General features: G+C 41.2%; 2 protein-coding genes and 1 pseudogene across 3 annotated transcripts; 1 reads left to right on the plus strand and 2 right to left on the minus strand.

Annotated features, from left to right (window-relative positions):
* Positions 1-7,731: 7,731 nt before the first annotated feature.
* On the minus strand, positions 7,732-8,087 carry LOC311626149 (small ribosomal subunit protein eS26-like; annotated as a pseudogene). Its single transcript has one exon. The product of its transcript is annotated as a small ribosomal subunit protein eS26-like (transcript).
* A 19,963-nt stretch (positions 8,088-28,050) lies between these two features.
* Positions 28,051-28,422, minus strand: LOC311629809 (heat shock factor-binding protein 1-like; the record flags this gene model as incomplete). Its single annotated transcript, XM_084898259.1, has 1 exon — positions 28,051-28,422. The coding sequence occupies one exon, from the start codon at positions 28,420-28,422 to the stop codon at positions 28,192-28,194; it is 231 nt and encodes a 76-aa protein (XP_084754385.1). The 3' UTR covers positions 28,051-28,191.
* A 1,976-nt stretch (positions 28,423-30,398) lies between these two features.
* Positions 30,399-35,541, plus strand: SPINK2 (serine peptidase inhibitor Kazal type 2). Its single transcript, XM_084905369.1, has 4 exons — positions 30,399-30,676; positions 31,884-31,927; positions 33,881-33,990; positions 35,315-35,541. The coding sequence occupies exons 1-4, from the start codon at positions 30,622-30,624 to the stop codon at positions 35,358-35,360; spliced, it is 255 nt and encodes an 84-aa protein (XP_084761495.1). The 5' UTR covers positions 30,399-30,621; the 3' UTR covers positions 35,361-35,541.
* Positions 35,542-68,860: the final 33,319 nt, after the last annotated feature.

Consider the following 68,860-nt stretch of genomic DNA (forward strand, 5'->3'; position numbering starts at 1 on the left):
AACACCTTTTCTGACTGCTTATTGGCTAAGCTCCCTGTATGCCACTGGTAATATTCTTAGTAATTTGAGTATAAGAATCCAAAAAGGTGATCTAGGCTTTTTCCACCACACTCCTGGAGAAAAAAAACAACGAAGGTCTGCTGCTGGATGGCTAAGAAATGTCATATCCTGCCGTAGGCGGTTGGCTCAGTGGATAATGCCTAGGTTTGCCATCCACAAGGTCCGGGTTAGATTCTGATCAAGGGCATGTACCTAAGTTGCAGGTTCCTCTCTGGCCGGGGTCCAGGTCAGGACTCATGCAGGAGGCAACCAATCAAACTGTCCCTCTCACTTTGATGTTTCTCTCTGTCTTTCCCTTTCTCTTCCACATTCTCTAAAAATCAATGGAAACATATCCTCAGGTGAGGAAAAAGGAAAGAAAGAAAGGAAGAAAGAAAGAAAGAAAGAAAGAAAGAAAGAAAGAAAGAAAGAAAGAAAGGAAGAAAGAAAGATCATATCCTATGAAAGACACATCTTGAAAATGCCTAAAGAAAGTTGTCATTTTTTCATGATGAAGGGACTGGAGTCTGTGTTAATGAAAACACCTTGGTGGCTGTGGTGACTGGCAGTGGCTGCAGCAGCGCAGTGATGGGGCTGGTGCCTTCCCTGATCAGCCTGGTTGTCTCCCACAAAGAGAGGCCAGAGCCTAAGCAACTGTCATGGAGGAATGACCAGAACGACTGGATGCTATGACCACCAGGGGGGAGCACTGCTCAGCAGGAAGCTGGGCTCACGGCTGGTGAGAGCAGTGGAAAGGCAGGAGAGGCACTGTTCTGTGGCAGTGCTAAGGAGCAGCCAGCCAAGTGATAAGGAGCAGCAAGCAGGTAAGGAGCGAGGGATCCTGGACTGCAAGAGGGATATCCAACTGCTGGCTTAGGCCTGCTCCCCACAGGGACATCCCCAAGGAGTCCTGGACTATGTAGGCTGGGCTGAGGGACCTCTCCTCCCCACATGAATTTTGAGCATCAGACCTCTAATCTACAATAAAATCATTCCTTACCTTTTTTTTTTCTTTCTATTTTCAGTTTATATTTTATTATACGTGACTTGCCAATTAGATGATACGTTAAAATTATCCAGGATTAAAAATAAAGTATGAGCATTTTCATGAAAATCATCCTTGTTCATTTTAAGTACTTCCCTGAGGAATTATGCACAAAATTAATATTCTCACTGACTTTAGCAATGGGCCAGAGATGTAGACCTTTAAGAAAGAAGATAACTACCAAGAAGGTCTTCTGGTGGCTAACTGGGCTCACATTTAAACACATTGCCTAGAGCAGTGTTTCCCAAACTTCTCTCATGATGAGAATCACCTGGTGGAGCTGTTAAAATACAGATTTCTGAATCCCAACTAAGAAATGCTAAACTAAAATTTTTGGGAACATATAGATAAAATTGTACACTTAACTAGTGCTCTAAGCCAGTGTTTTTCAACCTTTTTTGGGCAAAGGCACACTTGTTTCATGAAAAAAATCACGAGGCACACCACCATTAGAAAATGTTAAAAAATTTAACTCTGTGCCTATATTGATTATATATAAAGTAATTCTCTTGAATAGGAATCAAATAAACACAAAGAAAGTATTTTATAATTACTTTATTATGAAATATTAAGTAAACAAAATAGTGAAAAATTATAAAATTCTTGTCTTGTCTGCACCTACGGCACACCAGGCAACATGTGCCGCGGAACAGCGGTTGAAAAACGCTGCTCTAAGCTAAGTTAAGTAGGGACTGGAGTCTGTGTTGATGAAAACAACTTGGCAGCTGTGGTGACTGACAGTGGCTGCAGCAGCAGGGTGATGGGGCTGGTGCCTTCCCCTGGTCAGCCCGGTACATATTGGGAACATATAGGTAAAATTGTACACTTAACTAGTGCTCTAAGGCAGCGTTTTTCAACCGCTGTTCCGTGGCACACTAGTGTGCCGCGAGATGTTGCCTGGTGTGCCGTAAGTGCAGACAAGACAAGAATTTTATAATTTTTCACTATTTTGTTTACTTAATATTTCATAATAAAGTAATTATAAAATACTTTCTTTGTCTTTATTTGATTCCTATTCAAGAGAATTACTTTATATATAGTCAATATAGGCACAGAGTTAAATTTTTTAACATTTTCTAATGGTGGTGTGCCTCGTGATTTTTTTCATGAAACAAGTGTGCCTTTGCCCAAAAAAGGTTGAAAAACACTGCTCTAAGGTAAGTTAAGTATACAATTTTACCTATATGTTCCCAAAAATTCTAGTTTAGCACTTCTTAGTTGAGATTCAGGAATCTGTATTTTAACAACTCCACCAGGTGATTCTCATCATGAGAGAAGTTTGGGAAACACTGGCCTAGAGCAATGCTTCTTGCTGCTCTTGGAAGGTTCTGGAAGCTTGGGAGCATCTGCGCTGGCACACAAGACCTGCTGAGCAGACTGTGGTACCTTTAGAAGCTGGTGGATCCAAAGACAGACAAATGGCTGAAAATGCAGTCTCGATGTGGCTTCTATGCTAGTATATCCTTATGATACCATTGTGATAACCCTGTTATTATTTAATAGGAAAGGAATAAAGAGAAGACCAGATAATATAGGCATGCTATTTACAGCTTTGCTAATTTAACACTCTCCAAGTCTGTTCCCCACTGATTGATGGGGAAGGGGCTGGACAAAGGCAGTTTGGGTGCATGCCCAGCAAGGTCTGAGTGATGTGGGAAGACGCTTACCTGTCTGTCAACCACACCCGGGAACAGGGAATTGGCCAGAATAAGTGTGGCTACTGCAAAGGCAGGAAATCTGAATATTTAAACTTCTGGACAAAGGAGGTTCGCTCCCTTGTCTCTCGACCCTCTTGGGATGCGTGCTGCAGGGGACATGCTCCCTTGCATTTTCCCGGGTGGCTCACAGCCGTGCAGACGCCACACAACGGACTAATGGACTTTAATTAACCCGATGCTGGGCTGGACCTGGCTGCATGGAGGGAAGTCTGGTCATTGGCTGTGCTTTTGGCTCTGCTGGAACCCCTGCTGCACCTTTGTCAGGACTGGGTTAGGGGCATGGGACTTGCACCCTGGAAAATAAAGTCTTTTACCATATCTCATCTCCCCGAGGGGCTTCTGAAAATGCTTATTTCAGCAGTATTCCAAGATGAGAAATCTGACCCCCTAATTTCTCTGGTAACACTTAGTTGTAAGACTTTTGTTTAGCTAGATTTCAGGCAGTGTTGAATGATGGTTGTTCTGTAGTTTAGTTGTAATTTTTTCTAAAACCATTTCCTATTCTTCCTTTTTTTTTTTTTTTTGAATCCTCAGTGAGGATATACAGTATTTTCCATTGCTTTTTAGAGAGAGTGGAAGGGGAGAGAGAAGAGAGAAACATTGCGGTGAGAGAGATACATCTATTGGTTACCTACCACTCGCACCATGACCAGGGCCCAGGATAAAGCCTGCAATTCTGGTCCAAGGCACATGCCCTTGGCTGGGAGGTACGTGCCCTTGGCTGGGAATCAAACCCGAGATTATTTGGTCCACAGGCTGACGCTCTAACCACTGAGGCAAACCAGCCAAGAAACCATTTCCTGTTCTTGAGAGATGCCTTTTATAAGCTTCTGGAGAGGAAAGAAAGGAGGAAATTTGATTTGATTATTGTAAAAACTCCACTGGTATCTAAATTGCTTTGTAAGTTTGTAATATTTCAATATGAGCTATAGTTTTTACTTGATTACACCTGCCAGAGTTACCCTCAAAGGTGTGGAATTTCTTTTATTTATTTATTTATTTTTAATATTTTATTGATTTGTTGACAGAGAGGAAGGGAGAAGGATAGAGCGTTAGAAACATCGATGAGAGAGAAACATCGATCAACTGCTTCCTGCAAACCTCCTACTGGGGACGTGCCCGCAACCAAGGTACATGCCCTTGACCGGAATTGAACCTGGGACCTTCCAGTCCTCAGGTTGATGCTCTATCCACTGAGCCAAACCGGTTAGGGCTGTGGATTTTCTTTTAATAATGTGGCTGTCAACACTGCCAAATATATTTCTGAGACTTTGGAATCCTACCACCTAGAAAGGAATGGATATTTTTCAAATATATGAATTCTAATTTAGACTAAGCCTGGTGTTTCCACTGAGATTGCTTTACTGTAAGTGATTTTTCCCCCCTAATTTAATAGTGGTCAGGATTATGACCTCTAGAAGAATGAGTTTTAGGCATTAATCCAATGGGGAGAAAGAGGATAATAGGAAAGTAACTAACATTTACTGAGGCTTATTTGTCAAGACTGTGTTAGGCACTATGCCCATGCACTTGACTTCCCTTAATCCTCACATTAACACCACAAAGAAGGTAGAGTGCTTGTTTGTTTTGACCCACAGTTTTATTGGTGAGGGCCCTTTGCCTTTGAGAGGCTAACTTAAAAAAATAGGTATTTATTTAATCGGGACCGGTTTGGCTCAATGGATAGAGCGTCGGCTTGGGGACTGAAGGGTCCCGGGTTCGATTCCGGTCAAGGGCATGTACCTTGGTTGCGGGCATATCCCCAGTAGGGGGTGTGCAAGAGGCAGCTGATCGATGACTCTCTCTCATCGATGTTTCTGACTCTCTATCTCTCCTCCTTCCTCTCTGTACAAAATCAATAAAATATATTTAAAAAAAATAGGTATTTATTGATTTTTAGGAAGAGAAAAAGGGGGAGGGGAGAGAAATGCTGATTTGTTACTCCACTTATTTATGCACTCATTGGTTAATTCTTTTTAAAAAATATATATATTTTATTGATTTTTTTACATAGAGGGTTAGAGAGTTAGAAACATTGATGAGAGAAAATCATCAATCAGCTGCTTCTTGCACATCACCCACTGGGGATGTGCCCGCAACCAAGGTACATGCCCTTGACTGGAATCGAACCCACGACCTTTCAGTCCACAGGCCAACATTCTATCTACTGAGCCAAACCGGTTTCGGCTCATTGATTGATTCTTGTATGTACTCTGACCAGGGATGGAACCTACAACTTTGGCCTATTGGAAATGCTCTAACCAACTGAGTGACCTGGCCAGGGCAACTTAAAAAAAAAAAAAAAAAATTATTGGGATGACATTGGTTAGTAATATTATATAGTTTTCCGGTGTACACATCTCTAATGTATCATCTGTATATTATATTGTATGTTCACCACCCCAGTCTGAGAGGTTAATTTATCTGCCATCCTGAGCCAGTGAGGGACAAAAAGCCTGTGTGAGAACTGAAGTGCTCCAAAGCCCATACTCATGACTAGACCAGACTGGGAAAGAGAGTGAAAAGGCTGGAGACCCACATTGAGGAGTTTAGTTCCTTGGAATTTGATTACTCAGTCTTCTTGTTCCTGAGAAATCCTTGGAGATAATTAATCCCTTTGTGCCTCTGTTAGCCAACAGCACTGTACAAAGACTGAAGTCACATGTACCCTTAGACTCTCAGATCCCAGCACTGACTCGCTGATGTTTCTAGCCCCTTGCAAGGGGTTTTCCCAAACCAGCTGTCCGTGGGAGCAATCAAGTTCCAACCCCGATTCCGACAGGGAAGGTTTGGTCATCTCTATCACGCCTCCATGGGAAAAAAAATGAAACTGACAGATTAAGGGAACAATTCCAAGAATAATTTTGGCACTCCATTTAAGACTGGAAAATAATTTTCCTTCTTATTTGGGCAAGAAAAGTACCTCAAGAACAGGAAAAACCTGCAGGAGAGGCCAGCCTAGAGCCCTTTTCCTCTTCCCCTCTGCCCGGGTTTATGTCTGTACAACAGCTGGACTATTTGCTGTTTTCCTGAGTTTGTACTTAGTTGGAAATATGTGCATCAGTGAAGTAAAAAATCAAACCAAATAGCACAACTTCAGAATGGGAGAGACAACAATCTTTTTAAGTACAAGAATTAAACTAAAGCCGAAACCGGTTTGGCTCAGTGGATAGAGTGTCGGCCTGTGGACTGAAAGGTCCTGGGTTCGATTCCAGTCAAGGGCATGTACCTTGGTTGTGAGCACATCCCCGGTAGGGGATGTGCAGGGGGCAGCTGATCGATGTTTCTCTCTCATCGATGTTTCTAACTCTCTATCTCTCTCCCTTCCTCCTGTAAAAAAAATCAAGAAAATATATTTTTTTTTAAAAAGAATTAAACTAAAACTCCAGCCTCATCTAAAGGTATGTTTTTTAAATCTAAGAATTATATTTTGCAATATTAAATATACCATTTTTGGAAAAGCCACTCCTTTAGAATCTTCTTGCTTACTATTTTCAAATTTCCTTTCTCACAGCCATTGCATATAGTGCAAGGAGATTAGGGACATTTGTGCTAAAATGCATTCCTGATGAATTGGTATAGTCCCTCTGGAACTTTGATGAAGGACACATGGGCAACATTTATCAAAATTATAGCACAAAATCACAAACTTTTTGACTCAGAAATGTCACATCCAGGAATTTCTATGATAAACATACTTACATATGCACTGATATATGAAATGGTTGTTCTGCACCATAGTTTACAAAAAGGCAAAAAAGAATGGAAACAACCTAAATGTCAACAAATGTCTAGTTTGTTGCAATGAAATACCATTCACTGAACAGAATAAATTAGGGAGCTACTATTTAATGTATTGATATTTAATGATCTCTATAATATATTGATAAACCAAAAAGCCAAGTGCAGAACAGTGTGGAAAGTATAGACAAAAGTCTACTTGTATGGGGGTAGGGTTGGATGTATACGTTTTTGCTTTATGTATAAAAACTGTCTCTAGAAGAACACAGAGAAATTTGTAACATTGATATTTCAAAAAACTGAGTAGCTGTTAAGATGGAGACCTCACTGTATGCTGTTTGTATCAATTGTGTTTGGAACTACATAAAAAATTTCAAAGGGTAAATTTTAATTGAAAAGATTGGTAATTAAGCTATAACAAAATAAGCATAACCCATAACAATAGTTTTTTTTTATTTTAAATAATATGATTTGTTTTTTCTTTAATGAAATAGTAAATAACAAAAATTGTGAAGTTATATGTCTCACCCTAACACCTGGACATTTTAAAGCTCTCTTTACAATAACATTGAATCAAAGAAAAATCTAGGAGAAGATTCAAGACCAAACTGCAAACTGTACAGAAGGTAGATATTATGAAATTTCTAGATAGTTTTATGGTCTCAAAGTGTCTCTCCAGAGATTGCTTATGAGTTGCAAGGAGCAAAAGAGTATACATAGAAGAAGCCAGAAGACACCTTGAGGGGATGATCAAAATCAGCATCACCAATCAAAGACAGACAAGACATCTTGTGGTACCCCGAAAAGGGCACAAATCTCTTACAGGAACATAAAACCAGATTCTAATCAAGGAGAAACCCAAATTCTAATAACTGACCTGTATTCTTTAAAAAATGTCAATATTGCCAAAACCAGTTTGGCTCAGTCGATAGAGCGTCAGCCTGTGGATTTAAGGGTCCCAGGTCAAGGGCATGTACCTTGGTTGCGGGCACATCCCCAGTGGGAGGTGTGCAAGAGGCAGCTGATCAATGATTCTCTTTCATCGATGTCTCTAACTCTCTATCCCTCTCTCTTCCCCTCTGTAAAAAATCAATAAAATATATTTATTTATTTATTTATTTTTTGAAATATAACTTCCATTTATTTTCCCCCAGAGAACTTTTCTTCACTCTTTAAAGTCTTAGTCCCTTACATGGGCTTTGGTGGAGGTCGTGGTGCAGGCCTAAATCAAGGTGGGGGTGTTCGGTCCTTTCGGGCTTCAAGAGACCAATTCCTGACTACCTTGCTGTGAATGGCACAGCTCACACAGTAGTGCAGCTTCACATACAGCCTGGGAAGCACAGGCGTCAAAGACACTGGCTTCAGAGATGTCCCTGACGGCCGCAGCCTCCACTATGTTTCGAATGACAAACTTCTTAATGACCTTGTCCTTGGGCACGCACCAGGCACAGTTGGTGCAACAAATAGGCTGCACATGGCCTCGGCCTTTTTTGGCATAACCGTTATTCCTTCTTTTCTTGGTCATCTTGGAAACGAGGACCCGAGAGAGCTCAATAAAATATATATTTTTTAAATGTCAATGTTATGAAAAGCTGACTGTTCCCCATTAAAAGAGACTAAACAGACATAACATCTGCATTCAGTATGTCTTTCTGGACTGGGTTTTGCACTAATAGGAAAATTAATATTACAAAGGATATTATTGGGACAATTCACAAAATCAAATTATGGATTGTAGATTAGATAAAAGTAACGTACCAATGGCTCTATCTGACATATTGTTCTTCAGAAGTACATGTAATTATAGTAAGAGTAAAGGAATGTGCATGCAACTTACTCTCAAATGGTTGACAAAAAATAAGCATGCATAATTATACATCCTATATAATGAAGAGGTAATATGCAAATTGACTGTCTCTCAATACACAAGATGGCTGCCCCCATGTGGACACAAGATGGCTGCCACAAGATGGTTGGCAGGGGAGGGCAGTTGTGGGCGATCAGGCCATCAGGAGAGGGCAGTGGGGAGGGACTAGGCCTAAAAAGAGAGGACAGTTGGGGGTGACCAGGCTAGCAGGGGAGGGCAGTTGGGGTTGACCAGGCTGGCAAGGGGAGGGCAATTAGGGGCAATCTGGCCAGCAGGGGAGTAGTTAGGCATCAATCAGGCTGGCAGGGGAGTGGTTAGAGGTGATTAGGCTGGCAGGCAGAAGCAGTTAGGGGCAATCAGGCAGGCAGGCAGGCAGGCAGTCGAGCAGTTTAGGAACCAGCAGTCCTGGATTGTGAGAGGGGTCCTAGATTGGAGAAAGTGCAGGCTGGGCTGAGGGACATCCCCCCACCCCCATGCATGAATTTTGTGCACTGGGCCTCTAGTGCATATATATGTATACATATATATATAGTGAATTATAAAGCAAATGTGGCAAAATGTCAAAATTTGATGGATTCATTGTAAATGTACTATTGACACTAATTACTCACTTTAAAAATGGTTAATTTTATATTATGTGAATTTCACTTCAATCAATGAAAAACAAAGGATGAACTTGAGTTAAGGGGTGTAAAAGGTATCCAAAATTTCTCTGTACTGTTCTTAGAAGTTTAAAATCATTTCAAAATAAAAAGTTAAGGAATTTCTATATATCAGTTAAGGTCAAGGAACATAGAAACTGTAGTAGGTAATTCTACAGAGAGAATTTGATTTGGAAATTAAATTAGTGATTCAGACAGTAAAGGACTGAAAAGCAAAGGGGCAAGGTGGTGACTCCGAGGTAATGCCTGCAGTAGCAGCTACCTTACTCCAGGAGAGGTACTATGGCAGTGCGGAGACTCAATGGGAGTAGCTTAGGGGGCAGCTTAGGGAGCCTGGAAAAGAAGCTGCAGGCTCTGGGCATCTGCTGTTGGCCCTGCCAGGGCAAAGAGGCATTGCTGGCCAAAGTTCCAGCTTCCTCCTCCTGCCTTCAAGTCTCCCTAGTGTCCCCTGTTGGCAGAACCTAACAGCAGCCAGCTGACAAAGATGCAATGTAATCTGAAGAATTCTAACCTCACGTCACAAAGCTCAGCATGGAGGTTTCAAAACCACTGGCAAATAGGACACAAGGTACTTGGAAAGTAATTTTTAATGGGTGTGAAGGTGACAGATTGTATAGGTTAACAGACATACTCTACATATCAGAATTCTGAGATCTTAGTTAATACTAGAGGCCCGATGCATGAAATCTGTGCAAGAGTAGGCCTTCCTTCCCCCGGCTGCTGGCACCAGCTTCCTTCTGGCACTCACTTCCTTCTGGCACCAGGACATAGGCTTCCCTCTGGCACTCACTTCCTCTGGCACCAGGACATAGGCTTCCCTCTGGCACTCACTTCCTTCTGGCATCCACCTGGCTTCATCCGGAAGGTGGTCCAGAAGGATGTCTAGTCTAATTAGCATATTATGCTTTTATTATTTATGGACTAGAGGCCTGATGCACAAAATTTGTGCAAGGGGCTTGGCCCTCGCAGGACTGCCTGCCTAGCCCTCAGCCCCAGCTTCTTCTGGAAGGTCATTCGGCTGTCCAGTGTAATTACAATAGTATATCACTTTTTTACTATTATAGATATATTGTAGATTGATTAACATTGAATTTATGTCCAACAATGCTATAACTCATACCCAAATGAAGCTCATCTAGCACATGTATTTTCTCCTTAAGGTTCATCACAATCTTTTTTCTTTTCTTTCTTTTTTAAATATATTTTATTGATTTTTTTTTAAAGAGAGGAAGAGAGGGATAGAGAGTTAGAAACATCGATGAGAGAGTCATCAATCAGCTGCCTCTTGCACACCCCCTACTGGGGATGTGCCCGCAACCAAGGTACATGCCCTTGACCGGGATCCAACATGGGACCTTTCAGTCCGCAGGCAGACACTCTATCCACTGAGCCAAACCGGTTTCAGCACAATCTTTTTTCAGGTAGGAACAATAGGCAATACTTAGCACTTAATGTGTATGTGTGGTTTTTTGTTTATTTGTGTTTTTTTTTTGGGGGGGGGGGGCATAAACAGAAAAATCACCAGCAAAACACACAAAAATGTGGACAATGTGCAACTAAATATCAATAGATCTTGGAAAGGACACTTATTTATCACATGAGAGCTAAAATAAGAAGGCAGATTGTCCCTTATTCTGTCTCCGTGGGGAACAACAGGCATATCAGCCAATTCAACTTTTTACCATTCAGTGCAAGGCTGAAATGGCTGCTCAAGTGTCTGAGGATCACGGTTTATAAGTACGGCAGACAGTTCTCACATGGCTCCTAGTGATCTCTGCTTCCTGGTATTTACATCCTTGGACTTTTCTCCTTAATGACTCACTTCTAAGGAACAGAATATGGCAAGAGTGATGGATTGAAACTTCTCTCACGAGGTTACTGTAGGAGAGGAAAAAAACCCTTTTGCTTCTAAATTCTCAGCAGAAGCCTCTGTAATAAAGGCACAGGTTAACAAAAGAAAAACAAACCGAGATAGTAATGCGAATATCTTATATGTACATGGGAAGGACTCAGGAAAAGAGTAAGTCAAAGACACAGCTTAGGCCCTGGCTAAAGTGGTTCAGTTGGTTGGTGTTGTCCCATGCACCAAAAGGTTGCCAGTTCAATTCCCAGCCAAAGGCACAAACATGCCTAGGTTGTAGGCTTGATCCCTGGTAGTGAAACAGGAATTTTGGGGGGTGAAAAAGACAGGTTTTAGGAAATTATAGAAATTTTGGAAATTAAGGGGACCATGGAGGAACACAGGACTGCAGAGCAGCAGAAGGTATATTTCCCTAGAATAGGGAAGCTGAAAAGCTGCAAAAGGTACATTTCCATAGAATGAGGAAGCTGGGAACAGCAAAAGGTCTATATTTACAAAATAAAGAGGAGGAAGCCCTTCATCCAGAAGGAGAAGAAGAAAGCCCAAAGGGAATAGGAAAACAATAAGGAAGGAGGGAGAACCTCACCTGTCCTGTGTGAGGTTCAACCTTTGAGCCTAGCAGTTACTATAGTAACCAGTGTAAAAGAAAAGTGACCAATCAGAGAGGGTATCAAGGCACCAGGATCTGCAGCCTTTATAAGCCACAGGGAAAAGGAACTCAGTGGGACCCATTTCCCCTCCCCACCTGGGAGTCAGTTCTGTGGGACTCTTCCCCCTCCCTACGTGGGAGTCTGTACTTGTTTTTTAGTAAATTTCCACCTTTGCCATACCATCTTCTGTTTGTGGATTTATTCTTTGATTCTGGTGGACTAAGAATTTGGGTTCCAGTCCAAAAATTTGATTTCAGTAGGCGGAGTGCAGGGGGGCAGCCAATTGATGTTAGCTCTCACATTGATGTTTCTTTCTCTCCCTTTCCCTTATTCTCTCTCTAAAAATCAATAAAATATATATTTTTTAAAAAGGTGGCTTATAACTGTGGTCTATATAGTACCTTTCAGGAAGAGCTATAAATTTGTAGAGGAATGATAGGACAAAAGTCATTTTAGCCTTCCAAGGGTGGAAAGGTAAATATGTAGGAAACTAATGGAAGAGTAAGACTAGTTAGTAAAGTGTCTTTTGTAGGAGCCATTTCCAGGTGATATAAGTATGAACTGATAAACTTTTGTCCTTCCTGAAAGGAAAAGAGGGACACCTTTAAATATTTGTGTCTTACTTTTAGGCAAATACAGGGAGGGCAGAGGGGTTTTCTAGTATTTGTTCTCAATTGCCTTCAGTTCAAAATAATTTTTTATATCAGAGGGCCATATTTGGGGGGGACATTTTGGTTTCCTTCTGTGAGTTTCATCTTACTGGTATTTTTTATTCTTCTTTTATGCCTGCTCCGATGGAGAAGGCTGCCTGTCAAAGAACTGACAGCAAACCTCGGACCAATAGCGCACAAGGAACTGAATTCTACCAACATCACTGAGTGAACTTGAAGATGGTTCTAGTCCAATTGAACCTGGAGTTGTCTTTGATCAACACCTTGATTGACACTTTGTGATAGCTCCTGAAGTAGAAAGGCCAGTGAAGTCTGGATTTCTGACACATTGAAACTGTGAGATAATAAATGTATGCTTGCTTTTTAATTGATTTTGAGAGGAAAAAAAAAAAAAATATATATATATATATATATATATATATATATATATATATATATATATATTAGAGAGAGAGAGAGAGAGAGAGAGAGAGGGAGGGAGGAACATTGACTTGTTGTTCCACTCATTTATGCATTCATTGGTTGATTCTTAAATGTGCCTTGACCCTGGATTGAACCCAAAATCTTGGTGCATTGGGACAATGCTCTCATCCAGTGGTGGGCAAACTTTGAGAATGGAAATATGAAAAAGGGGCTCCTTTTCCCCTTTGCACTTAGGGAACTTGTAGAAAGATTAAAATTGGGAAATATAGGTACTGAAGACAGAAACTTAATGGCAGAGTTTGTGTAGCAGTTTGTGTGTTTCACCACTCCCAAGCCATTGTCTCCTCTACCTAATGCACACCTGAGAATTCTAACACACCACACCTGGTGACTGTGCTGAGCGTCCAGCCTGCAGGCTGGGACCATGGGGCCTCCCTTCCCACAGGGAAGGGCCCTGTCACCTTGGTTTGTTAATCTTAAATTCGGATGCAAGGGGGGGACCTCCCAGGGTCAGAGTTCATATCTCCTAACCAATATTGACTTTGCATTGCACTGCAAAGACAACACTGGAAAGTGTTTTTGTTCTAAAAAGGGCACAGATCTACAGTGACCCTGGCTCCATGTCAACTCCTGACTCGAGAGGTCATCAGGTTATTTTGTCCTATTCTCTCCTGTCCCAGCTTGGGACAAGGGCCGATCTGTGGGGAAACTGAGTGTGCACTTCCTGGTCCCGGAAGAGGATGAGGAGGGGCCCCTGAACTATATGGAGGTTTGGAGAGGAGTCTGGGGGTTGGGATTTTGCTCTGAGACCAGGACCTGGACAGGGAGGTCAGGCTCACAGGGAAGGAATGAGGCCGAGACCACCATCAGAGGGACTTCAGATTTCCGGTGTGGTTTGCTTCTTCAGGGTTGAGTGGCTGACACAATCTCATGTTGAGAGGTGAGATCAGGGCATCCTCAGGTTTTCTCTGTGAACTATCCCAACTGGTTAACACTTCCGGAGGGCTTACTGTGTGACTGGCACCAGTCTACCAATGTGCTTGCTTTTTTTAAAAAAAAATTAAATTATTTATTGTTTAAAGTATTACATAATTCTCCTTTTTCCCTCATTGACCTCTCCCCTGCCGCCCCCACCCCAGCACATGCTCTCACCCCACCCCTCCCATCTATGTCCATTGGCTTTGCTCCTATGCATGCATACAAGTCCTTTGGTTGATCTCTTACCCCCTCACCCCTCACCTTCCCTCATGGGTTGGACAGTCTGTTTGATGCTTCTATGACTCTGGTTCTATTTTTGTTCATCAGTTTACATTGTTCATTACATTACACAAATGAGTGAGATCATGTGATATTTTTCTTTACAAAAGCTTAGCTGTTGTAAATTGTGTTGCTATGAACATAGGGGTGCGTATATTCTTTCTGGTTGGTGTTTCTGATTTTTTGGGATATATTCCTAGAAGTGGGATCACTGGGTCAAATGGGAGTTCCATGTTTAATATTTTGAGGAAACTCTAAAATATTAAACATGGCTCCACATGTTTCTCCACAGTGGCTGCACCAGTCTGCATACCCATCAACAGTGCATGAGGGTTCCTTTTCTCCACATCCTCTCCAGCACTTGCTTGTTGATTTGTTGATGATAGCCATTCTGACAGGTATGAGATGCTACCTCATTGTTGTTTTGATTTGTATCTCTTGAATAATTAGTGACTTTGAGCATGTTTTCATTTGTCTCTCAGCCTTCTGTATATTTTCTTTTGAAAAGTGTCTATTTAGGTCCTTTGCCCATTTTTTGATTAGATTGTTTATCTTCCTTTTGTTAATTGTATGAGTTCCCTATAATTTTGGAGATTAAACCCTTATCAGAGATAACATTGGCAAATGTCTGCTATTTTTCTGCCTATGGCTTTTTTTTAAGGATTTTTATGGTTTTCACCTAACATTAAGTTCTTTATTCATTTTGAGTTTATTTTTGTGTATGGTGTAAGTTGGTGGTCTAGTTTCATTTTTTTCATGTATCTGTCCAATTTTCCCAACACCATTTATTGAAGAGACTGTCTTGATTATATTAGATGTTCTTTCCTCCTTTGCTAAATATTAATTGAGCATATGGTTTGGGTCAATTTCTGGATTCTCTGTTCTGTTCCATTGGTCTATATGACTGTTCTTGTGCCAGAACCAGGAAGTTTTGAGAACAGTGACTTTGTAGTATAACTTGATATATGGTATTATGATCCTTCTAACTTTGTTCTTCTTAAGATTGCTGCAGTTATTTGGGGTTGTTTTTTTTTTTTTTTTTTTTATTCCAGATGAATTTTTGGAGAGTTTGTTCTAGATCTTTGAAGTATGTTGTTGGTACTTTAATGGGGATTGCATTGAATCTGTATATTGCTTTGGGTAGGATGGACATTTTAATGATGTTGAACATAGTATATTCTTCCATTTGTTTAAGTCTTCCTCTATTTCTTTTTTCAGCATCCTGTAATTTTCTGAGTACAGATCCTCTTGGTTAAATTTATTTCTAGGTATCTTAATTTTTTTTTTGTTGTTGCAATGGTAAATGGGATTGTTTTTATTTATTTATTTATTTTTCTTGACTTTTAACATAGCTTCTACATTTAAAAAAAAAAGTATATTTTATTGATTTTTTACAGAGAGGAAGAGAGAAGGATAGAGAGTTAGAAACATCGATGAGAGAGAATCATTGATCAGCTGCCTCTTGCACACCCCCAAAAGGGAATGTGCCCGCAACCAAGGTACATGCCCTTGATCAGAATCGAACCTGGGATCTTTCAGTCCGCAGGCCAATCCTCTGTTCACTGAGCCAAACTGGTTTTGGTGGGATTGTTTTTTGTTTTTTTTTCATTTTGTGAGTTCATTATTAGTGTATAAAAAAGTATAGATTTCTGGGTATTATTTTGTATTCTGCTACATTGCCAAATTCATTTATTAAATCTAGTAGTTTTTTGATGGAGTCTTTAGGATTTTCTATGTACAGTATCATATCATGTGTGATTATTGACAATTTTACTTCTTCTTTTCCAATTTGGATGTTTTTTATTTCTTCTTTTTGTCTGATCACTATGGCTAGCACTTCCAGTACTATGTCAAACAGGAGTAGTGAAAGTGGGCATCCCTGTATTGTTGCTGTTCTTAAGGGAAATGGTTTTAGTTTTTGCCCATTGAGTATGATGTTAGCTGTAGGTTTGTCATATAAGGCTTTTATATTGAGGTATGATCCTTTTATTCCCACTTTGCTGAGAGTTTTTATCAAGAAAGGGTGTTGGATTTTGTCAAATGCCTTTTCTGAATCAATTGATATGATTATGTGATTTTTGTCTCTCAGTTTGTTTATGTGATGTATCATGTTTATTGATTTTCGGATATTGCACCAGCCTTGTATTCCTGGAATAAATCTCACTTGGTCATTACATCTTTCTAATGTAATGCTGGATCCGATTTGCTAGAATTTTGTTGAGAATTTTAGCATCTATGTTCAACAGGGATATTGGGCTGTAATTCTCTTTCTTTTTAGTGTCTTCATCTGGATTTGCAATTAGGGTGAGACAGAAACTTAATGGAAGAGTTTGCATAACAGTGTAGAGACCTGTTTCACCGCTCCCAAGTCATTGTCTCCTCCATGTAATGCACACCTGAGAATTCTAACCTCCCATGCCCGCGGCTGTGCTGAGATCCGGACTGCAGACTGGGACCTCAGGGCCCCACTTCCCACAGAGAAGGGCCCTGGGGCCTTGGTTTGCTAATCTTACCTCCACATTACCCACAATAGGAATGGAGCCTGCAACCTGGGCATGTGCCTGACTGGGAATGGGACCATGACCTCTTGGTTCATAGGATGACGTTCAACCACTGAACTAAACTGGCCTAGCCAGAATAATTTTCTTAAATGGCCTGTCTGCTTGAAAGATCAAGGACAAACCCCTTAACAAGGCTCAAAAGATCATTCACACTCTGGCCTCTGCTCTCCACTCCAGCCTCATGCCACCTTTCCCGTGCCCCGCCGGACCTTGCCCTCCAGCCCAGCTCACTCACTGGTATTCCTTACCTAGGCCAGGGCCTCTCTCCACACCTTTACCTGTACACTCACCTGCCTGAAATACCCTCCCCAATCCTCTTCCCAGAAAGCCTTTCCAGGACCCCAAAATCTGGGTTGATTTTCCTGGTACTTGGGACCTGAGCATAGCACCTACCATGTAGTAATGTGTTTACATGCCATCTTCCCTCACTGAACTTAGAGCTCCTTGGGAAAGACTGTCCACTTTATCCTTCCTGGAATTGCTGGTGTACCTTACAAAACCTTCAGGCATGCATGCAATAAGCCTTCATAAATACTTTCTGAATGACGGTGTGAATGAGGACGTTTTGTACATTTTACCATAGAAGTGAAGAGAAAGAAGTCATTCATGAGGGCTTGGCTTGTCTTTTGGAGAATGTGACGTTTCAGACCTGTTTCTTGGGAGGGCCCAGGCTTGGCAGGGGTTGTGCATGTTGGCAAGCAGGTTTCTAGAGGTGAAGGTGAGCTTGGGAAGCTGAGGAGGAGGATGGGGGGGGGGGGGGGGGGGGAAGCTTGCCCAGATTGAGGAGTGGCTGCAGGCAGGAAACTTTCAAGAAAATAAAAGTTTTTAACCCACCTTGCTGAGGTGCATGAGCCTTAATTATTAAGGTATCAGAAAACAATTGAAGACAGTACATAGTTGGGCTTCTCATATGGATGGGACCATTAGAAGGCCATTCTCCAGAAGAGCCACTTCTGAATGTGTTGTAGGCAGGTGTGTGACCCATGTGATGTGATCCATGTGATGTGACCCATGAGGTCAGACCAAACCTGGGCTCAGCAACCTCGGTACTTGGGTTCTGGCTAGGAAATAATTCAAAGTCCAGATCCAAACTATAAGAAAACATTTATTGGGTAAATTTCAGAGGTAGAAAAAGTAATTCCTAGACGAAATGAGCTTAGGAAAAAAGTTCTAGAGGTAAAGAAAGGGCCTTTGGAGCTTGTGAGAGAGGAAACTACTGGTCATGTGCCCGGCGAGTGGGGAGGGGAAGGAAAAGGGAAATGGAGAGGGAAAGGAAAGGCACGGGCATACTCCTTGAAGGGAGAGGGACAGGGTCCTCCATCTTAAGGGTTTTAAGGATGGATATGTTAGGAAAGGTCCCAGGAAAAGATATATATAAATTAAAATATATATATATATATTAATATATATTAAAAATATATATATTTTTATTAAATATATTTTTATTGATTTCAGAGAAGTAAGGGTGTTATGCCCAGACTTTGTGAACCCCAAGGACCACCAGAGAGCCAAGTCCAATGCAATAAACAAAAGAGCCTCTTCCATGCTAGCAAGGACTCTGTCCCACTCAAGCCGATAGCATGGCGGAAGAGAGAGCGAATTTAGCCCAGCCTGGGGGTTTTACATCGGTGGTGATGCCACTGCTTTGGCTGACCCTGATTGGTTGGGTGAGGGCTAGGATCCAGTTACACAAAATGGAGAATAACTCCGCCCTGCCCCAGAGTGGAGTCAGGGTTCTAGTCAGGAGTTCGCTTCGCCCTGCCCTGCTCTCTCAAGGGAAAGGGAGAGAGAGATAGAAACATATATGACGAGAGAGAATCATTGACTGGCTGCCTCCTGCATGCCCCAAACGAGTTGAAGATGCAACCTGGGCACAGAAACGAACTGTGGCCTCCTGCTTTATGGGATGAAGCTCAACCACTGAGCCACGCCAGCCAGGCCCAGGGAAAGATCTCAATAAAACATTCAGTATCCTTCCAGGTGTGTCCTTTCAGGGTGTGGCCTCCACTGATTGGTTCGTCAGCACCAGAGCAGGGGTCATTATTCAATGCAGCTGGTCCTGAGGTCAGCCACGGCTGGTTTTGTTGCTTTTCTGGACCTGGAGCTAAAATACAACTGAGGCCTAGATGCAATCTCTATGGAGGAAAGGTCTCGGGGTCCAAACTGCAAGACCAGCAGTAAGGTAGGAGGGGATAGGTCACCCTGGGGGCAAGGCCCCACCCTACAATTACTAGGCTCCTGGAGCTTTCCAACCTGTGACCTCTATATCTGGTCCATCTTTGTCCTTACTCTGCTCTTGTCTAACTGCCTACAGCAATTCACCATCTGTGCTGGTGTCAACACTCACCCTCGTAGGAAGCAAGTAGAATCGTTCTTTCTTCATTTGGGCCAGGCTGCTTTGAGATGGTCCAGACTGTCCCAGGGAGGAAGAAGAATTCTGAGAACAGGGGAAGCATTAGCCCAAGGGTAGGTGGGGTGAACTCCCAGAAAGCCAAGTGGCAGAAGACATCCCTGAATCTTCAGGATTCTGCATCTCCTAGGCCCTTTTAAAGCTGCAAGGGGCACCTTCATTGCTTGTCTTAATCTTGTTGACTCCCCAGGGCTAGTTCTTTGATTGCTGTGCTTCAGAATATTTGCATATGAATGAGATACAAGGGGATAATAGTTACCTTTCAGGACCAGAATTGGAAGAGGATTGACCTTCAACTCTTCCAGAAATCTCTACAGCAACTTCATGTGGTGGTGAGTTCTTTCAGAGGATGGGCTGGGTGGGGCTCAAACCTTTTATTCTCTGTCAACTGGTTTTAGGCTGAGCGGAGATAGGGGAGGATGAAATTTCTCTTTTAGGTAGGCATCCCTGTCCCCTTCATTCCTGCCCTGCACTCTGTCACTTCACTCCACAGCGGCCTGTGCTCCCACTGAGTCAGCAACCCTTCTCCTGCAGTTGCCACCAGGCACAGAAGGTCACCAGGTTGGAAAGCCCCAGGTGCCTAGCAGTGGACAATCCATTGTAGAGTGGGACCTTGCCCCCAGGGCTAGAGTTTTTGTGGTTGTTCCCCTTCAGTGATGGCTTTCTGATGCCAAATCTCTTCCCTGAATTTTAGCCAAAAAATGGGACCCTTCAGTGACAGAAAGAATTAAAAAAAAAAATAAAAATAAAAAAAAAATATATATATATATATATATATATATATATATATATATATATATATATATATATATTTCAGAGAGGAAGGCAGAGGGAGAGAGAAATTAGAAACATCAGTGATGAAAGAGAATCATTGATTGGCTGCCTCCTGCACACCCCACATTGTGGATGAAACCTGTAACCCAGGCGTGTGCCCTTGATCGGAATCGAACTCGGGACCCTTGAGTTTGCAGGCCAACACTCTATGAGAGAAAACATGCTTAAGCCCTGGCTGGGTAGCTCAGATGGTTAGAGTGTCGTCCCGACATACCAAGGTAGTGCATTTGATTTCTGGTAAGAGCAAAGACAAGAATCAACCAATGAGTGCATGAGTGGGTGGAACAACAAGTTGATCCCTCTCTCTCTCTCTCTCTCTCTCTCTCTCTCTCTCTCTCTCTCTCTCTCTCTCTCTCTCTCCCTCTTTCTCTCTCTTTCCCTCCCTCTCTTCTCTCCTTCCCTCCCTTTCTTTCAAATAAATAACAAAATTAAAAATGAAAAAGAATGCTTAAACATAATTGCAAAGAAAACTGGGGAATATATATATATCTTTCCCAAATTGGGCCTCATGGAAGAAAGATTGCTCATCACTAATCCATGCTCAGTTTACTACCTTCTCAAGGTTTCAGGGAGAGCCACACAGGTCCTTTAGTACTCAAGACTATGAGATCCTTAAAGCTGGAGACTGTGTCATATTTATCCCTGGAGTGGCCACACAGTTGACGTTCAGTACACATGTTTGTATATTTAGAAGAGAAGTCTCCCGTCACACCCTTCCCTTTCTGCATAAATCATAGACTTGGGTCTTGCCCATGCCAAACCAAACCAAACCAAATAAGTGTCACATAGTCTGTCATCTTCCTTGCCTCACTTTCATTTCCCCCTCTCATCGGCCATAGCTACTGTTTTTTTCTCTGTCTTTCTAGAAAAAGAGGAATAGCTAGTTCCACTCTATTCCCCCACATTATGAAATCCGCTGTCAGTTTCCATTACTCACAGAAATTGTACTCATCACATTCATCAGTAGCTTCTTCATTGAGAAACCAGATGGGCCTTGTTTAGTCTCTTAGCATGGGTTGTTCTTTGTTTTTTCACCTTGATATGTTTCCATCAAGGCTTCAACAACACAGATAAAGACAAATACTGTATGAATTCACTTAAATGTGGAATCTGAATAAAACCAAACTCATAGGAACAGAGCATAGAACGGTGTCTGTCTGTGGCTGGGGTTGGGGGTTTGTGTGGGTAGGGGAAATGGGGCGATGCTGGCCAAAGGGTACAAACTTCTATTATAGTTATAAGATGGACAAGTTCTGGGAATCTAATGAACAACATGGGAACTATAACTAACAATAGAAGAGCTGTTATGAGGGTTAAGTTACTGTAATTCTTTAAAGGACTTAGGAAAATGCCTAGCATATAATCACAACATTTTGTGATAGTGAAGATGATAATGAAGACGAAGAAAATAATGATGATGATTTATATTAGTGATGTGTGCCTGGGTTTAAAACCTGATGATCCTGCTCATAATCTGTTTCAATATGTTTATAAGAGTTTGAATATGTTTCTATAGTTCTCTTGGCCTTAGCTTCCTCATCTGTAAATGTAATCACCGCACAGGCAATACATATGTATCACATAAGATTGTTATGAGGAATAAATAAGATCATGTATAGTGCCTGGATCATAGTAAGCCCAGTGATATGAAGTTTTTCTTAAAAGTCAAAACGAACTAGCATAATAATGTCTATTTAGAGCACTTTGAGAACAACCACATAAATGAGGCACTTGTTATAATGTCAATTCATTTCCACTGGATGGCAGTAGACACCACCAAATATAGTTTAGCACCTAGTCTCACTTTTGTAGCTAAACTGAAGTGTGGTGAGAGTGCATATGTTATTTCAAATGAGTGAACGATACATCTGCTTGTGGTTTTATTTCAAATAAACATTTTTTCAGTTATTTTTCAAACACTGACAGACTAGAATTATTTTTGTTGTTGTTGTTGTTAATCCTCACCTGAGGTGATTTTTTCCATTGATTTTTAGAGAAAGTGGAAGGGAGAGGTAGAGACACAGAGAGAGAAACTTCAATGTGAGATGGACACATCAATAGGTTGCCTTCCATGTGCACCCTGACTGGGGCTGGAGATCGAGCCTGCAACTGAGGCGGAGAATCTAATCCAAGACTCTTCAGACCACATGCCAACACTGTATCCACTGAACCCAACTGGGTAGAGTCAGAATGTAAACTTCTCGAGGCCAAGGAGTTTTAGTATGTTTGTTCACTGCTAAACCCAGTTCCTAGGACAGTGCATATATAGCCATTTATAATTAATTGTGAAATGGATGAATGAATAAAATGGGTAGGAACATATTCTTTTTTTGTATAGTAGGGATGGATTATTTAAAAATAATGACATTGCCCAGCCATATTGCTCAGTGATTGAGCATCAACCCATGAATCAAGAGATTACTGGTCCAATTCCTGGTCAGGGCATATGCCCGGGTGTGGGTTCGATCCCTAATAGGGTGCAGCCCTATCAGTGATTCTCTCTGCAAAAATCATGCTTAAATTTCTCTCTCCCTCTCCCTTCCTCTCTGAAAGCAGTAAAAATATTTAAAAAAAAAAACCAACTGAAAACCTATTCCTACTTATTTTTAAGAAATGACATTTTTTTCTTTGATTTTTTTGTTAACTTCTGTTATTATTACTATTATTTTGAAATATTTTTATTGATTTCAGAATGAGGAAGGGAGAGGAGAGGGAGACAGAAACATCAATGATGAGAGAGAATCATCAATCACTGCCTCTGCACTCTTCCACTGGGAATTGAACTGTGACCTCCTGGTTCATCTGTCGATGCTCAACCTTTGAGTCACCCCATCCAGGTATATTATTATTTTATAATCCTCACCTGAGAATATTTTTCCCATTGATTTTTAGACAGAGTGGAAGGGAGGAAGGAGTGCCAGAGAGAAAGAGAGAGGGAGGGTGTGTGTGTGTGGGGGGGGGGTGGGGAGGGGGAGAGAAACACCAATGTGAGAGAGACCCATCAATTGGTTGCCTCCCACTCTCACCCCAACAAGGGCCAGGGATCAAACCTGCAAAGGAGGTACATGTCCTTGACTAGGAATCGAACCCAAGATCCTTTGGTTCTCAGGCCAGCACTCTAACTACTGAACCAAACGGCCAAGGCTCTGTAAACTTCTAAATGTGACCCTGCAAAGTACCTACCAATATTTCAAAAAGGCCTCAGTTGGGAAGGAAAAAATTTTCATCTACTATTTCAGGTTCTTTTGGCTTATCTAATAATTAAATCGACATAAGACAGATTAACAGAAGAAAAACATTGTTTTTCTTTTTTAAAAAATATATTTTTTATTGATTTCAGAGAAGAAGAGAGAGAGAGAGATAGAAACATCAATGATGAGAGAGGATCACTGTCTGCCTCCTGCATGCCCCCTACTGGGGGATTGAGCCTGCAACTTGAGCATGTGCCCCTGACTGAAATCGAACCTGGGACTCTCCAGTCCACAGGCTGACGCTCTATCCACTGAACCAAAGCAGCTAGGGTGAAAAACAAATTAAATTACATACATACATACATGCCGAAACTGGTTTGGCTCAGTGGCTAGAGCGTCGGCCTGCGGACTGAGAGGTCCCAGGTTCGATTCCAGTCAAGGGCATATATATTGGTTGCGGGCACATCCCCAGTAGGGGGTGTGCAGGAGGCAGCTGATCGATGTTCCTCTCTCATCAATGTTTCTAGCTCTCTATTCTTCTCCCTTCCTCTCTGTAAAAAAAATCAATAAAATATATTTAAAAAATATATTACATACATACAGGAGCCCCATTAAAAAAAATATGAGACCCAAGAGCCTTAGGTATGTGGATATGTCATTGTAAGAAATGGGACAGGGGCATGGGGCTTCCAGGGGGAGGAGGGAAATTTATAGGACAACAAGAAAAACAGATGTTTGGCGATTAGATGTTTGCTATGTCACACAGATGATAGCTATCTCTGGTAATTTAAAGACATGCTGGCACCTGTATTCACAGGCAGACCAGCAGCAAGTGACAGAAAACTGAAGTGAAAAGATCTCTATAGGCACAATCAGTAAGATAATTCAGCATAAAAGAACAATGATTTTTTTCTTTAAAACAATGATTTTGAATGAAGTGACCAGGTAATAGGGCTGACAAAGATTTTATATTGCCTAGACACCTTAGGAAGTTTTCATTCATTTTGAGCTGTGGAGACCTAAGGCAGCAGTATGTACCTAAGAAAGGACTGAAAACCCAACCACAGGACTGACGGCAGGACACATCTCCTAGCTCATCTTGGTGTTCCCTTTAACAAGCAAGCCGATCATCAGCATCGGACATCTGTGTTTGGCACATTTGGCCAGGGGTCAGTCAACTAAGGCCCGTGGTCTAGATGTGGCCCACCGCCTTTTCTGTAAAGCTGTCCCGGAGCCATGCTCACTCATAGACTGGAGTCCCTGCTGCTTTTGCACAGCAGTGACAGAGTTGACAAGTTGTGACACTCTGGAATGACTTGCACGGTCCAAAGGTTTTACTCTTTGGCTCTTTACAGAAAACATTTGTTAACCCTTGTTCTACATGGCTATGGGAAAAGCACCATAGCACAAAATATTTCTAAGGTGTAATATCAATTGTTTGGAACAAAATAATATAAAGGCAGTAACACACATCCACATACATTTATAGCAAATCTATCTTGGGGAGTAAATGTCTTTCTTTCTTTTTTAAAAAAATATATTTTATTGATTTATTTTTTATTTTTTTTATTTTTACAGAGAGGAAGGGAGAGGGATAGTGAGCTAGAAACATCGATGAGAGAGAAACATTGACCAGCTGCCTCCTGCACACCCCCACCTCCCCACTGAGGACATGCCCGCAACCCAGATATATGCCCTTGACCGGAATCAAACCTGGGACCCTTCAGTCCACAGGCCGATGCTCTATCCACTGAGCAAAACCGGTTTACTCTCTTTCTTTCTTTCTTTAAAAAAAATTTTTTTTTTTAAGAGAGGGAGAAAGAGAGAAACATTAATGTGATAGTGAAACATCAATTGACTGCCTCAAACCCACAACCTGGGCATGTGCCCTGACCGGGAATTTAACTGGCAACCTTTCAGTGTACAGGACGATACTCAACTACCTAAGACGCACTGGCCAGGGCAGAAATGGCTTTCTTTGTGAAGCTGAAATTCCTACGAAGCCAACTCTAAGCATGATACCCGAGTCTGTCAGATTTCAGTTTGTGTCCCTGATGCATCAGAGGTTTATAAGCAAGCGTGTGTGTTACTCAGCAACAGAAGTCCAACAAAGTTGAGGAAATATTATGAATGTCCATCAATCCTTGATGAAAGTCTTCAGCAAAAGAAGCCATCTCTCCTTTATGACCTTGGTTCAAAGAACCTAGATTACGTGACTCAAAGTTATTCACACCAATTCCAACCTTACCCTTTGGCCTCACAGGACATTAGCCAGAATTCAGCTGTGAGTGGTGCCAGCTGGAATTGAAAACAGCATGCTGTCTTCTTGCCCCAGCTTTGAGGTTGCTAATGTCAGGTGGTGGGATATGCAGCTGTGCCAGTCATTAGGTTATTGCATGTCAGACTCGGTGATGCTGGAACTCATTTCTATTCTGCCAGCTGGCTTTCCGAAGGCTCTGCCCAGAGGATGTAAAATTAGGTGGAGAAGGGACCTGCTCCCTGGACGCTTGCTGTTCCTGTCAGCAGTGCCCCAGCAATGTCTCCACCTGGCAGTGCCAGTCTCCGCTCTGTCTCACATCCTCAGAACTGCTTCATCGTGTTTCTCAGAACCATGAGCACCAGCCGGGCAGCACCCCTGCTCAGAGGTTTCCAGGGTGCCTCCTCCAAATTTCTAGGTTCTTAGGTTCTGACAATGCTGATCCTTTGCTCCCTCTGTCCTAGAGGTGATACCTACATCCTGAAGATACCATCTCTGTGTGTTACCTCCTTGTTCCCTTTCTGCTTGTTTTCAGTTCCCCAATACTGGTTTGGTCAATTTCTTATATTAAAATTGCTTTGGTGCAATGCCTGGTGAGTCTTGTGTTTCCCAGACTAGACCCTGACTGATACAGTGAATGTGTCACTGAATCAACATTTGACACATCGGCATAAGAGGCGGGTAGAAAGTGCAACTGCCAGTGCACTAACTTGCTGTGCCTCGGTGGCAAAATTATTTCTCTTCTCTAAACCTCTCATTAAGGTTTGCTGAATAGCTACCAAAACTTGTATTCAAAGTTAATAACTCAGTCAAAGGGAACTTCTTAAGGAAAAAAAAAAAAAAAAATCAGTAAATAAATATTCTCAAACACTATATGAGGTGTTGGAGGGCACTGATGTATGTCTCAGAATAACTTTTGTTAAATTTCTCTCTCTCTTTAAAAAATTTTTTTTAAAATTGATTTTAGAGAGGAAAGAGAGAAATAGAAATATCAGTGATGAGAGAATCATTGATGGGCTGCCTCCTGCATGCCCCCTACTGGGGATCAAAGGAAAGGGATAGAGAGCTATTGTAGAAACATCAATCAGCTGCCTCTAGCACCGCCCCCCCCCCTCCCCCCCCAGGGATGTGCCGGCAACCAAAGTATGTGCCCTTGACTGGAATGGAACCTGGGACCTTTCAATCTGCAGGTCAGTACTCTATTCATTGAGCCAAACCTGTCAGGGCAGTTAATCACAATTTTGATTAAATCAGTTATTGATATTTATATTATTGAACAACTTTGTTTTTCTGGAAGCCAATAACTATCTTTTTAATTTTTCTTAGTTTTCTTTTCCTCCTTAATATTATTCAACTTTTGCAATACATTAAAGACTGGTGATATGGAAACTTTTAAGAAAACAACAACACAAATACTGTATTTGTGAAGGGTTTTCCTCTATGAAGCACAATACCATTCCTTAACTTTTCAATCCTCCTCCCCCCCATACAGAATTGCTGGGATAATTACATGGATCTCCTTCACAGTCAATACTTAGCACTCCAACACTGCATTTTTGAGTGGCAAGAGTTATTATCCTTGTCTTCTATAATCAGTAAAAAAGTTAATCTGTAAGAATTTAGATTTAAGAAATAGTTAAAAAGAATTTCTTAAAATCTTGAGCCTACTACAAGTTATTATTTTTGAGTGAAGCAACAAGCACAAACTTAATATGGTCTCTTTTTCTTTTCTGTGTTTTTTTTTTTCTTCCCCAATTAGTAGCTCAAAGAAAAGATGGAGTAATTATGTTTTAAAATCCTGCCAGATTTTCTATGGTAACTATTTTAGATGAACAATGTAGGGTCCTTCAGAAGTATTTAAATCTCATGCAAAACTCTAATGAATGCCTCATTACATTAGGCAATTCTGTCATTTTCTGTACTTAAGGATTTTTTTCACATTAAAGTGGCAGTGGCTACTCTTCATTACTTTAGCATCTGACTTCAGGGACTTATACATAAAATCTCCATTCAAGCTGGGACCGGTTTGGCTCAGTGGATAGAGCATCGGACTGCAGACTGAAAGGTCCCGGGTTTGATTCCGGGCAAGGGCCTGTACCTTGGTTGTGGGCACATCCCCAGTAGGGGGTGTGCAAGAGGCAGCTGATCGATGGTTCTCTCTCATCGATGTTTCTCTCTATCCCTCTCTCTTCCTCTCTGTGAAAAATCAATAAAATATATTTAAAAAAAAATCTCCATTCAAGTCTGAGTTTTTGCAACATAGTAGTTATATATATATATATATATATATATATATATATATGTATTTCTGAATAACAATTTTAAAATGTTTTTAGAAATTTGAAATGTATCACCAACACACTATTTGGTGTTAGCTCAATAGTCACTCTGTGTTGAGAATTGAAGGACCCTAAACTCTATAAATGTGTTACCCCACAGTCTAATTATAATGAAGGATCTATTATATGTCTAATAGAAAAAAATTACACAGCAACTTTTATCAAACAGCAACTACTACATACAAAAGGAATGCTAGAGCCTTGGCCAGGTAGCTGTTGGTTAGAGCAGCCTCCCATTTCGCCCAGGTTGGGTGTTCAGTACGTCAGTTAGGGCATATTCAAAAATCAGCCGATAAATGCATAAATGAGTGGAACAACAAATAGATGCGTTTCTCTCTTGTTTAAATCAATAAACAATAAGAATGATTAAAACTGGCTTCATACAAAAACATTAAAAAATTCAACAATTTTACATAGGCACCACCAAAGTTTTAATACTTAATAGCACAACTGCCCAACATCCAGGATGTGAAGTTATGCTAAAAAAACTGGGGAGAGAGGGGAGTGGGGGAACCACTCTATAAACTAACTACACAGTAAGTGATAAGAATAATGCACACTCTATTAAAAATAGGTCTGTACATAGTAGTTAGTTGCAAAAGCCATTTGGTCTCCTCTTGGCTTGTAAAAACAATGTTCCAGATTTCAGTGTAAATTAACAACCTTCAACTCTTCTGTGGAGCCGGTGTCTTGTTTTCACTTTCCCGTTGTTCCACCCGAACCTGGGTCATGAGATCTGCAATGTTTTTCTCTAGATCATCAATGTGAGTGGTCGCATCATCAATTCTTCCAATGATCTGGTGAGACATGGTCTGAAATTTATCTTGCATCCGTTGCAGGCATGTCTGCATCACCAAGGTGAGACCCTGCCTGGTCTTTTGGTCGATCTCTGCCATTTCCCTGGTTTCCAGCTTGGCAGGGAGGTCTCAGACCACCCCCATTTGTCAGTGCAGACACCTTAGCCTACTTCTTTTTCTTTGAATTTGTTACTAATCAATTTCTCACCTCGGTTACTGCAAGACACATTTCATAGTCCAGCTAGGTCATCCTCTAGATACTATCTCTCCGGGTCTCTTGCTTGTTCCACTATGGACCAGCTGAACTCTAGGACTGTCGTACTGCTGCCTACTAATTCCCTTTGCTCCTCCCTTGGGTTGAAATTCCTACTTCCTGATCCCATGTCTTCCTCTTTTTGGTCTACTTTCTGATTGTGATGTCAGTTTAACATTTAAGGGTTCACTTATTCAGCCAGCATTTTCCGAGCCTGTGTCAGGCACAGTGCTAGGCACTAGGAACACAGAAGTCAGAGAAATAGTCCATGTCACTTGCTAGAACAGGCTGGAGATCTTCTGCTCTGTGACAACACAATAGCTAAGGTGAAAACTGAGTTAGGAGCAAGTGCCTAGTTGCTTAGGAACAGAATAAGTGCCTTCCTTACATATGCCCTCACCTCTTGCCTGGATCACTGCATAAGCCACCTAATTTATCTCCCTAACAAATCTTCTATCTCCTGTCCATTCTTCATCCAATGTATTAAAAAAGAAGTCAGATCAGGGCATTTCCTAGATTAAAGTCCTCCACTGATTTATCACTGCAACCAGAAAAAACCCAAAGCTCTTATCATGGCCTACCCAGCCACACATGACCTTGGCTTTGCAGTCTCGTCTCCTGCTCCCATTCCCCCTCCATGCAGGGCTCCAATTGAAACACTGAGCTGGCTCCTGCCTCCGATCTCTGCACGAGCTTTTCTTTGAGCCTACAGTTCTCGTCCCCAGGTCTTCACCAAGCTTCCTTCTTCTCATGCATCAGCTTTCAGCTCAGATGTGACAGTCCAGGAAGCTAAACAATAACCTCTATGCAGCTGTAAAAAAGAAGGAGCTCTTACCCTTTGAGACAGCATGGAGGGATCTCGAGAGTATTATGCTAAGTGGAATAAGCCAGCCAGAGAAAGACAAGCATCACATGATCTCACTTATACGTGGAATCTAATGAACAAAATAAACTGTTGTGCAAAATAAATCCAGAGACATAGAAGCATGGAACACACCATGGAATCTCAGAGGAAAGGCGGAGAATGGCTGGGTTGGGAGGGGTGCAGGGGTGGGGGTGGGGAGAGGAGTGGAAGGGCAGGGTGGTGAGAGAGAAGAGATCAACTAAATAACTGTATGCCTATATGCATAATGCATGGACACAGACAGTAGTGTGGTGAAGGCCTGGGACCGCCTAGAAGGGGGTCATGGGGCGGGGGCAGACATATGCAATACTTTCAACAATAAAGATTTTTAAAAATATATACTTTATTGACTTTTTACAGAGAGAAAGGGAGAGGGATAGAGAGTTAGAAACATCAACGAGAGAAAAACACCGATCAGCTGCTTCCTGCACACCTCCTACTGGGGATGTGCCCACAACCAAGGTACACGCCCTTGAGCGGAATTGAACCTGGGACCTTTCCGTCTGCAGGCTGACGTTCTATCCACTGAGCCAAACAAGTTAAGGCAATAAAAATATTTTAAAATGTCGTCTCTGAAAGGCCTTTCCTGACTTCCCAATGGAAAGTCTCCCCCTTTCCCCACCATTTTCGAACACTTTAGAAACTACTGGATTGATTCTGTTGTTTCAGTGTTCCCTGCGCCATCCCATCCCCAACACCTGCAGAGAAAGCTTCTCGAGAGCAGGGATTTCTTCACCGAGTGCAGCCCCTGGGACCGAGGAGAGGCCGAAGAAACAGGAGTTGACTGAGGGCCCTCAAGGTTGTGTCCCAGCGCTCCGAACGAGGTTTGTTGCAGGGAGAGACCTTCCCCTGAATCACTTACTCCCATCCTCCGCGGGGTGGAGTGGGGGGGAGGGGTGGGGGGGGGTGGGGCCATAGGGGGCTAGCCTAGCAGCATCCTTTACTCCTCCCCCATTCTTCCCAGGCTCCCCCGCACCCCCATCTTTCCTGACCCTCCCTCCCCTCCTCCCTTCCACGTTCTTCCTTCCCTTCTGGTCCTCCGGCCCCGCCCCGCCCTCACCCCACATCCTCGCAGGTCCCACCGGTGAGTCCTACGCCTCGCGCAGCACCCGCCGCGGGCGGAGGGGGAAGGAGGAGGAGGATGGCGCTGCTGGCGATGAGCTTGGTGCTGGCGCTGCTGGCCCGGGACCTGGCAGGTACCGCTCCCCGGCCGGCGTGGTCGGACCGGGCCGTGGGGGCGTCCTGAGAGGGAGGCCCCTGGCGACGGCCTGGATCCCGGCGTCCCTGGCACCGTTACTGGCGGTTCCTGGCCCGCCGCGGTCCTGGAGGAATGTCGGGGCGTGGGGGTGGCTGAGGACCAGGGACCACCTTGCTCAGTCCGGCTTCATTCCCAGCTGCTTCTGGTGACGCTGTCTGCCTTTTCTCCATTAAAGCAGATTTCTGGAGCCCAAGATAAGGAGCTGGGTGTTCACAGTGGCCCTGCTGAGCCTCGGCAGATGTACCGGGAGTTAGGGATGGTGATTGCCAAGTGCAAGTCCGTGGCTTATGAGAAAGGGGCTTCAGTCTAGCCCTGTTTACAATGGAGTTAAAACGGTACACCTAAATGCTAAGTTTTGCGTTCATTACCCTGAGCTGCAGAAGGAAAGAAGAGTGTGAATTATGAGGAACCACTTCTCTGACTTTAAAAAAAAAAAAAATTATTGATTTTTTTACAGAGAGCAAGGGAGAGGGATAGAGAGTCAGAAACATTGATCAGCTGCCACCCCCCCCCCCCCCCACTCTTTGGGATGTGCCCCCAATCAAGGTACATACCCTTGACCAGAATCAAACCTAGGACCTTTCAGTCCGAAGGCCAACACTCTATCCACTGAGCTAAACCGGTTCCGGTTTCAGCTTCTCTGACTTTTATTCCATAGCTCCATAGGCCTTTCTCAAGCAAACCTATTAGGACAGTCAGTTATGGAACTCACACCAAAAGTTCTTTGTGTGCCTGCTAAGAGAGGTGCTGGAACATAACAGAATATCCTTTGGAGGTGGGTGTGGGGGTCAGAGGGGTGCTTCAAAGAAGGGTAAGTATTAGAGGGAAAGGAAGGTGTGTTCTGGGTAAATCACAAGCTGGATTTAAAAAGCCCCTTATGGCCGAGACCGGTTTGGCTCAGTGAATAGAGCGTCGGCCTGCGGACTGAAAGGTCCCGGGTTCGATTCTGGGCAAGGGCATATACCTTGGTTGTGGGCATATCCCTAGTAGGGAGTGTGCAGGAGGCAGCTGGTTGATGTTTCTCTCTCATCGACATTTCTAACTCTATCCCTCTCAATTCCTCTCTGTGTAAAATCAATAAAATATATATTTAAAAAGCCCCTTACGAACAAGAATTGACTTTAACCATATCTGTTTTCTTTCAGCCTCTCTGAACAATCAATTCGGTCTATCTTCAAGATATAGAAAAGTAAGTAGGAAGCCACTTGTACCGTTTCTAGTACCGTGAAGTCCACAGCGAATTGGGTTGGAGCCTAGCTTTCAGTTCTGACCGAATCCTTTTGAAACTATTGACTGCTTTAGAAATCAGTGGCTTTTTAATATAGATTTTAAAAAATGTAAATTTTGGTTGAAAATAGCTCAGGTCTTGAAGGCCTTCAGGCCTGTGTTTCCTTCACTGTTTCCTTTAATGACTCAAAAAGTCTTTGACTCGATAGCTACGCCTTGCAGTCGACGTTTTGTTTTATTTATTTATTTATTTTATAAACCTTTATTGTTCATATTATTACAAAAGTTCCTCATTTTTTCCCCCACCAGGTTCCTACCCCACCCTCTGCCCTTTCCCCACCCCCCATTGTCCTCACCCATAGGTGCACAGTTTATGTTCAGTCTCTTCCCTCACCCCCCACTCCTCTTTTCCCTGAGAATCATCAGTCCACTCCCCTTCCATATCTCTGATTCTATTATATTTAACAGTTAATATTGGTCATCAGATTTTTTAATTCCCTTGTTTTTATTTTTTAATTTTTTTATTGGCTTCCAAAGGGGAGTTTAAGGTCAAAAGGAGTTTCAGGTGTGCCCAGATCCTATTCATCAAAATCTGAGTACGCTCCTTATTTTTTGGTACAAGATTTAGCATATCGAGACCTGAGTGAGTCAAGGTCCTATTTGTTCCTCATTCCAAGCACATGGATTAAGAAATCAGTACTGATAAGAGGATTCTGCCAGTGCCCTCGGGCTCAGCTGATAAGAATTAAAAGAATGTCCATGTGCCTTCTCAGTCAGCTCTCTACATCTTACCCTTTTTTACTAATTACAGGGGTCCTCAAACTTTTTAAAGTGGGGGCCAGATCACGGTCCCTCAGAGAGCTGGAGGGCCGGACTATATGAACTACTAATTCCTACTGTAACACCTCGGCTGCGCTCACTGCCCAAAAAACCTGGCTGGCAGGATCAGACTCCTCTGCGGGCCGCATGTGGCCCGCGGGCCATAGTTTGAAGACCCCTGAAAAATAAAATTTAGCCGGGACCTGTTTGGCTCAGTGGATAGAGTGTCGGCCTGCGGACTGAAAGATCCCGGGTTCGATTCCGGTCAAGGGCATGTACCTTGGTTGCGGGCACATTCCCAGTGGGGGGTGTGCAAGAGGCAGCTGGTCGATGTTTCTCTCTCATCGATGTTTCTAACTCTGTCCCTCTCAATTCCTCTCTGTGTAAAATCAATAAAATATATTTAAAAAAATAAATAAAATTTAAACATCAATAATAAGGCTCTAAAATTAAAAACAATTGCAAACAATGCCAATGCAAAAACTAAACCACATACATGTTATTTTTAAAACTTGAATGTCAAGAGCAAAACTCTGGCTATTAAATAATAACAACAATGCCAATGCAGAACAACATTATTCCCGGGGATTAAGATGGCTGTAATAGAACATCCCCGTGGAAATAGTAGTGAAGCACTAATTATGAAGCCAGAGGATAATAAAGTAGGCATGGTGGCATGCCCTGGACTTCCATTTCAAAACCAGCAGACCTCCCTGGCCAGTTTGGCTCGTGGATAGAGCATCGGCCTACTGACTCAAGGGTCCTAGGTTCGATTCCGATCAAGGGCATGTTCCTTGGTTGCGGGCACATCCCCAGGAGGAGGTGTGCAGGAGGCAGCTGATCGATGTTTCTAGCTCTCTATCCCTCTCCCTTCCTCACTGTAAAAATCAATAAAATATTTAGAAAAATAAAAACCAGCAGACCTAATCTTTTCTTACTTACATTGGTATTGAACCAATGTTTTAACATTGCATCTGATTTTTGCATTAGAAAAATCATTTGTGTGTTTGTGTAAAATAGATTTTTCTAGGGTGTTTCTAGGAAATCTAGGTGTTTCAGTGGCTCTCTAATTTTTGTCCTCTTTTCTCTTTTCTAGGCAAACTGTGATGAATATACATTGCCAGGATGTCCCAGAGACTTTAACCCTGTATGTGGAAGCGACATGTCCACTTATCCCAACGAGTGTACTCTGTGCATGAAAATCAGGTGACATACTTTTACAGTGTAGAATAGCCACATTTTCTTTTGTCCTTGAATTTTGATTACTTATGAAGTAGTGGCTCCTTTCTTGGATATAAGAATCACCTGCAACGTAAGTAGTTCTATTTTCACACTGACATTTAAAAATATACCAGAATCCTTCAGTGCATTGTTTAGACTGAAGTTGGAGAATGACATGTGCAACTGTAGACTGGATAATCGAGTTATGTTACTATCTATGGATAGGCGATTTTCCAAAATTAAGAGTATATTTAATAATTAAACTCTGTGGAATATTAAATGTTCTTTTGAATTCAGAGGGCATGTGCTGGTCACCTGCGTAACCTGCAGCTTTAGTTGGGCAGTAGATGTTAATAACTTTACCTAGAGAATGATAAATCATAAATGTGTTATGTCTGGCTGAGGGACCGTGACTCTTCTCAGGTATGCTGCTTTGCATTTCAGGGGTCCATTCTCTGACCTCAGTCTTCAGTGAGCTTCCTAAGTCTTCTCAGAGTGATTCTTTGGGGTTAGTGCCTTGTACCCTATGGGTAGAGAAATGACAGAGTTGGGGGTTTTATCCTCATTGTTTTCTTCATTTAGCTTTAAAAATGATTACATAAACATTGCCCAAGAAGGACTGTAATGTACAATGACATAGGTATTTTTTTTTAAAGATATGTTTTTACTAGAGGCCTGGTGCATGAAAATCATGCACTGCAGCAGGAGATGGGGGTCCCCTCAGCCTGGCCTGTGCCCTCTTGCAGTCCAGGAGCCCTCAGGGGATGTCTGGCTTAGGCCCCCTCCCTGCTTAAGCCGTCAGTCAAACATCCTTAGTGCTGCTATGGAGGTAGGAGAGGCTCCTGCCACCACCGCTGTGCTTGCCAGCCATGAGCCTGGCTCAGGGCTTCTGGCTGAGCAACATTCCCCCTGTGGGAGCACACTGACCACCAGGGGGCAGCTTCTGTGTTGAGCATCTGCCCTCAATGGTCAGTGCGCATCATAGCAACTGGTCATTCTGCCATCGATCAATTTGCATATTAGCTTTTTATTATATAGGATTGATTTTTAGAGAGAGAGTAAGGGAGAAAGATAGAGAGATAGAAACATCAATGCGAGAGAAACATCATTGATCAGCTGCCTCCTGCACACCTGCTATTGGGAATCGAGCCTACAACCCAATATCCTGACCAGGAATCAAACCAGTGACCTTTTGGTCAACTGCCGAGCCATACTGAACAGGCTGACATGTTGTTTTTTTAATATAAATACTGGGACAGTGTCAATATGCTAGGTAATAAATGTGTTTTTATGGTTGTTCAACTTGCAGGGAAGATGGTCATGATATAAAAATAATCCGAAATGGACCGTGCTGATGGAGCATTTTACAGAAGAAAAATTGGAGAAACTACCTTCAGCTACACAATAGATGAATTTCATTTTCTCATTTTTTATGTTTCTTTGCATGAGATTTGTTAACCCATGTTTTCCGAGAGGAGATGTGGGAGAAAACCATGTGCAGTAACTGATGATTAAAGCAAGAAAAACAAAACAAAATCCTTGTCTCTTGGCTTTTGTCCCTTGAGTCAAACTTATTGCTCAGATGGCTTGTGCATTACCTTATTTAGTTGGAATAAAACAGCATTGTTCAATTATTGCTGTTCTCTGTTGACATCCATTCTCACCCAGCAGCAGCCTCTGGGTGGCTCATTTCCTCTCAAGCAAAGGTGAATGTCACAATGGAAGAAGTGGAGTCATTGCTGAGAGGCAAGATTTACCTTTTAAAAAATATATATATTTTATTGATTTTGCACAGAGAGGAAGGGAGAGAGATAGAGAGTTAGAAACATCGATGAGAGAGAGTCATCGATCAGCTGCCTCTTGCACACCCCCTACTGGGGATATGCCCACAACCAAGGTACATGCCCTTGACTGGAATCGAACCCGGGACTCTTCAGTCCCCAAGCCGACGCTCTATCCATTGAGCCAAACCGGTTTCGGCAAGATTTATCTTAATTCACCATCTCCCTGAATCTTGGATAGGTATATGTAACTAGCAATGTTCTGTACATGGCAAATAAGTATGAAATCCATGGAGCTGACTTTAACCTGAGCTGGTAAAGTCCAAGAATTATGCAAGTAAAAAATATTTATGCTCTGGTGGGTTTGGCTCAGTGGATAGAGCACTGATCCAAGGACTGAAGAGTCCTGGGTTCAAATCTAGTCAAGGGCATGTCCCTGGGTTGCAGGCTCAATCCCTGGTCCCAGTTGGGGTGCTTGTGGGAGGCAACCAATTGGTGTATCTCTCTCACATCAATGTTTCTCTGTCTCTCTCCCTCCCTCCACTCTCTAAAAATCAATGGGAAAATATCCATAGGAGAGAATAAAAAATAAAATTTAAAACTATTTGCTATATTCAATAACTCCTTAAAAATATATATTAATCTTACAGAGGGAAGGAGATAGAGAGAGAGGTAGAAACATCGGTGATGAGAGAATCATTGATTGGCTGCCTCCACAGGCCCCCTACTGGGGATCAAGCCTGTAACTACCCCCCCACCCCTCATGTGCCCTGATGGGAATTGTACCATGACCTCCTGGTTCATAGGTCGATCCTCAACCACTGAACCATGCCAACCAGGTTTAATAACTCCTTTCAAAACAGTTTCCCTTCCTCGTTAATGCTGTTGTTTGGCTTGTCTTCCTTTTAGAGCAGTGCTTCTTAAGCCCAGGGTGGCTTTGCCCCCAGCGGACACTTGGCAGTATGTCTGGAGGCATTTTTGGTGTCACATCTGGAGGGTGGATGCTACTGGCAGGTAGTAGATAGAGGCACCGATGCTGCCAAACATCCTACAACGCACAGAACTGCTCCAAACAACAAACTTTTCTAAAATGTTGAAGTTAATACACGCTGTTTTAGAGCTTGATGTAACATAAAGAATAAACAAAACAATAATAAAAGTGACCAGGGATTAACTCAGAATAATAATTTGTTCCAGGTGGAGGGTTTTGAATCACTCAGGGTTGTATGGCAAATTCAGATTTGTATCCATCCTTTATTGAAGAATTCCATTTTTCCTCCTCTCTTCAAAATATTCTCATTATAAAAGCGATATGTAGTAATTATAATCACCCAAAGTAAATGGAGGAAAGAGTATCCCAATGGTCTACGAAGATTTCTAGAACAGAAGCTCCCGAGGATAGAGATCTTGCCAATCTTGCTCATCATGGCATGCCTGGGACCGTGCGTGGCCCAGTGCATATTTGTTGATCGTAGGAATGCCCAGAAGGCCTCATAAGATAACGACAATAAAACCACTAACTTCCCTGACTTTCCTTCCTACCCCAAAACAGGAAAGCTAACTAAGACACAACCCACTCACCACAAGGGAAATAAGGTTTTTGACTCTTGCCCAACAGTGAATTTCATTTTCCCCCCCTTTGTTACTCTGAAAAAGAGAACAACATTGAATGGCTAGGTGATCTTAAACAATTCTAAGAGCATACTTTATACTGGATTTAGGTTTTTTAAAAATTAAATATCCACTCAGCTCCTATAATGTCCAGTTCTAAGCCTTTGTTTCTATATTTTCCATATTTTTTTTTTGTGTGTGTGTGTGGGGGGCAGCATATTTACACAACACTTAGGACTAATCACATTTGAAAGCAGTTGCCAATAATTGCAATATTCAGACTACCCAGTTTCCTAACACCCACATCTTTAGGGCGGGAAGCTTTATTTTTCTGTCTTGAAAATGAGATGTCCAATTTAATGTGTAGAATAGTTGCATTCGTTACAGTATTCCTAGTCCACAGATTTGAAATTAAAGCCAAATTTTATGAGGGTCTATGCTCTAAAGTACTATCCTTTATGTTTTATATTGTTTCTGAGAAAAAGACAATTTTGTTTCTTAGTTCTCTAGCAAATTCAAACTTAATTTTCCTGTTGGGGAGAAGAGATCATGTTTACATGACATTTATGATAAAATTAGATTTCATAGTTCTTGTGTGTGTTTTTTTTTTTTTTCTGACTCCCAGTAAAATTAGGTTTCCTTATATGGAGAGAGAAAAAATAGGGAGGAAATACATCAAGACACTAACAAAATTGAATAATTGTATGCAAATTTTCTTTCAAGAGCTATACATTTATTTGACAATTATAATGTAACTTTGTCTTTCTAGAAATCGGTGGGAAGAAAAGTTATCATTCAAAAAGCCATGGGGTGAAAGGAAATCTTACTTGCACTAATAAATCTAAGAGCCAGAAATAGCCCACCAATAAATAATCTTGTACAGACTGTTGCCAAATGTTCTTCCCGATCATTGACTAAATTCATAGCCAGCTCTGAGACACAAGGGGGCAGTGGCTCCCCGGGAACTTGGGCTGCCAGCCGCTCAACAGTCTGAAGCTGGCTAAGTGATGTGTCTCTAACTTGAAGGCACTGCCCCAAACCTGGGAGAGTCCCATTTAGCTTGCAAACTGCTTCTTTTTAATATTTTATTGATTTTTTTACAGAGAGAAAGGAGAGAGAATAGAGAGTTAGAAACATCGACCAGCTGCCTCCTGCACGGGGACCCCCACTGGGGATGTGCCCACAACCAAGGTACATGCCCTTGACCGGAATCGAACCGGGGACCTTTCAGTCCGCAGACCAACGCTCTATCCACTGAGCCAAACCGGCTTTGGCACAAACTGCTTCTTAAATAAAGGCGTTTATGCTTTGATTCTTTGAAGACATCATTTCTATGAATGCAGCTGATCTAGCTGGAGTTAAGGTGGGGTAAAGGATCTAGGTGAAAAGATGGGAAATGAAATGAAACAGTTTGAAGGTCGGCAGTGGAGTTGGTAAACGCCACTTGGTTGTGGGTGGGGAAGGGTTCCGGTTTTGCAGACCTGAGCACACAGCCCTGATGCAGGGACCAGCGGCCTCGGGAGAGAATACTTCTCTGTAGCGGCCATGTTTATGAGGACGCTTCCAACTTTCCGTCTCTAGGTTCTCTGCCCTCCACTTCCCTTCTGGTTCGTTGTCTTTCACCCTACAACTTCTGCACTTGTGAATACATGCATTACTTCAGACAATGTATGATAGTCAATATTTGCTTGGCTACCTAAGAGTTTAAAAAGTTCTTTTATACTTGACAAAGCACTTTCATGTATATTTCTTATCCATAACTTTAAATACTTTGACCCTCACTTTAATGAGCGGTATTACTGGAAATAAGAATTCCACCATAGAGACCAAATGGAACCAAGGGTCAAGGACATGGCGTTGGCCTGGCAACATGGACCAAGTTGCTGGGTAAAGGTCCTGACGTGGGCAGCATGGAAGTTTTAGAATCTCAGTTATCCAGCTCAGCAATGAATTCCTTTCTGAAACAGAAAAGCAAGGTGCCACGGGAGGAGCATGTGCTCCTCGAAGACTTTCAGAGGCGTCCATGCACATGGAATCGGCAGTGAATGGGCGTGAGACAGATGACTCTCATTTTCAATGTGGTACGCTAGCCTTTGGAGGAGTAAAGAAACCCTTTGTTAGCCAGAGGGTGATTTATCAGGAAATGGTGTCCTCCTCAGCCATATATTTTGATTAGCTGCAACAAGGCTAAGCCAGGCAGAAAAGTCTCTCAAAAGGAGCATTTGCTACACTGTTTTCAGGGTTGTGTGATTTTACATACATAATGCTTTTAAATATATCTTGAATTTTTTTGGTTCTAACTTTTTTTTGTGATCAATGTTGTAATTTTTGTAACACTGACTTTTCAAAATAACATTGTGCTTATACAAAATCAGGGTTCGATTCATGATGGCCTCTCTTCTGACTGTCAACCAAAAATGATTTGGTTGTGGGGGTTCTTGTGAGGTGGGCGGTCGATACAGGCTGATCAAAGTTGGCACATGAGCCTTGTCTCGGTAGCTCAGTTGGTGAAAGCATCGTCCTGATATGGCAAGGTTTCAGGTTTGATCCCCAGTCAGGGCACATATAAGAATCGACCAGTGAATGCATAAATAAGTGGGACAACAAATGATATTTCTCTTTCTCTCTCAAATCTAAAATACGATTTTAATGGCAAGGGAAAAAAATTAGGGTGGCTGATCTACAAAATACTACTTTTAGGGACATTTCCTTTACATAGTGGAATATTTTCAGGCCTCTCTAAATGGGTAACTATCCATCTCCAAATAGCTCATTCATTACATCTTAGTTACAGATATTATCCTATCCCTAAGCCAAGGGGAGCCCACACACAATGTGTTTGAAATTGTTAATGGAAAATGTTGAGCAGCTAGCTACTGCCAAGGAGGGTTTGATAGTGTCACCCAGAAAATAACTATTACATCAATGTCTCCTGCACACTTGGGGAGACTATCCAGGTTCTTTGGTGTTAAAAGAACTACCTAGAATTATCATCTTGTTTTTTTGTGTGTTTTTTTAAAAATATATTTTTATTGATTTCAGAGAGGAAGGGAGAGGGAAGGAGAGAAACATCAATTATGAGAATCACTGAGCAGCTGCCTCCGCACCCCTTCCCCTAACACTGGGGATGGAGCCTGCAACCCAGGCATGTGCCCTTGACTGGAATTGAACCTGGGACCCTTCAGTTTGCAGGCAGTCACTCTATACACTGAGCCAAATCAGGTAGGGCAGGAACTGTTATTTTCAAATAAAAATCAGCTGTGTCTGGCATATTATAGAAAGCACCTTAAAAGCAAACAAAACTCCTGATAAAAAATGAGAGCAGTGGTTAAGCCTGCGATGATATAGTTAATTCTGTTCTTGGTCTGACATATAACCAACTACAGAGTCAGAATTTTCAGTGGTGAACAAAGTCTGTAATTGTTTCTTCCAAAAAAGATTGATGTAACCACTGAAGAATATTAACAAAAAATAGTCTGAGTTGACAGAAAATGGGAGGGTCGATGGTCCACATTGAATCAAGACAGAAATGGTTACATTAGCCTCATCTAACTAAGATTTTTATCTATTCCTTAGTGATGAGTATCATATAAAAATCATATTTTTGAGAGTCATATATTATAGTACAATACATAAAAATCATGTTTTTGAGAGCAATATTTTATAGTATTTGTGGTTTTTTTTCATACCCAGATACATTTATACATAGGTGTATTTAAAAATATATTTATAATCTGCCTTGTTCCTGTAAGGATATGCATGTGCCCATGTGTGTTTTGGATGGGTGGACAGATGGACGATTGGATGAAAGATAGATGGATGCATATGTTTGACAGATCATTTAGGTCAAGGCAGTTGAGGTTGGCATATGAGGTTAAACCACACCATCTTCTTCAAGACCCCTATGAGGTATAGACAGGTCAGTCCCCTGACCGTAAGAGAATGTTTTCAGAGCTTATAAACCATTTTGCCATGTTCAGGTATACTGACGCTCTATCCACTGCGCCAAGCCAAACAGGATAGGGCAAGAATTGTTACCTTCTTAAATAAAAATCAGTTACATGGTCCCCTCTCCCCACAATATACAAGCAGAATAAAAATCATAATGTTTTACACACATTTCTTTTGCTTCACGTGTGGTCCAGAAACCCTGGGGGAAAGCAGTGGAACCCAGTTTAGAGTTGCAATGTAGACACGTAGAAATTGGATTTGTGGACTGTGACCCTTAAATAAAGGATCGAAAGCAGAGACAATAATATCTTCTAGTAGAGCCAGCTGGATTTGAGATTGTCCTGAGGGAGCCGTGCTTTAGGGACAGCTGGTCTTGGTGACCTTGGCCTCCAGCCCCTTGAGAAACAGCATGTGTGCCTGGGGAAAAAAGAACCAGAATATAAAGGAAAGAAAAGAAGGGCCACCAGGAGACACAAGTTGTGTCTTGGGACCTCCTTACCCCCTTGGTAAGGAGGGCCCATTGAAACAGATGGGAAGCTTGGCTGCAGGCGGTGATCAAATGCGAGATTAATGCCCCCTAGACCTTAATGGGACTCCTGAAAGTTGGTGACACTTGTCCCATATGAGTGCATGTTTATGTTTGTTTAAGTTACTAATTCAACAGTCCTCTTTAGTTCGTTTCACAAAATCAGTTCACTTATTCTCAAATCTTTTTTTTTTTTAAGAATAAAATTAAAAACAAACAAAACTTGGTTATTGTAGAGCTGTGATTCGTAATCCTAACCTGTATCAGAATAACCTGGGGGCTTCTTAAAACACAGGTTGCTGGACCTTACCCCAGAGTTGCTAACTCAGTAGGTCTAGGGTGGGCTCAACATTTTTCTTTTCTTTTTAAAAAAGTATATTTTATTGATTTTTTTGCAGAGAGGAAGGGATAGGGATAGAGGGTTAGAAACATCGATCAGCTGCTTCCTGCACGTCCACCCACTGGGGATGTGCCCACAACCAAGATACATGACCTTGACTGGAATCAAACCTGGGACCCTTCAGTCCGCAGGCCGATGGTTTGTCCACTGAGCCAAGCCAGTTTCAACATCAACATTTTTATTTCTAATAAGTTCCTTGGAGATGCTGCTGCTGCTGCTGCTCAGGGACTATCGTTTGAGAATCTCTGTATAATTTTCTCAACCTGGGAGTCCTCAGTTAAAACTATTCTGGAAACCAGCTTGTAACACACCATAGCAGCTCCTTTCATAAGATAGTTTTTTAACAGGGTACATTTCTGACCAGGCAACCCTTCTAATATTTTCCAAAACTGTTTACATTTAATAATAACAAGTCTAAGAACACTCCTTTTTATGCCTTCCCTCAGATCCTATATGGGACTCAAACCCTTAGAAAACCATATATAAAGGGTGTTTTCATCACTGTTTCAGCTTCAAACTTGATCACATTATATAAGATCAAGAACCAAGAACACTTGATATTTTCCCAATGTCTGATATTTGAAGCCCATTATCAGAGTACCCACTCCTGGCATCAAGAATCCTTGGACTAAGAATGACCAATTTGGAGGTGACTTGTTGAAAATAGAAGCGGGGTAAATGGATAATTTTATGGGAACTGTTCCACAGTTTCTGACTTCCAAATGTAGATGCATCATGGGGTGCATGGTTAAATACAGGTTTTAAAAACATAACACTATGTTTTAAATTAGAACTCTCCAAGAATGTCCTGGACATATGGGAGTCATTCATTTTTCATTCTTTAATAATTTTTTTTAAATGAAATCTCATGAAGACCCACGTATGGGTCTAGATGTTGTGGATTCAACAATAAATAAAGATTAGGAAGGGTGTATAGTAGTTGAAACACATTCTAAAACTAGATTGCTTGGAAGCAAACTCCAACTCTGTCCATTGCTAGTTTGATAACTTACTTAACCATTTTGTGCGTAAGTTTCCTAACCTGTAAAATGGGAATAATAATTGCACCTATTTGATGTGAGTGATATGAGAATTACATGAGTTAACAATTGTACAAAGGAGAGAACACAATCTGCCACATCATATGTGTTTTGTAAACATTCTCATGTAAATACACCAGTCCTTGTTTTTTTTGGAAGCTCAGCTCACAGTACTGGAAGGTAAAGTGCGATATGCAGAGAAAGCAGATTTCAGTAAATTGTAATATATGTTCTCACGAAGGTATTCGTGATGAGCTGGACTTTCTCTGCTACATGACGGGATACAGGAAGTTCTCAGGGGGCCGGATGACATGTTATTGCCACATGTAGCTTCCCTCTGGAGAACCACGCTGGAGAACATCCAGCAAGTTTTTATCCTTGCTTTTATGGTTCCTACTGTGAAAACAACCTCCTGGATGCTAACATATAATTACCATAACTGGCTTTCAAAAGCCTTCCTATCAAATTTAAATGATAGCGAAACTCATTTAGGAGACCACCTGCTTAACTTTATAGGGTGCAGGAACAATTTATGTGAAAATAAGATTGGGCAACTGTACTTTAGTTTCTACAGTTAAAACTCTGGGCTGTGGGGGAGGGGTGCGGAGAGGCATTAAGTGAATTAGATGAGGCAGGAGCCCGTAGAAGTAGGGTGGCCAGTGCCTTTCAGTTTGTATGAGACTTTCCCAGTTTTAAAAATGAGGTTCCCAGTTCACAGCAATCCCCTCTTGCGTAAAAGTTTAAAAATCACTACAACTATTTTGTTAGGCTATGGAAGCTTTAAAAAGAACATATAAAACAAAATATAATGTTATATGCCAATTATATCTCAAAAAACTTTAAATGCATGGTGCAGATGCACTATTTCAGGCTTCATAAAAAAAGAAAGGAAGTATAACTATTGGGTCCCTTGGATTGGAGATTACTGGATAGTAGAAATCAACTATATTTACTGACTTTCTGTTGGGGGGACACACATGTGTTCCTGTCCTTAAGTGACAATCAGATTCGGGGAATAAGTAATAAACAGCCATAAACTTATATCAAAACTAGTAGCCCGTTGCAGGAGGATTCCTGCAATACGGCTTCCTGCTGCACTCTCCCCTACCCCGCCTGCTTCCCTTCCTTCTCCCCTGTCCCGCTTGCTGGCTTCTCCATAGCTTCGCTCCCTTCTGCAGCGCTTGGCTTCTTTCTGCGCTGTCTTGATATGCAAATTAACCGCCATATTGGTTGGGTTAATTTGCGTACTCATATTGGCTGGTGGGCGTGGCTTGGGCGTAGCGAAGGTGCATTCAATTTGCATATTACTCTTTTATTAGGTAGGATACATTTGCTATCAGTTCAAGACAAGAAGAGGAATGATGTTGCAAAATGGCTAAAGGCCAAATCAATAGTCCACTATAGAATTGCTCTGGGAACGTCTATCCATGAACCAAGAGGTTACCAGTTTGATTCCTGTCAGGGCACACGCCCAGGTTTCCCGCTTGATCCCTAGTAGGGGGCATGCAGAAGGCAGCCAATTGATGTTTCTCATCTCATTGATCTTTCTATCCCTCTTCCTCTCTCTCTAAAATCAATAAAACCATATTTCAAAAAGACTTAAAAAACAAACAAAAACACACACCACAAAACAAACCTCTTTCATGACATAGAGATTTTGCTCAACATTTAATTTTATGCACCTCTGTTTAGAGGAAGAATACAGCAATCTCCCCACAGGGAGAACAGAACCTAAACAGGAAGTTAGGTCTATTGAGTTCTAAAAGAGACAGCTGTGCAAAGACTGACCCAAGCCCTGAAGTTGGGTGGGGGCCAAGCCCAGGACAGAGTATCTGGAAAGGGAATCCAGTGTTTGGATTGAGATGTAAGGGCTGGCCAGCAGCCTGCGTCCTTCCTGCAGGAACACCCAGAGTTCTTGCTCACACCTGGAGGGAAAGGTAGTGGAAGCAGAGAATTCTCAGGCATCCACGGAGGACTGGCTGCTGTACCACAGAACATTTGAGAACTCCCAGGAGTGAAGTCAGACTCTGTCAAGATTGGGAAGATTTGAGGCTAGGAGAGTTGTCATGGTTTCCTGAGTCGGTTGATGCCAGATGAATTTTTTCCATGTGTTATACTGCAACGTTTCAGAGGATGATTGACAATGCCTTTTTGTGCTGGCTTTTCTTTGTCTGTCCCAGTCCTTCCTTTTTTCAAGACACCAGGTGCAGAGTTGAGCTTTAAACAAGCACCTATCCACAACACATTCTCTGAAGTCTGTGCAAGTCCCTTCTCTTGTTAAAAATGCGTTTTTCACCCTAATTGGTTTGGCTCAGTGGACAGAGCATTGGCCTGCGGGCTGAAAGGTCCCAGGTTTGATTCTGGTCAAGGGCATGTACCTTTGTTGCGGGCACATCCCCAGTAGGAGGTGTGTAGGAGGCAGCTGACCGATGTTTCTCTCTCATCGATGTTTCTAACTCTCTATCCCTCTCCTTTCCTCTCTGTGGAAAAAAAAAAATCAATAAAATATATTTTTTAAAAATGCACTTTTCTCAACCACCCATTCTCATCACCTGCCTCTGGCAGCATCCCACTGGTATGCTGTTAAATAGCTAAATCCTTGTCACATATGTAGTGTTGTTGTGTGATTGTGCTTAACACCACAAGCGAGAAAAGGGAAGGGAAAAGTGTGAAGGGGGCCTTCCAGGAGAGCTGTTTCATTTCCCCCTTTGAGGAGCTTTGCAGATATCCTACTCAACAACTCCTGCTTCTGTCTCATCAGCCAAAAGGTTGCCACTTACCTACTTTTCCCACCTGTGAGGCTTGGAAAAGCAATTGACCATAAATACTGAACCAAACATATTGGCATTTGCAATAAAATAAAGGTTTATTAGAGAGGAAGAAGGGGGACATGACTATGGGTATGTATCTAGCTAAGGGACTGCAGAGATTTCCTGGTCTCTCAGATCCCTGCGCAGGGACAGAGGCAAGGGAACAGGAAGGCTGGAGGGAAGGCTGGCTGGGCTCCATCCCATCTGCATCCACTTCCTTAGGAGCGGAGATCAGAAAAAAATGACCCCAAGGGACGTTCACTATAAATATGTTTTTTACTCTAGAGGGAGGGAACATGGCCAGATGATTTTGGGATAACTTTAGAAGCAAGGGATGTGAACATGGACTACACGTGAGGAGGAGGTAGGGATCTACCCTTCACATCCTTTCTACCTTCCTTCCAAGCACAACTTGCCTTCACGTGAAAAATATCCTCAGCACGCTGTTTAATAAAAATGGTTATAAATTAAAGCCAAATGTAAAGATAATAAAGACTTTTTTTTAAAAAAAATGAATACTTTGTAAGACTCACCACATAAACTCAAGTGAAAGAGAAAATAGCTAAACATTTCAAGGTGCTGATCTAAAAAAAAAAAAAAAGAAGGAAAAACTCTCACTTGCGTGACAGGGTTTAAGATGATGACTGTGATGGTTAATTTCATGTGTCCTCTTGACTGGTCTTGGGTTGCTGAGATTAAACATTATGTCTGGCTGTGTCTGTGAGGGTGTTTCTGGAGGAGATCAGTATTTGCACAGGTGGACTTAGTAAAGTAGATTGTCCTCTCCAAAGTGGGTGGGCATTATCCATCCCTCAGGGTTAGAATAGGACAAAAGGTAGAGGAAGGGGAAATTTACCTTGTTTTTCTTTTTTCTGTTCTTTTTCTGCTTCACTGTTGAGCTGGGACATCTCATTGCTTCTTTCCCTGTCCATGGACAATTGGCCTCCCTTGTTCTCAGTCCTATAGACTCACACAAAATTACACCACTGGCTTCTCTGCATCTCCAGCTTTCAGATAGCAAATCATAGGATTTGTCAGCCTCCTAAATCTTGTAAGCCAATTCCGCATAAGTCCAGGAAATCATCACAAATTTATATCTATGTCTATATGTATTTCTAGGTCTATCTATGTATAGCTATACCTTTATATTTATCTTTTTTTGTTTTGTTTATTTGCAGAACCCTGGCTAAATATGTTTGATGTTTGAAAGATACTGTTGATATTTTATTTTTTTGCATAACCTGGTATGTTTTATTATATTTTCATTATTCTGATTCTAAGACATCAATCCCAGCATTGCAAAAGACTTGATTTCTTTTCAATATTTTTTTCAGTCTAGACATTAGTGTTGATTTATTTTTACACACCTACTTATACTTGTGCCTGCAGTGGTCTCCTGCGCAGAGTGAAGGGAAATTTCACCCCAGTCCAGTTTCTCCCCCTGAAAACCCTGGGGCACACTTATTCACTGCATTTCAAGCTCTAGCACTAAAATTCCACTAATCCTCTATTGAGATGACCTGGTGATTGAGTTGTTTTCCTGATGTAGAATCAACAAGCATTTCCTTGGCTGTTGGAGAGAGCCTACTTCACCCTGCCAACCCAGGGACTGAGAAGTTGACAGAGCCATTGGCAGAAAGGGTAAAGATCAAAGAGAAAGGAGAAGCAGGAGCTACATCACTTAAATCTTCCTGACTCCTTTTCATTTTGAGGTGATCTTTCCAAAGACACCTAAATTATAATCAATGACTCTACATTTGGTTCTAAGCCTCACCAAGGGGGTCCATAACTTGTTCAATAACTGAGACCGAAGCACAGCTGACTTAAACTTGGAGATTGGGATCTTCTTCATTCTATTCAAGAAGACATGATTTGATGAGAACACCCAGCTTCTCTGGCAGTCAATCTCTTCAGAAAATTCTTGGACACACTTTCAGATCCTTCCTGTCCTACGGCCTTGCCAGAGCCATCACTATTTCTTGGCTTTGGAGAGTGAGAGCTACTTCCTGCAGCAAATAGACTTAGTTCAGCAGTGTCTTCTCACCAGGAAACCCAAGCCTCCAAGTGGCTTGCCTCCACACCATTTGGTTCCAACAGATCTGTCTTTTCTCATTGCTCTTGGCAATTGGGTGTATGTGTCTAATTTCTTCAAGCCAATTTATATGTAGTACAGTGTCATAATTACATAGTTCTCTGCATCACAAGCCCAGGAAATAATGTGGGAGTTGGCCCATGCTCCAGGGTTTTCTTCTACTGTAGTACATCTCATCTGTCTTCTTCTTTAGAAATACACCAACTAATCCACGACAGAAAACCACTGCCAAGCAGTCCAGGACAATTCCCTTAGCGCCAATGACTACTGCGAGGATTGGAGAGGGGGAGGGGAGGGCATCTCTGTTTTTTTTCCTCAGCCTTCTCAGATGCAGATCAGATCAGGATTTGCATAGGTATGGTAGGAATTAGTTAGAACTGCAAAGTCCACAAATAATCTGCACCCTTGGCTTCTCCATTCGCCCAACTCTACAGAGAACACCCCCCCCCCCCCCCCGCTGTCCACACACACACACACACACACACACACACACACACCCCATCTCTAGTTACTTGTTATTCTCTCCCCTTCCACCTTACCACCTCTTATTGTAAAAATTTCTCAGCTCTTTTGATCACCCAAGCATTGATAACAACGCAAACTATTATTTCTCTCAAGTGTGCATCCACTTTAGCAAGGTTCAAAATCTCAGGTTAAAGGAGTAGGGTATTGACAGTGGACTATCAGGCATCACCCAGCAGGAACAAATGAGGATTTTCAGGGAGCTATACAATAGAGGCAAAGGTGTAATTCACTTGCACAAACCAGACTTATCTTCAGTCTTTGGGGCAAAAACGTCTGACATTGTTTTGGCTTAGATCCTACACAGCCATCAAAGGAGTTCTCCGTGACCTTGTAACATTATAATTTCTAGTGATTAATAAACAAAGGCCTGCTGGGCTTTTCCACAGGTTACCTTACCCCCATTATCTCCTCTTCTCTGAAACCCTAACTGAAAGGATTGGGCTCATGGAGTAATTTACTCCACCCAGGTTTTGTGATCATTTAATATGAATCTAAGATAGGTATCAAAAGGAAGAATCCATTGGACATATATTGAGACCTTCTGTATTTCAGGTTCTATGATAAGTGCTGGGAAGTCTTAGATAAAAAGACATGGTCCTTACCACAAGGAATGTGCAGTATAGTGGGTAGACAGACATGTGAACATGTAAAAGCTGTTGTAGATTATAATAGCTAATTTTATGTGTCAATTTGACTGAGCCATGGGTTACCCGGATGTTTGCTTAAACATTATTTCTATGTCTGGGAAGGTGTTTCTGGACAAAATTAGCATTGGAATCCATAGACTGAAACTAAAGAAAGAAAGGAAGAAAGAAAGAAAGAAAGAAAGAAAGAAAGAAAGAAAGAAAGAAAGAAAGAAAGAAAGGAAGGAAGGAAGGAAGAAAGAACAGATTGCTCTCTCAAGGTGGTTGAGCCCCAACCAACCCACTGAAGTCCTGAGTAGAATAAATGGCTGACAAAGGGAGAATTTGCTCTCTCTCTGCCTGGCCTTCTACAAGCTGGAATATAGGTCTTTTCTTGCTCACTTGGACTTGGACTTGAACTTGAACTACACCATTGGCTTTTCTGGGTTTCTAGCTTGCCAACTGCAGATATTAAATTTCTCAACCTCTGTAATTAAACAAGTCAATTTTTATAGTGTGTGTGTGTGTGTGTATATATATATATATATATATATATATATATATATATATATATATATATATATATATATATTTTACTGGTTCTGTTTTTCTGGAGAACCCAGACTAATATATAGCCCAAACTAATTTCAGTACACATTCCTGAGTGTGTAAGAAGAGTTCCCATTCTACCTGGTGGTAGAAATGTAATTTTAATCAATTAAGCTTTATCAACCAATCAGGTTTTTTGTCTCTGTCCTCTTCACTCTAGGGTAGGGGTGTTGAACTCAATCAGAGAAGGGGCCAAAATCTAAAATCCAGCCTAAATCGCGGGCCGAATGGTTTACTGAACAGTCATAAACTGACAATGTCATAAACTGACAGCGGAGTGCAGTGATGACAGCGCGATGCGGGCCACATTGCAAGGCCTGGCGGGCTGGATTTGGCCCGCGGGCCTTGTGTTTGACACATGTGTTCTAGGGTTACATCTCTATTCTGGGGGCTATGTCAGGACATTATGATGAGGAGAGGAAAGACTAGTTGGTGTCAGGGACTCAATGGCCATATTCTACCTGGTTTTTGGTTGTTCTTTATTTTTCTCAGTAGAATCCCCTGAAGTGATTTTATTTTCTTATCATATTGTTGGTCAGGAGGTTCAAGCAATTATCTGCTGTTATCTATGTTTCTTCGTTCTAATCATAATACTTGCTTAGTCTCATCTGCTCTCTCAATTACCTTCACATCTCTCCCAAGAAATGGGAAATTCTTGTTCAGCTGACTTTAAGGTTCTGGGAAAGTCAGGGGGCTGCCTCAGGTGCACTTGGCTTTGACACACCTTCAAGCCATTTATGTCCCGTGCCCATTTCATATGGTGTGCAGACAGATCCTGTGATATTGGTGTTCAGGAATAGGTTCCCTCTACAGTGGACCCTCAACCAACTTGGAGGTTCTATCATTTCCCCTGACTGCATCCTCAGATTTGGTCTGAAGCAGGACACTCGTCAGAATTGTTCTTGCTCTTCACCTCCGCTCAGAGAGTCTTTACCTCCTCTAAAGTAGGAAAACTCTGTCTTGAACATGCATTCTTGCAAATGTATTGGTGATAGAAATGCTTTACTGCCCTAAGTTGCTTTAGATTTTAGATACTGATACTCAAAATTTAGATACTGATACTTAGAGTAAAACATCTTCTCTCAAGCTACTGCCTCTGTCATGAGTTTCAGTCTATTTTTAAACCAAAAACTAGGAATTGATTCTGTTCTCTTTTAGCTTCCTTTATCAACCCTAAGGGCAATGAATGCAGAATGTTCTTAGTACTGCCCAAATGGAAAAGGGTGGGAGTGGCAGGAGATCCTAGAAATAGAAAAATGCCAGATAACCACAGTGAGATATACTTATAACCCCATTAAAAAAAGTAAAATTAAAAAAACTGACAATGATGAGCTGCTGAGGGTGTGGCATAACTGTAGACATCAGATAAACAGAAAGATGGATAGATACAGAAATATATATTTTATATATATTTCTATCTATCTATCTATCTATCTATCTATCTATCTATCTTGATTTGTGGAGTATAAACTGGAAAACTGCTTATTATTTTTTACTAAAACTAGGAGAAAGTATTTTCATAAACCAGCAATTCCACTTGTGGTTCTATGTCAATTGAGTCTTTAGATGAACGAAAACTTACGTGCAAGAATTTTCTAAAAGTATTATTTGTAAGAGTAAAACAAAACAAAAAAAACCCAAATCCCTGGAAAAGTCCTAATGCCCACCAACAGTAGAATTAATAAATTGTGGTAATCACACAATAGAATATTACTCAGCAATATCTATATCTACATGTAACAACATAGATAAAGCATAAAGACAATGTTGAACAAATGGAGCCAGACAAAAATGATTTGCTTCCATTTATATGAGGTTCAAACACAGCAAAATTACTCTATGGTAATAAAGGATTAGTGGTTATCTTTATGTTTTGATCCAGTAGCTGGACAGTGGTGCTGCAGTAATGCACCTGTAAATATCCATCGAGCTGCATACTTTTTGTGCACTTTGCTCTCTGTAAGTTATGCCTTGCTATCAAAGAAAGAAATATATAATTTGATTTATCAAAATACAATCCTGCTCAAAATCTGTGTTGTCAACTCTCTAACAGTAGTGTGTGGATGGTGCAATGGGCATGGAGGAAAAAAAAGGCAAAACCTGTCTTGGAGAATCAGAGAAGGCTTTCCCAGAGAAGGGAATGCTTGAATTTGAAGGTCTGATAAGCATTTCCAACTAGACATCAGGGTAAGGCAAAGATAATACAGCATGCAAAAGCAGGGAGGCCTCGCATATTTGGGGAGTTACAAAGAGTTTGGTATTTCTGGAGTATAAAATGCAACAAGGAAGGATTTATGAAAGTATGACATTGGTGTAAGATAAGGCAATTTAGGTAGAGAGGGGCCACATATTGTCTGGATGGGGATCAATTGAAGGTGATAGGAGGATTGATGTACACAGCTGCTTTGGGGGGCATTGTGGTGAATAGGTAGTTAGGGGCTATCTGAAGTTAGGGAGACCAGTAAGAAGGCTGGTGTTTTGTTTATAAGAGATGTGATGAAAACCTAAAAACAGAAGGAGGAGGAAGATGAGGAGGAGGACGAAGAGGAGGAGGAGGAAAAGAAGGAGAAGGAGAAGACAGCACAACAGGAATGGATAAGCAAAGATATATCTGAGAAAAATTTCAGAGGCTGAGGACCAAGACTTAACTGTTTGGGTCTGTGGTAGAGAAAGGAATCTTCTATGATTCCCAGTTTCCTGGTCTCAACATTTGAGTTGATAGATATAACATCCATTGAGAAAGGGAAAAATTAAAAAGAGCAGATCTTGCCCTAGCTGGTTGGCTCACTGGATAGAGTGTTGGATTGTGGACTAAAGGGTCCCAGGTTTGATTCAGGTCAAGGCACATACTCAGGTTGTGGGCTCAATCCCCAATTGAGGGTGTGCAGAAGGCAGCTGGTCAATGATTCTCTCTCATCATTGATGTTTTTATCTCTCTCTCCCTCTCCCTTCCTCTCTGAAATCAATAACAATACATTTAAGAAGAGAAGAAGAGCAGGTCTTTAGGGGTTGATGGTGAACTTTCAGGAACTTATAAGGGCATCCATTTGGAAACAGAAGACGAACATACAGGTTTGTAGTTCAGGAAAGAAATTGGTTTTGGAAATTAAAGTAGAAAGTCATCTGTATCTGGTTGGTAGGTGAAGACATGGGAAAAGAAAGTTTACTCAGGGGGAATGTAAAAGGAAAAAGGGCCAAAGAAGGACCAATAGCTGTAAGGCCTGGGAGGTATCTATTGGGAGAGGAGCCTATAAAAAGACTGAGAAGTGACCAGAGACATAGGAAGAGGATCAAGAGTGGGAGGTGACGTGGAAAACAGGGGAGATGGAAAAGATACATTCCCATTACTGAGGAGTACACAATGCCCTGAACCAGTTAGACCAGGAGGAAAATGCATCTCAAGTCACAAGGAGGATGTAGTCTGAGCCTGAGTTTGAAGATCTAGGGATTTCTTTCTGGTTTTTCCACTTTTGCACAGTTCTCCCAAGGCCTAAATTCTCTTTCCATAAAACAGGCAACCATGAAATTAGCTTATTATATATAATAATATAATTACATGTAATATAATTAGCAGGGTTGTTTTCTTAGATGAATGAAAGTGTCTACAGGAGTCTTTGAAGTCATAGGGAAATAGCAGTCTCATTTTTTTTCTCATCATTTTTCCATCATCTGTAAAATTAATAGCTTTCGACACTTGTTAACTTCACTCTGGACTGAAAAACAAAACTAGATCTTAAATTTCTTTAGCCCTAGATATAGCTTCTGAGGAACACGTTTCAAATGACCACTATCATTCAGCCACCACATCAAATGTGTTCAAATTATTCTTCACACATGGAAATAGACAACAAAATTTTAGCAAATATAATGCTAAGGCCCACACTTTATATATGAAATATACATACTATTCTTTGAGTGTTTTTTTTTAATTTTTATTTTGAGCTCTGCAGCTTCTAGAAGTCATCTATTATTTTTTTTTAAAGAAAATATTGCCATGTGTTCAAATTGCTTTTCTTGGTACTAATAAAATATTTATTATTATTATCCACCTGGACTTATTCAATAATTCAGCAGGCCCACCTAATAATTTAGCATGTCCTATGGCATGAAATAAGAAACTGCCTGACCACTTTGTGAGAAAAATTCTGATAAATACTCAGGAACTAGAAAGAAACATCTGAGTTTAGCTCCCTCCCCCCATTTTCACCCATTTAATATAAGTAGGCATTTTTTAAAGCACTTATTATAGCATATTGCTAATTTATTTTTCTACATCAGCTTGCATCATTTCTGTTATTGAGAGGTGCACTTAGTTTTCAAGTGCATTGTATTATTTATAAATGGTGATTTTGCAGTGGCATCACCACCTACATTTATGACCACTTATCAATAAGGAACTTCTATTAGGCCTCTGCAGAAATATCACCAGCATTCTTTATGTGTGGCATAATTCAGGGCCACAAAACCCGCATTCAGTGGTCCTGCATTTTTGCAAACAACTCCTATCAACTTAAAGATAAGTGGGTGGAATTATCCTCATCTTTGTTGAGAGGTTTGTGTTTGGTGACAAATTTAACACACCAGAGGCTGTAATGTGTTTGAATATGTTTTGGAAACTAAAAAATGTTCTGTAATTGTTGCAGCAACCAGAATTGAGTTCTTGCCTTGTTGGGAGTGTTTCAAAGAGTACCTATGCTACAGTAAGCACTCACTGAATGTTTGAGGAATGAACGGGTGATTGAATGAATAGATATAAATTATCTACGTATAGACCTTGTGAATTGAGGGGCAAGAGTAGAAGGCCATTTTGAAAACCAAGAAAATGGATCTGGGGATGATGAGAGGGAACTATTGTAATTGGCAGAAGATGATTTGTCAGCAACATGTGATATAACCTCGCTATTACTTTTTAGGAATTGGCTATACATGCATTTATTTGACTAAGTGGAGACTAAATACTATCCTCTTGCTCTATGGTGCAGAAATATTGTAACCATTGCCCCAGTAATGATTCCCTTAGGCAGTGGTCAAGATGGACTTGCCTTATACCATGTTGTAAAATCAGATTACAATAACATTTTAAATTTAAATCTACATGTACAATATACTCCATTCTGCTACATTTACATTTTATTTCATACCAATATCTCTAGATTAATATTTTAAAATGTTTTTATTGATTTCAGAGAGAACAAGGGAGAGAGAGACAGGGATAGATACATCAATGATGAGAATCATTGATAGGCTGACTTCTGCACGCTTCCTATTGGCATGTACCCTGACTGGAATCAAACCATGACCTCCCGATTCAAGGGTCAACACTCAACTTCTGAGTCACACCAGCTGGGCTCTAACTTAATGTTTTGATATATGTGTTTCTTTTCTTTCTTTTTTTGTATTTGCAAAAGTTTTGAAAAATTCCATCTACAGTATATATATGGCTTGTTTCCCTCACCAGAGTAACATCTGCCTTTTGGATCTCTGCCAATGTGTTATGTGAAAAATGGTCTCGATATTTTAATATGCATACTTTATTAGTGAGGTGGAGCATCTTATTGCATTGATTCCTTTAAAAAAAAAAAAGGTATAATTGACATCTAACGTTATGTTAGTTTCAGGTATACAATATAATGAGTCCATATTTGTATAGATTGCTAAATGATCATCACAATGAGTTTAGTTAACATCCATCACTACAGTTACAAAATTTGTTTTCTTATGATAAGAACTTTTACAATTTACTCTCTTAGCAACTTTAAAATATACAACACACTATTATTAACTATAGTCACCATGCTCTACATTACGAATATTAGTTGTAAGTATACTTGCAAAACTTTTAATGTAATACGTGTTCTTTCCTAAGTAGGCTTCTCTTACTGTAATAGAGAGAGGCCATGGCCCTTGGAGTTAAGCGCAGAGGGAGGAAAGAGATTTCCCTGTGCCCTAATTTCAGGGCCATGCTCTCCTGTGCAGGCTCTGAGCTATACAAAGACTGCTAAGGGGATAAGAAAGCAATGACACTTTGAGCCGGAATCTTAACTATAAACTGGCCCTAACATATTTGAAATATGAAAAGAGAAACAATTTTGCAACTTTAAGCAGATAAGAGATGAAAGCTAAAAAGTTGCCTCCGGGGTAGATTTTTCCCCCCCTTTGAATTTCATGTAAGACACAGGTTCTGTTTCAGCTGTCTATATTGCATAACAATGGACTCCAAGCAGCTGTAGTCCAATAGTGGCCTGGCTGGAACCCTCAGTATGGCATCATTCATGTTTGGAGTAGGGATGGTTGGAAGGCTGGGACCTCTGTCTACATGACCTCTCCCATATGTGGTCTGTTTAGTAGGGTAGCCTAACTCCTTAAATGACAGCTAAGGGCTCCTGAAAGTTCAAAAGTAGAAGCTGCAAGGACTTCTTTAGGGTTAGGCCTAGAACTGCCACAATGCCACTTCTGCCACAATCTATTGGATTATTGAATCATGAGACATGAGACTAACCCAGATTTTGTGTTAGAGAGAGCTACTCAAGGGCTTAATACCAGGAGACAAAGTCCACGGGGGGCTATCTTCAGAGACTGGATACCACCCCATCTTATAGGGTGGATGTTTGATATGCATGGTCCAAGGAGCTAAACTGACCTGAAAAGTGTGTGTAAAGTATACACATTACAAAGTATAGGCATACTATTTCTTGTTTTTGGAATATATATATATTGCTTTGCAAATAGTTGCTCTTAGGAGATCAAGAGACAAGACTGAAAATACTTGGAGGGTTGTTCTCTTGAATACAAAGAGATTTAAAAAATAAGTTAGGTTGAGTTTATGATGCTTGACCTGGTGCTAGTCTAGAATCCTATAGAGTAGTGAATTGCCTGGACCTCTGGTGAGGCTCGGTTAGGTTACCCCTCCCTGTTGGTTGGGAGTGGGACATTTCTGCTGTCAATCATTCTGGTAAAAGATATCATTCCTTGTCCCGGAAATGAGACAAGGCTGTTGGGAAGGGGTTTCACACTGTTGTTAGTAGGCAATTCCTTCTTCTATTTGGGTCCAAACTCTTGAAAGAGAAGATGTATGCAAAGACTCACTTGTGGGGTCAGCAGAGAAGTAGAGTTCAGTGGCCTCATTACATGATTGCAGGCCAGAGTCCCACAAAGGACTCCTGTGGAATGTCCCTAAACCTGTGGAATCTCTAGGCCTGTGTTATAATTTCTTCATGTTAACCAGCTTTTAGAAAGTCTTTGTTAAACATCACAGCCTGGTTTTAGATAGCACTCAGTAGAAATGAAGAAAAGGGCTTGTGCCTGGTTGGGATGAAGCAGTACAAAGGAAAGGAGCAGTAACCAGAGAGAGGGCATTTTAGGAGCCTGCAGGTGAGAGATACGACTGAGCAAACAGCAGCCCAGGATGGTGCTGAGATGGGGTGATCACTGCTGAGCAGGCATGGTACAACTGAAATGAATTTAGAAGCCAGTACACATTTCCCAGAAATTTCCAGTGATACTTGGTGCAGAAAACATAGTTAAAAACAACAACAACAAAAAACAAACTAGCTTTTCCAAAGGTAAGTTAAATGAGGGTTTAAGCTAATGTAATTTGGCAATGAGAGGGAAATGTGGCATTATTTGTAGTCTCTGATAGAAAAGGCTTAGGCCTAGCCGAAACTGGTTTGGCTCAGTGGATAGAGCGTTGGCCTTTGGACTGAAAGGTCCCAGGTTCGATTCCAGTCAAGGGCATGCAACTTGGTTGCGGGCACATCCCCAGTAGGAGGTGTGCAAGAGGCAGCTGATGGATGATTCTCTCTCATGGATGTTTCTAACTCTCTATCGCTCTCTCTTTCTCTCTGTAAAAAATCAATAAAATATATATAAAAAAGAAAAGGCCTAGGCCAATACATTTACTTTACAGTATACATATATTTATGTGTGTGAGTATCTAGCTAGCTATCATCTATCTACCTACCTAGGAGTGCACATTTGTGTTTCCATGTAAAGGGATATCAGGATTCCTAGATTATTTACCTATAGCAATCATTCTTTGGCATGATCCCCTTAAATTAAATTCCCCGTGCAATAAATTGACAACCTATAAGAGAGACTTGATACACTCCATTGTTTTAACCTTTGAGCTCTCTGAATGCATGATATCTGTTGAAAGTTGTAGTCAGAGTTAGCCCTAAAGTTGGACCAAAAACTATAGCAGACCTCCTTGGATTTTTAGAGGTGACCTCATCTAGCTCCAAATTTCCCTTCTAATCATGCTCTGGCGGTATTCATGTTCAAATTTCCCCTCCTGGGTGCATCACCTGCTCTGTGTTTTGCTAGTACTGTATGTAGATGAATGCATGAGCTTTGTCTCTGGGCTTGCACTGACATTTGAGCTCCGCCAGCTCATTTTATTCATCATCTCGCTGCATCCTTCCTGAGTTTTAGCCTTGTTTTCTTTGTGTTCCGGTTTCATAGAAGCAATTGCTTCATTATGTTATTAAAATTCAAGATGAAATATTTGATCACAATTATTATCTGTTTCATAGCAACATTATTCCACTGTGTATTCTTTATCATTTGATTTCCTAATCTTTTTTTACCTTTTCCCCTTAGAGTAGCTTTGTATAGTTTTTAAACATATATATTGTTGTTAATTTCAGAAAGGAAGGGAGAGGGAGAGAGAGATAGAAACATCAATGATGAGAGATTGTCTGCCTTCTGAATGCCCCATCTTCGGGATCGAGCCTATAACCTGAGTACATGTCCTGATTGGGAATCGAACTGTGACCTCCTGGTTTATAGGTTGATGCTCCAGCACTGAGCTACATCAGCCAGGCAGCTTTGTATGGCTTCCTGTGCTCATTTCCTTTAGATTGTTCATCATTGCAGGAGATGATTTTTTCCTTGATGAGCTATTTACAGAAGGTTTGTGTGAGGAAAGCATTAGGCCTGCTGGAATTTCTCTTGATTGGGTTTTAAGTGAACTTCTTAGGTTTTGCTTCTCCTTAAGCAATAAAGATAAGCAGCTGTGAAGTTTTAAGAACCCAAAGACTATTCTGTGCTGCCACAGAGGCAGAGCTTCTTTAGATATGGCCAGTCTCTGGTTCCTTGGAAGTCTCATTTTCATCTTTTGATAGCAAACAGAGAAGAGGGAAATTCTTGGTACCAGTAGATGCACACTTGCCCCAATTCTTGAAACCAAGCAAGAGAGTTAGGTTTTGCACCTTTGTTTCAAGAATTACAACTGGCTCTTTTATTTATTTATTTATTTATTTATTTATTTATTTATTTATTTTTCTTCTGGATCTTTCTTTTTCTTCTTTTTTAAATGAACAACTACTTTATTTTTCCAGTTTTATCGAGATATAACTGAATGTAATATTAAGATTTATATGACATACAACATATATAACATACTATATAATAAAAGGCTAATATGCAAATCAACCAAGCATCAAAATGACTGGTCACTATGATATGCAGTGACCACCAGGGGGCAGACGCTCAATGCAGGAGCTGCCCCCTGATGGTCAGTGCACTCCCACAGGGGAAGCGCTACTCAGCCACAAGCTGGGCTGACAGCTGGCAAAGCTGTGGTGGTAGCGGGCAAAGCTGCTGTGGTGGGAGCCATGGCAGTGCTAAGCCTTCAATCGGACGTCCCTTGAGGACTCCTGGTCTGCTAAAGGGTGCAGGCTGGGCTGAGTGACCCTCCCTCTTCTCAGTGCACCAGGCCTCCAACATAACAATATTATATGTTAATTGGGGATCTGGGGTTTCAGCTATCTCATACTATCTAGGAAAAATAATTTTGAATCTTTTTTTTTTAAAATATATTTTATTGATACTTTACAGAGAGGAGGAAGGGAGAGAGATAGAGAGCTAGAAACGTCGATGGGAGAGAAACATCTACCGAGGATGTGCCTGCAACCAATGTACATGCCCTTGACCGGAATCGAACCTGGGACCTTTCAGTCCGCAGACCGATGCTCTACCACTGAGCCAAACCGGTTCGGCTCTAAAAAAAATAATTTTGAGTATTTGTTTCTCTCTCTTGGTTGACTTTGGCTGATTTCAGTGCAGGGAAGAAGAGAAATGCTACCTTTATACCACCGTGTTCAAACCAGAAATAGAAATTCATGGGCTTTCTTTCAAGTCAGACAGCCTGGATTTGAATTTTGGTTCCACTACTTATGGGCAAGCTCATTAACCCTTTTGCTTCTAAATGTCCTACTCTGTAAAACAGAGCTTTACCACTATCCCTAAGAGGACTGTTAAGAGAGTTAAATGAAGTGATGCTTATAAAGCTCTCAAGACAATGCTTGGCACCTGACAGATGCTCAATAGGGAGTAGTTATGACTATTAGTGTCACGTTACAAACTGGCCATCAGCTCCAATTAACTTCTCGTCTGCTGTTGTTTGGGTAAAATATCCTCCCAAATCAATATAATCATCGTGAAGAAATTAGAGTTTCCAAAAATGTATTCCACAGAACACTACTCAAGAAATAACACTTAGGCATGACTGAGAAACAATGGAAGGGAGTGGATTTCATGAACAAGTAAGCCTAAGAAGCATCATATACCACCATCCACCCGTTTGAAGATCTGCAAGGCCCAGTCCTCTCCGATGGTGTTGCAATAAGTCCCATCATGGGAGAATGTAATGAGCATTATTATTTGAGCACAGAGAGATTTCTGCTACATTTATGGGAAAGCGCCCCTCCCACACATGCAGGTAAACCTCTTAAAATGAAGATGAAAGAATTGGCAACCCTCCTCCCACAAAGAGAAACTGCAGAACCTTAACCATTAAGTCTGGGCGTCGTTGTGGGGTAACTCAGGGAGCTGTTACTCAGAAACACCCTCATTGCTCGGTTATTCTGGTGAGCACAGCACTCACCACAGGCTGGGCACTGCTCTGCATGCCTTCACACACTCTCACTCACTGCATCTGCAAATGCTTGAAGATTTTTTATTCCCCTTTACAGATGAGGACAGAATTCAAAGAATGAGGAAAGTGTTTCTCTCCTGATAATGAAGACCTAGATGAGAAGAGTTGTTGAAAGAGGAATGCTTCCTTTGTAGGACAGGTGTAAATGTTATCGGTTCAATTTAATGTATTCACTGGTAAAGGAACCAGTATAAGAATCTTGGTCCCCACTGATTGTGGGGAGCTAGCAGCCCCAGCTCCATACCCCTTAATGCCCTTGATGTTTTGTAAAGGTGTCAATGTTATCAGTTTAACTGGGTACATGTTAAAGCTGAAAGGGTCATAGAGAAAGCAGGATTGAATAAAGGGAGAAGTTGAATTGTGATGCAGACCCAGCAAAAGGCTTCAACCAACCCCATAGGGAGATCTGGATCTGAAATGGTCCTGCAGAGTCACCCCAAATTGGAATGAGGTTTGGGCGAGCTTCCTCCTTGTAATTAAAGCCTGAGTTTTCCTAAGGAAGAATAGAGCCTTTGGAGTTTGGAACATACATGTTTCAAAGAAGGAGATACTTGGAGGAAGGCCCATGGAGGGAGACAATATTTGGTATTGTCTCTTAGATAATGGTCATCCTGATGGGTGTGACATGGTACCTTATTGTGGTTTAGCTTTGCATTTCCCTAATGACTAATGATGTCGAACACTTTTTCATGTGCTTATTGGCCATTTGTGTACCTTTTTTAAAAAATATATATTTTCTTATTGATTTTGTACAGAGAGGAAGGGAGAGAGATAGAGAGTTAGAAACATCGATGAGAGAGAGTCATCGATCAGCTGCCTCTTGCACACCCCCTACTGGGGATATGCCCGCAACCAAGGTACATGCCCTTGACCGGAATGGAACCCGGGACCTTTCAGTCCCCAAGCCGACGCTCTATCCATTGAGCCAAACCGGTTTCGGCCATTTGTGTATCTTCTTTGCAGAAATATCTACTTAAATTCTTTGCCTGATTTTAAATGAAGATATTTGCCTTTTGCTGTTGAGTTGTAAAAATTCTTTACATATCCTAGATACAAGTCTCTTATCAGATACATGATTTGCAAATGTTTTCTCCCTTCTATAGGTTTTCGTTTCACTTTAGTGACATTGTTCTTTGACTCATGAAAAGAGTTCTTAATTTATCTACTTTTTCTTTTGGCATTTGTGTTTTGGGGGCCATATATGAAAAACCATTGCCAAATCTAAGGTTAGGAAGTCCAATTAATCTTTTTGTTTTTTGGCACCAGGTATAGAAATCATTACTAAGAAGATTTGCAGTTAGAGATCAACTAAAGGACTTGTATGCATGTATATTAGCATAACTAATGGACATAGACACTGGGGCGGTGCGGGCTTGTCCTCAGGGGTGGGGATGCCTAGGTAGAGGGTCAATCAGGGAAAAAGGAGACATATGTAAAACTTTTGACAATAAAAAAAGATGATTTGCATCTGTTTTATTTTATTAGTTATAGTTTTAGCTCTTATATTTAGGCCTTTGATCAATTTTGAATTAATATTGTGTATAACATGATGTTGGGGTCCAATTTAATTATTTGCATGTGGATATCCGTTTGTTTCAACATCCTCTTTCGAAAAGACTATGATGTTTATGTGTGGTGCAGGCAAAAGAATGGGGTCGTTTTTTAGCAAGGTGGTGAGTGATGAGGGCATCTTATCTATGAGGGCTTGTTACCTATAAAATTTCCCTCATCTCTCACTCAAAGAAGTGGTCTTAGCCCCACTGGAAGCAAATGCAGGTGCTTGGAATCTCAGAGAAGAATTTTGATAATTTGGCACAGCTGGTGTGCTTGAGCTGATATCAACCTAAGAACCAGGAGATCACAGTTTGATTCCTGGTCAGGGCATATGCCCGTGTTGTGGTCTCCATCCTCAGTGTGAGGTGTGCAGTATGCAGCTGATCGATAATTTTCTCTCATCATTAATGCTTCTGTCTTTCTCTCCCTATCCTTTCCTCTCTGAAATCAATAAAAAAATATATTTTATTGATTTTTTTTACAGAGAGGAAGGGAGAGAGATAGAAACATCGATGAGAGAGAAACATCCATGAGCTGCCTCCTGCACACCTCCTAATGGGGATGTGCCTGCAACCAAGGAATCGAACCTGGGACCTTTCAGTCTGCAGGCTGACACTCTATCCACTGAGCTAAACCGGTTTTGGCTAATTTTTTTTTTTTAAATAATTTGTTTATTATGGATTTTTAAATGAATTCTAACCTGTTAAAATATGGCATCAACATATTATTAATCTTTTTTTTTTTTTTTCTTACCTCACCTGAGGATATTTTTCCTTGATTTTCAGAGAGAGTGGAAGAGAGAGGGAAAGACAGAGAGAAGCATCGGTGTGAGAGCAGCACATCGATTGGTTGCCTCCTGCACTCACCCTGACTAGGGCCTGGGCGGGCCAGGAAAGAGCCTGCAACTGAGGTATGTGCCCTGGACCAGAATGGAATCCAGAAACCTTTGGTCTGCAGGGCGACCTCTATCCACGGAGCCAAACTGGCGAGGGCAACGTATTATTATGATTGCTGAGTTCGGGGGCATGCCTTATTTGCCTCACCCTAGTCCTGGCCCTGCAGGGGCCTAGCTTTATAGAACTTTCTGGTAAGGGTCTTTCACTGGGCTCACCTATTACACTGTGAATATAAATCAGTGTAGAACTTTTCTATATAAATTTTCAGAAAGATAACTAGTCTATAACAAAAGGTACAAACAACTCTCTTCTATTTTCTTTCTGGGTGTTTTAAAGCCATAGATGCAATCAATGCCACAAGGTCGAGTCTCCAACTCCGAGGCGATTGCCCTTCCTCCCCCAGGTCAGAAACGCCCTCTGGCCAATGGGCATGCTTGATTCTGAAGAGAACTTTGTTTAACCCTGAGTAGGAATGAATTCCAAGTTATGTAAAAGCAAGACTTTTTTTTTTTTTCCTCTCCCTATTTAACTTTCATCCTGGCCTCTGGTATTTGCTCAAAGTGCTTTTTTAACAAACTGGTCTGACAGAAACTGATACTTCAGGAAGCGGGAGCCCAAAACAAACAACCATATTTAAAAATAAAAAAAGCTTAGGTTCAGCAGGTGAAGAGCTGAACAGGCGCCCAGAAAATAAAACCTAGTTCTTTGCAATAAACCCATCCACTTCCCTATCTTACTCTGACAGTTCCACCACACCCCGGGCTTTCCTTTGCCATGGTCTCTCCAACTTCAATGCCAACCCTAAGGCTCCAGAGACAGCAGACTTCACTCTGTGGCCCCTCCCAACCACGGCCTGAGCAGAAGTTTCACACTAACAGGGCAGAAGAATGGTTGAGGTGACGGTACCCTCCTGGCTACTTGCGTGTTTGGGGAAGGTGTGTTGGGTTTTATCAAACAGCGGATTAGTAAGGAAGGCCAGCAGGGAAAAAGACAATGACATAACTTGTACTTCATTAAAAACAAAGCAAAACAAAATCTCAGGACTTGCCCACAGATACTCAACTAAGTATTTAACAATGCCCAGGTCCCTTTTGGCCCCACCTGCATACTGTCCCCAGCCTTAGCTCTCAGGTTGTTTGAAATGCTGAGGCTACCTGCATGCCCTTGGTATAGGAGACCCTACTGGACCACACCTCAGTATGTACCCTCAACTGCCAGGGTTCTGCCTCCGGCTTACTGTTGACCATTTCCACCCTATGTTTCCCAGAGCCCTAGCTGCATTGAGATACCTCAGGGGTTACCTTTGAAACTGTGCACCACAGGGTCATGGGTTTGATTCCCAGTCAAGGGCACCTGGGTTGCAGGTTCAATTCTGTCCCCCAATCGGGTGTGTGCGGGAAGCAACCAATTAATGTCTCTCTCTCACATTGATGTTTCTCTCTCTCCCTCTCTCTCTTTTTCCTCCCTCCCCCCATTCTTCTTTCTGTTAAAAAAAAAATCAATGGAAAAATATCCTCACTCCTAAAGAAAACTACTATCAGAAAAAAGTTAATATTTTGAATAGGTGATGCATTCAAATGATTCAAAAGTCACAGAGTACAAAAGAGTATGATGTGAAAATTCCCTCCTTTTTCTGTCCTCCAGCCACCCCATCTCTCTCCCTACTCTACAGTTGGCTGGTTGACAGGAAACAGAGAGGTGATGTATTTCTTCTTATACTTCCAGAGATGCATACAAATGGTAGCATCCTATGTCCACTAAAAAACAGTTTAATTGAAATATAACATACATTAAAAAAAAGTGCACACTTCAATGAATTTTCATACGCAGAAGACATTTCTGCCACCAACGTTCAAAGTTACCTGAACCCCAGGGCTGCCCTCAGGGTCCCTTTTAGTCACTACATCCCTCAAGGGTCCCCATTCTTCTGACAATATACTGTTTCTGTCTTTATATTTTCTCTACATGGGGGAACGCTGACTCTTAACAGCCTGGGTTACTTTTACAGTTTATATACCTTGTATAGATGGGATGATTTAATATGTCCGTGTCTGCTTCTTTCGCTCAACATTATGGCTGTGTGACTCTTCCATATGAACAGATGTAGTTGTAATTCATTCATTCTCATTGATACTTAATATCCCATTCTGGCACACACAAAGATTTTGTGACTTGCTTTTGCCACCTCTCAGATTTTTTTATTTTATTTTATTGATTTTTTTTTTTTTTTTTTTTTTTTTTTTTTTTTTATAGAGAGGAAGGGAAAGAGATAGTTAGAAACATCGATGAGAGAGAATCATCGGTCAGCTGCCTCTTGCACACCCCCTACTGGAGATGTGCCCTCAGCCAAGATACATGCCCTTGACCGGAATCGAACCTGGGACCTTTCAATCCGCAGGCCGACGTTCTATCCACTGAGCCAAACCGGTCTCTGTGACTTGCTTTTGTTTTATTTTATAATATATCTCAGAGAGGTACTTATATTTGTAAATTAAGTGTCCTTATCTTTTCTTTGTGTATTAGTATCACATTAGGTTAATTTAACAACTTTTTTTCCCCAAATATATTTTATTGATTTTTTACAGAGAGGAAAGGAGAGGGATAGACAGCGAGAAACATCAATGGGAGAGAAATATCAACCAGCTGCCTCTTGCACACCCTCCACCTCGGATGTGCCCATAACCAAGGTACATGCCCTTGACCAGAATCGAACCTGGGACCTTTCAGTCTGTAGGCCGATGCTCTATCCACTGAGCCAAACCCATTTTGGCTAACAACTATTTTTTACTTGTTCCCTAAGATGAACATTTAGCAGCAACCTATTTTTAAAACAAATACTTGTTTCTAAAACAAAAGAAAAACAGATTAAATTCAAAGTACTTTCACCACTCTAATAAAATACAGGGGTGGGCAAAAGTACGTTTATAGTTATGAGTACATGAAACAGTTTATTCTTGTATTATTTATTGTTATTAACCGATTTTTGCCCGCCTCTGTATTTTCCAATGAAAAATTATTTTAAAAATATATCTTATTTAAGAATATATATCTTTACAATAATGAATGTATTTATTTTACAGAGAAAACAGATTCGGTAAACCTCCAAATGCTCAGTAGGATGGGGCTGCTAGGGCAGAGGAGCAGTGGGAATGACCCCAGGATCTTGGGCAAGAGGGGATGGACCGGGTGGTACAGAACCTGAAAAACAAGTTAGTCCTTCTGATCCCACAACTGAACCATTACCTTGGACCAAATCCAAAGCCATTTGCTTTGCCTGCCAAGCCAAATGGTTTTCAAGTTTCTGTCATTGAAAAACTAGACAAATTTGTTTAAGTTACCTCCAGTTAATGAAGAAAAGTCTTCTCCTGTAATTGGGTCATAAACATTTCAGCAGCAACATCTATAATCATCTTAGGTAACATTGATAACATTCTAGTCCTTTAATGTCAGTGTGGGAAACCACTGAGTAATTTAAAAGTGAGCTTATGCTTTAAGGACAAATAATTATTGTGGAATAAAATGTTCATGTCTGAATTAAGTTGTCAGTTGCTCTCCAAGTAATTCTTAAAATTCATTAACAATCCATGTGTTTTAAATTTTTTCTTGAGATCATGTATAAACAGTTTGATTAAAATTCACCATGCACTTCTCGCCTACTACATCTTGCACACATAAAAATAAGCCATTAGTTCTAATACCTTTTTATTCTCTTTCCACATCACAGAAAAAGGATTTTTTTTTTTTCATTTCACCAAATAAAGAATGAATTTGGAGCATACACTCCCCCACTTCCTTTGATGGAATGTAGAAACACAGAGGAAAATCCTCCGTTCCTTTCTCATCATGACTCCTTCCTAATCATAATCCCCACATTTGTTTGGAGAAAGGTACAATGCAGCAAATGGATGAAACCCATGTTTCTGACTCTCAGAGAGAACCTGGGGACCTTGAGGGAGTTAAATTATCCTAGCTAGTCAGATTCATAACTGCTGTGCTCCTGTTTTGAAAGGGTAGCTATGATTTATCTCCCCACTTACATAAACTCAGTGAGTTTCTACAAGTCACAGAAACCCAGTTAGCCGAGACATCAGTCCCATAACATGGCTATGCAAAATGCTATGTGAAAGCAACAGTTAAATTCTCATCATCCTTAGACTATTTGACTAATTCCAATTCTAAAATAGAGAGCCTCTTGTTTGTTGTGGCTGCCAACTCTTCCTAAGAGTGGTACAAATAAAATCACGTGGTGTGAATTTTTGGTTGAAAACTCATTGTCAGTGGAAATTGTTTTTGCTGTGAATCTCTCATGAGCTCTGGGTGGTGAAGTGTGTCTACTGAGCAGTTTCCTCTTTGATTTTATCAGACCCCTACATGTTTCAATGGTCCAAACAGTTTTTATATTAATTCATTACCTTATATATTTAGGGTTCCTACAGCATGTAGGCAGTATAAAGCCTGAGTCCTGGGCTTTGATTTTTCAAAAATGATATGTATTGTTAATACACAAAGTCTCAGACAGAAGGCAAGCTGCTACATCACCATCCCCAGGCCAGTCGGGAAGAGTTTCCTAGGTCATGGTTTGTGGACAGAGCAGCTCTTAATGTTCCAAGATTTATTCAGAGGCTAAATTCCAGTTCTCCTATTCCACATGTGGGAAAGTTGTTATATTTTTTGTCTCTTAATTAACTAGTTTATAGAGTTCAAATAATCTACAAGTACACAATCCAGCCAAATCATTTTGGAAAGCAAGAGGTAAATAGTGAAATCAAAAACAATATTTAACTGTCTGGGTAGCTCAGTTGGTTAGAGCATCATTTCCAAATGCAAAGGTTTCCAGTTCAACCTCCATTAAGGTATGTACAAGAAGCAACCAATGAATGCATAAATCAGTAGAAAAACAAACTAATATTTTCACCCTCAGATCAAAAAATAAAAATTTTAGAAAGGAATATTTAAAAGCTTTTATTAGTTTTTTATTTTATTAAAAATGCTAATTTTTAGGTGATATGTGAACTTGAGCTCATGAAAAAAGAATATTAAATGATTTAAAATTTCTACATGGGAAAATACCTTTAATAAAGTAAAAGACCTCACAAAAATACTTTATATTGTTAAAGTTATAGTAGACAAAATGCTAATTACCTTAATATAAAAGAACTCTTAGAAAACAATAAGAAAGAAAAATACTAGCAACATGAAAAGAAAAAAAGATGGATACAGAATGTGATAAGAAGTTCACAGACAAAGCTTTTAAACTATGGAAGAAATACTGCTCAACTTTATTCATCATTAGAGAAGTATTCTATATAAGAAAGAAGTAATATGCATATTGATGATCACTCCAACACACAAGATGGGTGCCCCCTATGTGGACACAAGATGGCTTCCACAAGATAGCCAGCATGGAAGGGAAGCTGTGGGCTATCAGGCCTGCAGGGGAGGGCAGTTAGGGGTGACCAGGTCAGCAGAGGAGGGCAGTTGCGGGGTCTAGGCCTGCAGGG

The sequence above is a fragment of the Pipistrellus hanaki genome (assembly GCF_964339955.1).
Source record: "Pipistrellus hanaki genome assembly, chromosome: 1".
Lineage (NCBI taxonomy): Eukaryota > Metazoa > Chordata > Mammalia > Chiroptera > Vespertilionidae > Pipistrellus > Pipistrellus hanaki.

Excerpts from the sequence above, each read along its gene's own strand:
- SPINK2 (XM_084905369.1), top strand. The coding sequence starts at position 30,622 with ATGGCGCTGCTGGCGATGAGCTTGGTGCTGGCGCTGCTGGCCCGGGAC. Across the intron at positions 30,677-31,883 it reads GCTGGCCCGGGACCTGGCAG|CCTCTCTGAACAATCAATTC; the intron begins GTACCGCTCCCC and ends GTTTTCTTTCAG. Across the intron at positions 31,928-33,880 it reads TATCTTCAAGATATAGAAAA|GCAAACTGTGATGAATATAC; the intron begins GTAAGTAGGAAG and ends TCTCTTTTCTAG.